This window comes from Neovison vison, chromosome 1 (assembly GCF_020171115.1).
Source record: "Neovison vison isolate M4711 chromosome 1, ASM_NN_V1, whole genome shotgun sequence".
NCBI lineage: Eukaryota > Metazoa > Chordata > Mammalia > Carnivora > Mustelidae > Neogale > Neogale vison.
The window spans coordinates 49,232,746-49,304,834 of NC_058091.1; the positions used below are offsets into that span (position 1 = coordinate 49,232,746).

The following is a 72,089-nucleotide window of genomic DNA, read 5'->3' on the forward strand; positions in this document are numbered from 1 at the left end:
GAGAGGATCAAATATCCAGTAGGGAGTGCAATGTTGCTACTGAGGATGGAAATCAAAAGGAGGAAAAAGGTCAGGAGGCCAGATTGAGTTTGATCAGGTATTTTGTGTAAAAGAATTAGAGGAAAGCTGATTTAATTATTATGGCTTTCTAATGTTTAATGTCATAAAATGTAGATCCCTCTTGCTATAAAAAATATATTGGCTCCTCTTTGCTCATTTAGCATGTAATCTCACAAATTTCAGTACTCAGGGTTTTTCAATTATAGTGGCAATCTCTATTTCGACCCCAATTTATTTGAGTGACTTTAGATCTATATGAATGTTTTTCTATTATTATTAAATATTGTGTTAATTTCTGACTATAATCAGAGAATGTAGTATGAACAACTTGCATTGGTATTTTTTGTAAAATTGTAATGTTTCAAAATGATGTATTTTCTCTACTGTATAAAATTGTGTATTTATTAACTATACTATTCAAAATTTACAGATCCTTATCACTTTCTACCTCCTAAGATCCTATTTAGTGTTTAGAGTTGTTGAATCCTGTTTTATCTCCTACTGGTGTTGCTACCTCTTCCTTTCTTTTTCCCATCTTCGTTTTTCTTTACGCATCCTATAATGTTTAAGCATTGTATTTATTTTAAGAATGTCTTAAAGACATGACATTTACTTAGATTTGGTATTCTGACCTAATCTGAAAGCCTTTCATTTATTTTTTATTTTTTTAAAGATTTTATGTATTTATTTGAGAGAGAGAGCAAGCAAGGAAGAGAGCATGAGCAGGGGGGTAAATTTAGGAGTATGTCAGGTGACACCGAAACAATATTGAATCATCTGATCCACATTCTATACCTCTCCATACTCAATCATTAAATGTTTTTAAGTTCAAGCACCAAACTTTTCTGATTTCAGATTGGTTTTTTTTGAAGACTGTTCACCTTAATTTCATAGATACAATTTTATTTCAAATTCATGTACTAAAATTGTCTCCCCCCCCCCAATAAATCTACCTAGGAGAAAGGCATTTCAGGACCTCTAGTTGGCTCAGTCAGTTAAGTGTCTGACTCTTGATTTCAGCTCAGATCATGATCTCAAGGTTGTGGGATCGAGCCCCATGACAGGTTCCACACTCAGCACGGAGTCTGCTTGTCCCTCTACCTCTGTTCCTCCCACTGCTCATGTTCTCTCTCTCAATCTCTCATAAATAAATAAACATATAAATAAATAAATAAATAAAATCCTTTAAAAAGGCATTTCAACTTTATTTAAAGGCATTCTCTTCTTTAATAAAGCTAGCAGTTTTTCTCTACCTTCTCATTCAGAAAAAAAGGCCCACTCCGATGGTTTTCTGCTGTTTGTAGCCACATGTTCTGGGAGAAGAAGTGGGGAGGCTCTTCCTTGGTGTTGGATTCTTGTTTGTTATGGTCATCTGCTCCAGAAGGAGGCCTAACACATCAAATTTTTGGTTTTCTCACTGCCTGCCCTTATACCCTTCAGCCTGAAACAAAAATATCTGTGATTGGAATAACATGGTATCCTGTGCCCGTCTTGCACTAATCCAGTGTGTGTGTGGGAGAGTGGGTGGAGGTAGAGACAAAACGAAGTTGATAGCGTTGACGGGGTTCAAGATGGGTGCTGGGTCCCTGGGAGTTCATTATACTTTTCTCTCTACTTTTGCATGTTCAAAATTTTCTGTACTCTAAAGTTTAAAAAGAATTATCCTGTGTTAGAAACAACAAAAAGAGTTAGGTGTCAGCTTTCCTCCTATTAGTGAGCTTGTTTTATGTTCATGTTTTAACCATGAAGAGGGAACTTCCTTCTGCATGGACTACATCACCACCTCCCAGACATCAGGATTTTGGATTTATTGTCCTAAGGCTCTTCCTAAAATGACTGAAAGTGAATTCTCATCTTGATTGACCTCCCAGAGCATTTGATATCAGTGACTACCCACTTTCTCTTTTCTTTCCTATTAAATTACAAAAACACTGATTTCTCCCATCAGTCTCTCTGATTCCCTCTGTTTTTGCTGGTTGTAGTTCCTGCCTTAGACTTTGGTCTCCTTCTTTTTCCTTACACACCTTTCATTGTTGGTCTTCCTAATTCTGTTGTTTCAACTGTCATTTTATTTATTCCCTTGCTATCTTGCCCTACTCTGGCCATCCGACATGGAATCTACTTGATTAGATTTGCAGAGTATTAAACTGTTCATTTGTTTTCAAAACATTTTAAAAGCTTCTACCATGTACCAGACACATGGTTGAACACAGAAGATAAAGAGCTGAGGAAGACATTATTTTTGAAGAAGATGTACTTCTCATAATAATAATTGCTAAATAATAATATTTAATATGCTAAAGATTCCCCAGTTTATTTCTTAAGCTCTGATCACTTTACTAAGACAAGATAGATGAAATCGCCAACTGGGTGGTTTGTTAGCTTCAAAACTAGCCCATCAAAAGAAGAATGTCACTCTGCCCCTCTGCAATTCTGACTCGTTTTTTCCCAACATTTCTCTTGATGACCTCAGCATGCCAGCACTGACTTATCTTCCTTCTTTTCTCCCCCTTCCCAGGGTTCATTCCTACTCATCTCCAACACTAACCCTAAGTTTTTGTTAATGACTAGTAAAAGTTAGGATGCACACTGTAACAATATTAACTTTTATTTGGTACCTTCCATTTCTCCCTTACATGAACTTTCATAATGATTCTACTATCTTTGGCTATCTGAGGAGGATGTGTTATCATTTCGTTTGATATGTGGAGACATCTAGTAACTTGCTCAAGATTACACTACAGGTAAGCGTCAAGGCCGGAAAAATAATTGGCCTGTTTCCCGAGTACATATCTTTTTCATTGCTTGATGATCGTGTGGTCAATTTGCTCCAGGTTCTTTTAGCCGCATTTCCCAAAGGATGTTTCTTGAGATGTTAATTGGTGCTATTAAAAAAAAAAAAAATTCTCGGGGCGCCTGGGTGGCTCAGTGGGTTAAGCCTCTGCCTTCGGCCCAGGTCATGATCTCAAGGTCCTGGGATTGAGCCCTGAGTTGGGCTCTCTGCGCAGCAGGAAGCCTGCTTCCCCATCTCTCTCTCTCTCTCTCTGCCTGCCCCTCTGCCTGCTTGTGATCCCTCTCTGTCAAGTAAATGAATAAAATCTTTAAAAAAGGGACGCCTGTGTGGCTCAGTGGGTTAAAGCCTCTGCTTTCAGCTCAGGTCATGATTCCAGGGTCCTGGGATCTAGTCCCGCATCGGGCTCTCTGCTTCGGTAGGGAGCCTGCTTCCTCCTCTCTCTCTCTGCCTGCATCTCTCCTACTTGTGATCTCTGTCTGTCAAATAAATAAATAAAATCTTAAAAAAAAAAAGATTAATTGCTTAATTAAAAAAAATCTTTAAAAAAATTTCTCTACAGATATGAATATGGCTTCTGAAGGTGATAGCAAGTTTAAATATTTTGTTGCTGCTAGAATGTGGATCGTGAATATGCTACTATGCACTGTGACTATGCAAGGCACAAAATATGTGATATTTCATTTTCCAAAGGTTTTTGGCTGGAGAACAATTGCTTCACACCTTCTCTCAGGACCTATTTTCTCCAGAATGAGTCTGAGGAAATGTCATGCTGGAGAGAGGGAGCTCTAGATGACAGCTCTAGTTCTTATTCTCTTAATTTCACTTGCCAGGAGAAATCTTCACTTGAGCATTCCCCTGGTTGACTCCTCAGCCACAGGCTGGTTATGGAATGAGTCACACATCACATTCAGCCTTTGCTGACATCTTTTCTTAAGCTTGCCCAGCTGATGGCTCAAGGAGACCCCCGCCTTCTGGCAGAAAACCAGCTGGGTTTGTGTACACATACCAGGGAAAATTATATTATTAAGTGATAAGAGCTTGCACTTTTTGAATATTTGCTCAATGTAAGGCACTGGTGCAAATACTTTTATAAGAACTGTCTCTTTGAATCCTCACACTCACCCTGGAGGACAAGGTAACAATGGGATCTCTGTTTTAGAAATGGGAATCTGAAGGCTCAGGGGTACCCTCCTGTCCTTGAACATGGCAGGTGGCTGTGACGAGCGTCCGTCTCATACTCAGGTCTGATACAATCCATGCTCTCAGCCCATACTCGTACATTCTGACTCATTACCAAAATATTCAAAGGTAGGTGAATCTGATTCAATGAACAGAAGAATCCAGCAGCAGAGACTAGTGTCTGGGTCCACTGGACGGTGTTTCTGGCTGATGCCCAGCTCCTCGCACAGAGTCTAGCATGTAGGAGAGGCTTAAAGACGCTTTGGTGAAGAGAGATTGAACTGATGGTAAAGAGCCTTTGAGGGAAGTCTAGAAACAATGGAGCAAACTTGAAGAAAAGCATCAATTAAAGAACACAGTCTCTTCACTGCAAGCATGGGAAGAAACATCCCATCAGTCCTTGGAATTTCCAGAATGATTTTGGGAGCTATTTGGTTTACCGAGCCATAATTTCCCTGTTGGCTTATGGAGTTAAAGAACCAGTCGCCTTGACAGGCTTGTCATCAGTCGCTCTCTGTTGTCGCGCTCTTAGTACACACGAGCGGCAGATGCATGAATCAGGCAAACTTACACAATCTCGAGTGTCCTGGAGGAGAAGTGCCTGTTAGTCATGTGTTAACTACTTGCCTGCCTGACCAGTAGATTTCATCTTAGGCATCTGAGCAGGTGACAAATCAGTAATAGAGACAGAGGTTTTATAAAGAGAAAAATAGAAATAATACATAGAAATCATTTTTAGGTAACTTATTCAATTATAAGAGAGACAAATTATTAACGTTATGATACCATCTTCAAAGGGAAGTGCGTAGGTGTAATTAGATGAGTTTCTTGCACCGAGATAAGATAATGGTAATGAAATGTATGGACTGTGGGTGATGACTAAAGAAGGAAATGGTAATTATCTAGGAGTATGAACAGTGCAAATAGCCATGGAGGGACAGAACTGAGGGGCCCAAGAATTAAGTTATCGGAAAAAGCCAAAAAGAGGGAATGAGGGAACATTTAGTTAAAAGACTTAAAACTATTCATTTTTGGTTTAATGGTAGGCTTAGCTGGGTGACTCTGCAATTCAACAAAGTGGGTTTCAAAAATTACTTCAAGTTGAGGTTTAAACAGCTTCCTCCTGTCCTTTCAAGGAAATTTGGACTTCTCGTAACTGATGATAGTCAAAGAGCGAGCTGCAGACACCATTCCCGGCCACGTGCCCATCAGCCTAAGTGTGCACTGTGATCCCGTCTGTCATGAGAACATTTTGGAATCTGATTCATTTTGACTGCTTGACTTTATTTTACCCGCACTCTTTACGAACAAGATTTGAGGAGGTGTGATACACACTTAGGTTAGTGAAACCAAGCAACTCTGCATCCTAGTCACAGCTCCTAGCGTCGTAAGCACTTTAAAAAGTACGTGTTCAAAGAATAGACAGAGGATCAAAACATCTAAAAGAAAGTCTGGCTAAAACAGTCATGAGTATATTTTCTTTCCCAAATTGTTCTTTTTGTGATTAGCTGCTCCTTGGAAGGTCTGCACGTTCTACCCCACGTAACTTTTTATAATCTAATATCAAGTGGAATTACTAAATTTAAGGAGCTTACATCTCTCCTGAGATGTTGTACGACAAATTGTCACGTGCCGGGGAAATGACATAGAAAACACTGTGAGAAACTTCCACCTAGCATAGCAGTCTTGCCCTCTAGAACTACACCAGGTCAATCATGATGTGCCTCAACTTCTCCTTTCCTAAAATAATTATATATATAAAAAAATTAAAATCTCCTAGAAAATTCTCTTAAGAACGTAGCCTCAGCGGTTGATTTACAGATTTAGAGGAGGAACGAACATTAGAACACATCAGATCCTCTGAGTTTCAAATCTACCATGCTGCCTATCAATGCAGATTCCTGGGCCCCTCTTTAGACCTACTAGATCAGAATACTCAGGAGGCCCAGCCTGCAAATTTAAAAACTAAGAATCATTTCCGAAACCACAGTACTGTCCTTTGTTATCTAAAGAATCTTAGGTCTAGAGGGATTAGCTGATGAGACCCAGGTGGCAGAGCAGAATTCCAGCAGAAGAATGACAGGGCCATTGTCTGCCTCCCACTCACAGCTCCACCCTCCCTTCACGGTTTCCCTCGCTGCTTGCTTTTTGACTTTCAGCGTACATTCACGTATACTCAAGTACCATTCTGGTAAGTTGCAGAGATCAGGCAGAAGTGGGTTTGTACCTTGGCACCCTCTACATGACCCTGGCTGAGTTACTTCCCTCCTTTAACCTGCCATTTCCACATCGGTAGAGGTGTGGACAGTAATGACAACCTCAATGTGTTCGTCTGTATTAAGGACTGAATGTTTGTGGCCCACCACCCCCAACCATATATTTAAATCCTAACCCCCACAGGATGGAATTTGACGATAGCGCCTTTGGGCAGTAGTTAGATTTATTTTAGGTTATGAGAACAGACATCCCCCATGATGGGACTGGTGTCCTTATAAAGGGATGAAGAGAATAGAGCTCTTTCTCTCTCCACGTGAGGGCATGAGAAGAAGGCAGCCATCTTCAAGTCAGAAAAAAACCGTGACCGAGAATCCAACCGCGCTGACACTCTCAGACTTCCAGTTTCTTTCATTGTGAGAAAAGAAGTCTCCTGTTTAAGCCACCAGTCTATGATGTTTTTGCTGCAGCAGCCTATGCTGACTACCATGCCATGAAGACCACATGAGGTAATAAGAGATAGTGCCTGCCACATATTAGATGCTCAGTAATTATTATGTTCTTCCTTATGAGTAATTTTTTAAAAGGGTGAGTACCAGATGTCTCAATTTCCTGTGCAAATACCTGCCACCCAGTCTGTGAGATGACAGATCAGGACTAAGATGGGGAGTAGGGCATGGAGGTCCAGTATATCTGTGAAACAAGGCTTCCAGAGACAATCTGGTTAAAAGATGCAACTTCTGGGAGAGTTGTCTTGAAAATGCAAAGCAAAATGATTGTTTTTGCTTAAGTTCTGTGTTCTTTGGGTGGCTTGAAGGAGACTGATGCAGACTAAAGGCTTCCCTTACCTAGGCTCCTAATCACTCATTAGTATGGCTACTGATGGCAGCGGGGCTCCTAACACCAAAGTTCTGTCACTAAGTTCTCTACCTGCCATGCCTTCATTCCTCTAATGCTGCTCCATGACAGGTAAACTTTGGTGTGGAGACAGTTGTGATACGGTTTCTTTCATTCATTCATTCATCCATTCAGCAAGGAAGCAACATGGAACATCTCTGTGAAGGAACTGTCCTTCCAGGAACTCAAAGTGCAATCTAGGAGTCCCCTCTGGATTCTAGAACCCATGCTCGGGCTCCATTCCGTGAGCCTAGACGTGACCCGTGTGTTTTACCTACACTTTAATTTGTGTCCTGTAAAGCCATCTCAGACTTATGGATCCCTCAGTGCTGGTCCCGACTCCAGCCGTCAGTCTACTAGGCTAAGAGTGGAAGGGCAATTCTAAGACCCAATTCCACAGTCGTTGTTGAGGATAAGCATCTCAGCCACGACCTTCTCTCCTCATGAAGTAATCATTACATGAGGATAAGAAGAGATTTCTTCTTTATTTTCAATTCAACCGCCTGGTGTATCTCAACATCACTTTGTTTAAACATATTTACTGGGTGCCAGGCACATACAGAAGAGAGCTGAATGTCTTGCTTATTAGCTCTGCCCAGACCTTGCTGTCTAAATGAATACGGACAGATCATCTGGGGTCAAGTGGGGAGAAGGGCTTAAATTTCTCTCCAGCATGGAATGACAACAGCTATCAGCCAGTCATTAGTGATGGAGTGCAACCCCGGCTTAGACATGAACCATTGGCTTAGGTTGTTAGAGATTTTTAACTGAAACAAAAATGCCATTTCTGTTAATGTGAACTTTCCTGTGCAAAGGCCTGGGGTGGGAGTGGGGAGTGGAATGAATCTAGGTTTAGCCGGCTTTGAACTACTCAGGGTCCTTCCCCAATGTTTCCAGAACACCCCTGAGGGTGTGAGGTCCCTGCCTCCTCTCCCAGGCCCAGTGTCCTCTCCAAGCGGCCTCCCACGCTCCTCGGCAGGTGTGATGTCGCTGGCGGCCGCTAGAGGGAGATGAGCGCCTGAGACAGCGGCGTCCGTGAGGCGGGCCTGTGGTGACCTGGGCCGCCTTCCCCATCTGGCTTAGTAGCTGCTCTGGGTGGATTTAGAACGTCCTGGAAAACAAAGCGTGAAAGCAGTGGAATCAAAGGAAATGCTGGACTCCAGTTAAATTGAATTTAAATTTCAGATAATCAACTAATATTAGATCTTAAATGATCTTAATCAAGATGTAACTGGGTGCCCTGTACTCTTCTTCCTAAATCTTGGCAGCTCTAATTAAAGAACAAAGGGAGGGGCACCTGGGTGGCTCAGTGGGTTGAGCCCCTGCCTTTGGCTCAGGTCATGGTCTCTGGGTCCTGGGATTGAGCCCCGCATGGGGGATGGGGGCTGTCTCTGCTCAGCGGGGAGCCTGCTTCCCCTCTGCCTACTTATGATCTCTGTCTGTCAGATAAAGTTAAAAAAAAAAAAAAGAACAAAGGGACTCTGGGTAGAAAACAAAGTCCTTCTAAGGGGTGGAGAAGAATTTTTCCTACCTGCCTGTTACTTGAATCTGGAACAAAATTTTGTATCCTTCAGACTGGAAAAGATTGGTCTTTTCACAGATAGTGAGGAGCAGTGATGTGGCCTGTGGCCTGTGGCCTTGGCTAGGAGAGGCCTGAGGAGCGGCCCTCTATTCCAAACACCTCCTAAATGTGCCACTGAAGTCCTTTCTACATTCAGGAATTTCTCTTAAAGAGGTATTTCTTTGAGGGAATGTCTTAGCTCAGGCTGAAATAACAAAATACCACAGAGTGGGGGGCTTAAACAGTAGTCACACACACACACTCATACTCACAGTTCAGGAGGCTGGAAGTCCAAGAGCAGGTTGGCAGAATGGTTGGGTTCTTGGACCTTCTCCCTGATTTGCAGAAGGCCACCTTCTCGCTGTGGCCTCACATGGCAGAGGGAACACACTCTGTTCTCTATATGTCCTTGTCAAGGAGCAAGTCACATAACTCGGGGTGTATTCTCGTGATCTCATCTAAACCTGATTAGCCTTCCAAAGGCCTCACCTCCAAATATCGTCATCACAGTGGGGTTGGGGCTTCATCGTACAGATTTTGAGAGGGCACAAATATTTGGTTCAGTGCAGACAAGAAGAACAGAATCTCTGTCAATGAAAACTTACTGAAAGACTGCTTGGCTACTTGTTGGAAATTAGTACCAGACCAGAAAAAGAAATGAAACCAAAGCTTGGGTTGAGAGGCAGTAGGCAAGGAAGGGACCAAGGCATCAAGACAAACAGGATCCCGGAAGAGGGGGATTGAGTTTCAGTTGCTATGTTTCTAGTTAACAATTTTGTTCAGGGCTGGAGCCCTTTTTAGAGGACGCATTAGAAGTCTGAAGAGTTGGCTCATATCCAATTAAAAAATGACTTCCTGGCACCTGGAACGTATGACCGTGATTGCTATTCATGGCAATAATAGTATTCTCGGACTGAATAAACTCAATCAATCGCAAGGAGCATTTTTATTTCTCCTGATAGTTGGAACAGAGTTCTAATGTCCTTCGTGTCCAATAAAGCTGAAGGTAATCACAAGGGGCTATGCTCACCATGAGGCCATACATTTCTCTAAGCTTTTTGTCTTGCTTGTTTCTCCCATTCAGAGTAGACAAAGATACAAGGAATACTGAGAAGGTTCTTAGAACAAATATCTTATAAGACTCACAAAAGGAAGCATTCTTCTTTTAGATCCGTTTTCTCCAAGGTCGATATCAAGCAGAGGGTTCCTAATGACTAGGAGAGGCTGCTTTTGTATCCGAGAGGACACTTAAATTACTGACCTTGAGGACACAACAGTCTCCTGCAGGCCTGGTTTAAAAAAAAATTTTTTTTTTAAAGCCGATGACATTAATATCAAATTAAAGCAGCAGGGGGCACAATTTCTTCACAATGTGTTAGGCTTTGTTTTTTTGATTAGAAAGAAAAACAGGGAAACTGTTTCCTTGGACCGTTTTGAATCAGTGTTACCCATTATATCTGATCATCCAAATATCGAAATGTCATTGCATATACTCGTTTCCCGCAGAAAAAGCCAACCCAACCCATCCAAAAGGGGTTGAGAAATGAACTGACAGTGCCCAGCTAATTGTAACATTTCTGCATTAGTAATTCTCTATTTTTAAAAAATAAACAATCATAAGGTAGGCGTGATCGGGACGTTAAATTCACTCACTATAGCTGAACCCGTTGCCTGTAGGTATTTAAAGTTTCTCCTAGAAACCCCCAGCCTGATGGTGACCCTTGTTTTCTCGGCAACTAGAAAACGAGTGGGAAGATTTCATCTACTGATTTCATCCAGAATTGCAGCAGTTACTTCCAGGGACTGTGTTTTGCAGATGTCTTGCACATCTTGAAACAGTTTGTACATTCCTAATACCTCAAAATCAGATCTGTGATGTTTCTGATTTGCCAGAAAGGAATACAATCAATGCACTTTTCTTGTAGTGTCCCCGTATGTGTGACATGGAATGATCTGGCAATGCCAGATCCTGTCCGCTCCTGCGTTCCTCCTGGCTCTGACTCGGTGTTATCTTGGACTTCTTGCTTTATTTCTCTTGGTATTCTTTTATTATCTTTGAAAAGAGAAGCAGATCATAGCTATCACATAGGAATACTGGAAACATTCTGGAAATCTTTTTGCTAAATAGATACCTAGAGTTCTTCCACGTTATTTTTATTAAATGCAGTATTAATAATAGCCAGAACTTACTCTGTTTTAGGCTCCATTCCTTTGCATTTATCAGCTCATCAAAATCTTCTTTGGAGAGGTTAAGAAACTTGCCCCAATTCACTGATGTAGTAAGAAGTGAGGCAGAGGTACAGAGACATATAATCTGGCTCTAAAAATTATGTGCAAGATGTGGAATTTTAAAAATTTCACTTAATTTTTGGAGTAGCTAATGATTTACAGATTTTAAAATGAGGAATGGAATGCAGTGAGAAGTTTTGCTTCCGCTCTCCCCACCCTGTTTTCCCATCTCTGCTCTCCCCTCGAAGTATAGATGCACTTTCAGTAACTTATGCAATTATAAACAAAAATAAACTGACTCTCCCCTTTATGACACCACAGGCTTTGTATTGTGTTCATTGTCCTGAGCTTTGCCTTTCTACTGAGCCATCTGTTCTGGCCACCTACCCCCAGCACAATGGAGAAGGTTGCCCTCCTCTGTGTAAGTTCATAACCTAGTCGGTAAGGCAGTGGTAAGTAAATAATTTGCACGTCAGAGGCACCTGGGTGGCTTAGTTAATTAAGCAACTGCCTTAGGCTTGGGTCATGATCCTGGAGTCCTGGGATCAAGTCCTGCACTGGGCTCCCTGGTCAGCTGGGGCCTTCTTCTCCCTCTGACCCTCTCCCCTCTTCGTGCTCTCTCTCTCCCAAATAAATAAATAAAATCTTTAAAAATATAATAACAATATAATAGTGATAATTCGTGTGTCAGTGTGAAGATACCAATTAGAGATGTGAGAAAGGACAATAAGATTACAGATGGCTTGACTAACTTTGGGGAATCTGTGAGAGATTTCATAAAGAAACTTCTTGTTCAGCAGGGGCTTGAGGGATCTGTAGGATATGTAGGAGTCTGACCAGTGAAAGAGAATGGATGGGTTTCATCCTCACAGCCTAGCTCCTGAGGGATTAGGTTCACTGTTAGCATTTGTAAAATTCTTTCCCCTCCAGACTAGATAGGTTGACATTTCCTGGTACCAGTTTGCCAAAATACAGATAATAATACCAACTATCTCTTACTTAATATTTATTTATTTATTAAAGATTTTATTTATTTATTTGACAGACAGAGATCACAAGTAGGCAGAGAGGCAGGCAGGGTGAGAGGAGAGAGGAGGAAGCAGGCTCCCCTCCGAGCAGAGAGTCCAATGTGGGGCTCGATCCCAGGACCCCGAAATCATGACCCGAGCCGAAGGCAGACGCTTAACCCACTGAGCCACCAGGCACCCCAACTATTTCTTACTTAAATAAGAGCAGATATAGTGCTCTTACTTGAAGGAAATTTATTACAGTTGATTTTCTGTAAGTTACGTTTATGATGGCTTCGATGTCCACCTAATGGCATTCTCTTCTAAGCATTTGATGTTAAGTCTGTTATTTCACCTCTAAGATAAAGAATAGAAAAGGAGTCCAGATGTTGGTGAATCTACAGTTCTTGATGGTGACAGTTCTACTAGTTTGTTTTTTTTTTTTAGGTTAGTCTTACAGTGTCTGCAGAACTGGAAATTATTTTCATAATGCCTTCGTCGTCTCTTCATTCATCAGCTCCAGTATGAGATACAATTGGTATGCAGGCAAGGAGAGAATGCAGTCGGCTACTGACTGGTCTTTGGTTGCTGGAAAGCCGGGGCTCGCTACCTTAGTTGAGTGGCAGACATGGTTGTTGTCCACCTAAGGTGTCCTCCCCTTGTGTCTCACCAGTGGAACTCCTGTCCGGTGCAGAGAGGCAGGGAAACAGCCCCAGGGTGACTGGGACTAGTCTGGTCTAGTCTAGACCAATCCGGCCAAGATTGAAAGAAAGTTCCTTTCTTTCAAAAACTGGATATTTGGCCTCCCTTAAGCTCAAAGTGCTATGACTCTCCTTTGAGAGTCAGTAGCGCACAGAGGGAAAGGGGGGTGGGTTTTCAGAAAGCTTTTCTTTCCTAAGAAAACTGGGCAGATAGTCGCTGCCTGCCTTCACTGCTTCATGCTGCCTGGAACGCAGATGTGACGCCGAGAACTGCAGCAGCCATCTTTCGACCAAGAAGATGGAAGAATTTTGGCACTGACATGTTGCTGACTTAACATGGGACTTCCCTATGTCCAGTGGAGGAAAATAAACATTCTTCTTTTCTTAAGCTCCTGTTGGTCAGGCTTTCCTTGAAACAGTCAGTCACTAAGGGGCGGCGTGGCTACCTAAAACACGGTTATGTTGCCTTGCCACACTTCTGTTGATTCAGTCAGTCAGGAGACTGTCAGCCCAAATCGATTAAGACCTCTTCTACACAGACAGCATGAACAAGAGCAGCCTGGTGCTGGCTCTCTGTACCCCCAGTCGCTCAGGACCACACCAGACCAAAATGGCCAGATGATGGGCAGCACAAGCAGTGGGACACTCCGTTGCCGAGAAGGCAGTTGTAGACTCCAGCCAAAGCAGTTTGAACACCTGCAACTCTTTTCAAAGGACAGGGACAGGTGGGAAGTCCTATCTCATACGAATCAGGGAAACAAGTGAGAAACTGCCTCGTGGCCACCTCCCACAACATAGGGCAATGGGTGGGAAATAGCTCTGTGACTGCTCCTTACCAAACTGTCCCTCCACCGAGCACCTGCAAGGATGACAGGGCGGTCACCAGGACAAGGCAGACTGCAGCTGGGCCTTGCCTCAGTAGCCCCAAAGTGGAGACCTGTAAGGGTGTCAGGAAGTCATACTGGAGCCGGTTTCCTACAAATTGCAGATAAAAGCCTTTCTAACTGAAAGAGTTCTCATTCCAGTGTGGTGTGGGGGAAAGGGCTTATGCTTGAAGGACACAGATTTTTTCAGAGGAATGATACATTCTGCTTATGGTTTTATCTTTAGCCAAAATAATTCCCAGTATCTCATAAGAGTGACTACAAGGACATTTCCCTATATGCAAAGGTAGTGCTGTCCTTCATCGTCAGGACTTTGCAAGGACGGGTTGTAAGGTTTTGTGTATGTGTGTGTGTGCGTGTGTGTATAAGCGTGCATAGAAGGCAAACTTAACAACACACCTCACAGACCCCTGACACACTGTATTAGCAGGCTTTCTGCAGCTGCCCTCTGGAAGTGATGTATATAATTACACATTTAAATTCATCCCCAACCACGCAAACTGGCTTGTCTCATTCTTATTTCTTAGCTATATAATGGAGATTTTGAAATGTGAAACTCCAACCTTAACAAGCCTTAAAAGAAAGATTTTTATAGATATTGCTTTTTCATGCCTGAAAGGAAAGCTCGAAAAACTGCAGAAGCAGAGCATGGGTAAGGCTGCATATTCCTTTGTCAGCCCAAAACCACGTCAGGTGGGAGATGCGGCTGCTACTTGTGGTTTGTGTATTCACGTCCTGTCTCCTTCATGTCCTGCCGAAGAATTTAGGACATCTGTGTATGACTCATCCTAGCTTTCTACAGGGACAAAAGGAGATGCGCAGATCAATTCTGGAATGGAATACATGATGTTTGAGCTGTAGAGACACAAGATCCCATCCTCAGCCCCCGTATTTTACTGGTGAAGGAAACTTACCAAAACAGCCTATCCCTAGTGGCTCAGGACAAAAGCTCACACGGAGTCCCTGGGCCCCCCCTTCCCGCTCAGGCCCCTTCTGTCCTGCTCTGCAAAGTGCCTCATGAGCATAGAGTAGAAATTCCATCTCGCATAACCCAGCTCGGCAACCAAGCCCTTTGTGGCTTTATAGCCCTTTTCTTCACTGTCCTCAAAAGGGGAACATATTCTTAAGGTCTGATTGGCAACCTTTTGAAGGTGATCCTGCTGAGGAAGTTATTCACTGGGAATTCTGGAATTTGTTGGGAAGACTTCACTAACTTTCTGAAGTTCCCAAAGAAGAGACCTACTGAAGAACTACAGGTTGGGGGAGGTGGGTAGCGTGAGAGCAGAGGCTAGAAGCAGGAGGATTCAGTGAAAACCCGCACATCCAGTGGGGAGGCCCCTCTTCAACCCTAGGCTGAACGTTTTTCTCCAGAACACGGGAAATCACTTACCCTCTCCTGCTAGGGAAGCAGAGGACTCCTCTCTGGAGAAATAGATGGGGCCAAAACAAATGCATAGACACCAATGTTTGAGAGTGACTTGACAAATTAGCCATCTCTGCGTATAAATGGCCACGAGGTTCACCAAGAAACAAGGATTTATGCTGCTCACAGCTCCCCTCAGCTATGGGGGCTTTTTTTTTTTTTTAATGCTTTCATTTTTTATTTGACAAGAGACACAGCAAGAGAGGGAACACAAGCAGGGGGAGTGGGAGAGGGAAAAGCAGGCTTCCTGCTGAGCGGGGAGCCCAATGTGGGGCTGGAGGCTGGATCTCAAGACCCAGGGATCATGACCTGAATCGAAGGCAGATGCTTAACGACTGAGCCACCCAGGCTTGCCCTCCCTGGAAAGCCCCCCCACCCCACCACATTTTTTTCTTTAATGGATCAGTTATTTAATTAAGTTCTTTGTAAGAAATTTAGAACACCAATTTGTGAGGACAAACTCCATTTGTGAAAGAAAACACAGAGTGGGGACGCCTGGGTGGTTCAGTTGGTTAAGCGGCTGCCTTCCGCTTAGGTCATGATCCCAGCGTCCTGGGATCGAGTCCCACATCGGGCTCCTTGCTCGGGCGGGGAGCCTGCTTCTCCCTCTGTCTCTGACTGCCTCTCCCTCTGTCTCTGCCTGCCATTCTGTCTGCCTGTGCTTGCTCTCTCTCCCTCTCTCTCTCTCTGACAAATAATTAAAATCTTTAAAAAAAAAAAAAAGAAAGAAAAGAAAACACAGAGTGGAGGTAGCCTTGAAGCTGAGGAACATCTTCGATTTTTGACAGAATCTGTGAGTCCACAGCTTTCTGATCAACCTTGTGCTGCTCTTTAATATCGTTTTTCTCTTTCTCGATATCAAAGATCTCACCCTCCTTGTGTCTGGACTTACGCAGCTTCTTCTTCCTGAAGTAACCATTAGTGAGATGTTTGGGGATTTTCATGCTGCTGGTAACAATTTTAGCAGAAGCGCAATGATGTATTTCTGGTGTGTTCTACACAGGGGAACTCCACTGGGGGCGAGAGGTCCAGTCACAAGAAGCAGTCTCTGCTTAGTTGCTGCAGGAAAACCACCTCTGTGGCACCCAGTGAGGATGATCAGAACAGTCCTAGGAGTGATGCTAGCTCACAGTTTTCTCACATGCTGACTGGAAGGGTTTTTTGCTGTGGCTCAACAGCGTTCAAGGCACATCTTCAGTAAGATAATACCTAGGCATTTCTCGAAGTTTAACCACACAGGTACCACCATTCCTGTCATCACTAACTGTCTCTAATCGTCATCATCACTTACCAATGAGTAAGAACAGCCAGGGATGGGTGATGTTGAGGGGGACCTGCTAACATGAAAAACAAAAAAAAGTAAAAACTGAAAGGAATTCAAAGGATTCAAAAACTGTACAGAGAAGAAAAAAAATATGCCTAAACATCTTATAATTGAATTCCTCAGGAAGAGATAAGAGAATACATTATGGCCATGAAACAAGAGCTTGGGTGACTCTTGTCAGATAAAATTCAGGAAAACTGAAATTGAAAAAGTCAATAAAATCGCTAAGGGATAAATTTAAGGGACGAGATCAGGAAGTGAAACAAAATAAAAACAAAGCAAAGTAAATCCCTAATGAGTTCTTTTTTTTTTTTTAAAGATTTTATCTATTCATTTGACAGAGAGAGAGAGAGAGAGAGATCACAAGAAGGCAGAGAGAGAGGCAGAGAGAGAGGAAGGGAAAAGGGAAGCAGGCTCCCTGCTCAGCAGAGAGCCCGATGCAGGGCTCGATCCCAGGACCCTGGGATCATGACCTGAGCCGAAGGCAGAGGCTTTAACCCACTGAGCCATCCAGGTGCCCCTCCCTAATGAGTTCTAATAGAAAAACAGAAAAGAAACTCTTAGAAATTGTAAGGTTAAACCAGGAGATAAATTTAAATAACAAGAACTTCTGAAAGAAAAAAGAGAAGATAGAAAGGAGGAAATACAGTGTAGGTGAGGCATGAAAAAAGTCCATGACCAAGACTTCACACAGACTATTTGAGCAACCAGTACAACCGATGGGCCTAGGCTCTGGCCAGGAGTCTCTTCTAAAATGCAGGCCCTATGTCTGGGTTGGACAGCATGTGAATGCTTTCCCAGGCTCCTCCGTCTTGGAGCTGGACCCTGCCTCTGTAGCTCAGTTGCTAAGGACCAACTTCAGTTCAGATGACTCGTCCTGCCCCTCCATTTTGCCAAAAGAGGACCTCCATCTGACCATGACTATTATCTCCGTTTGCAGATTGTTCTATGGCTATCTGTTCGCTGGCCTTGGACAAATCTGCCAGCTTGACTGGACTCCTTTCATTCCACAATTGAGAAAGTGGGCTGCCCCTTCCAAAGTATGTATGTTGGTTGAGTTGTTTCCTGGTCCTGCCTGCCTGAACCTACCTTACCCTGTTCCCTACTGGTCTTCATGCCTCCTGACTTAGCCTATAGTTCTTATTTAAACAACGTTTCATTACCTCATAGTTAAAATACATGCTGAGTAGTATTTCTGGACCATATATTTGGGCCAGGAGAAAACTATAGGCCTTATGCTATAAGATCTTAATGAACTAATGCCTGAATTAACAGTATGAGAATCCCAGAGAATTTGTTGGCGTAAAATAACTCTGTGAGTCTTGAATGAAACACGTAAGTCAGATCACCCGAATAAGGTCATTCAAAAAAGAAAGGAGTGAAATCACAGACAGAGACCCAGGAAAGGGCACAGAGAAAGCTCAGGGCACTACCCCATCAGCCAAACCTTTACTGAGAGCCTGCAGTGTGCAGGGTACCCTCCTTAACTCTGTGGACACAATAGACGGCTAAGCCAAGCCTCTCCTCATTGAGCTTATGTTTTAGTAAGGGGCATGATAAAAAAGCAAAACACATTTTACTTACCTGTTTTATTTCACAAACATGCAATGACTATGTGCCACATTCCATTCTGAGAACTTGAAATAGTAACTCAATCTTCCCAACATTCCTCTCAAGTCAGCGCTATTAACATTTCTCTTTTTCAGAAGAGGAAACAGAGGCAGAGAAATATTTGGGAACTGCCCAAGCCCCCCTAGCTGGCAAGTGGCAGATGTAGACTGTGCACTCAGGCTGCCGTCCATCAGCTGCCAGCCTGCCCCCCTCAGGGGCGCCTCACAGAGTGAAGGGCTGGACGTCAGGTCGGGGGAGGGGTACGCCATTTTAGAAAGGAAAGTCAGGGGAGCATCTTGGAGAAAATGCCATGCCCAGAGAGCTCTCTGTGCGCTTTGGAGCTCAAAGTTCTCTGTACAATAGCACAGGGGGAGGAGGGTTTTTTCCCTTTCCAGTCTCATGATTAATTTTAACAGAAATAAGGAGTTTCTAGCAAGTGATGTCAATCTTTTTAAACCACTGCAAGGCCACAGTTGCCCCGAGTGGTGTCGCCAGTCACCCTGCCAAGACCAGTTGCCATGGCTTCTTCGGAATTCTTATTTCCTCTCAAAATGATATATTAGATTTTGTAGACAACGTAATTCTCACCCATCTCAAATAGGCAACACACATCTCTGCTTCTTTTTAAGGTGTTAATGGCTTATCGCTGTGTGGTTATTTCTGTGCTCATATTTATGCTCCCTATTTTTTTTTTTTTTTGTAATTGTCTTTAAACATGGCATTTGTAGGACCCCAGGAAAAACAGACATAGTCTACCCGAATCGATCAAGTGAAGTTTCCAAGATTTCAATTTCCATTTCCTTTGGCTTCCACATTTCAACTTTCAGGCTTCTCTTGCTGCTTACCAGTATCTAAATTATATGTCTATCCCTCGGTAATAAAATTGCAGAACTAACATGCCCAGCCTCTCTTCAGTACTGCCATGCTTTCTACAATTGGGAGGATCTTCAAATGCACCGTAAGCGCAAGCATGGTGGGAGCCTTCCCCAGGAAGCGTGTGAACACAGCCCTGGGAGCTCGTGTCCCTGTGCAAACTTATCTCGTCACTGTTACGTGCCATACATTTTCATTAGGTGATCAACAGAAAGGGCATGATTGCTCAGGAGCTCAACCCTGATATTTAAATTTCTTGTTCTCGACCTTAACGAGGGCATATATCAGAGCTGTAGAGTGGGGTGACATTTACGACACCGCCGCTCCATTCTGTGATGAGACATAGATCATTCAGAGGTGAGGCTTTGGACTAGTAGCAATCCCAACGTGTGCTAAACAGCAATTGTCGTAATTACAAAACTCTCAATAAGAATAACAAACAATAATCTTGTTTTTCAAACTGCACCTCAATTAGCAGGAGCATTCCAGATTTGAAAGCGTGGGAGGAGTTTCTACTCTATGCCACTCCCTGAACACGGGAGTGCGAAGGAGGGGAAGAGCTTCTGGGCAGATGAAGACCTAGAGTAGAAAGTCAGGAGTTGGGAGGAGACATCTGGAAAAGATAAAAGCCACAGAACATAAGTATATGAATCAGGCTTCTCCTCAAAGCATTAAATAAGGTCTTGTTAAAAGATCTATCTGGGATCTTCGTTGTAAGTTTTAGTGGAAATTCAGAATCTCAAGAGGGATGTCTGTTTCATCATGTAACGATAAAGGTTACTCACAACTCTAAGAAAACTGATCTGTCCAGAGGAATTCTGTGGTGACTGAGTTCTCATACTGTTCCGTGCTAATTCTAGACAAATTAGATCTAGGCAAACTTCATCATATTTGAAAAAAATTCTTCAAATTTAGCAAATACATCAACTGGGGATCCATGAGACAAAAGCCATGGCCAATCTTTGAATTGCTAGACAGGACCCTGAACGAAACTGTTACAACCTGCCCCTGCCCCAGCCCCAGGACATGTAGAAATGAGGCTGGTGTCTGAGGCATGCATTCACCAGGCTGGTCTTCTACTCCATAAGGAGCCCAGACATGAACTGTAGTGACTTCTGGCTACGTCTGCTCTTTCCTACTCTGAATCACAGCTTCGTTTTCTCATTGACAGCCTTGTTTCTGCTTTTCACTTGGTGGGACAAATTTCAGAGCCTGGAGAAGGTCTTTTGCGTTGAGCCTGGTTATTAAAGAGGTGGTAGCTGCTTAACTTATGATAATGGGGGCTAAAGATGCTTTTGTCTGGTTTGGTGGAAACCTGGCTTGAGAAACTGGTCTCAGAACTAGCTGTTCAGGAGTCTGAGTCTTATGGAAAGCTGCGTCATCCTCTGTTACAGATTTTGGTGTCTTACCCTGGTAGGTAAAACCATCATGTCAGTTTTGAAGAAGTCCATTTCTTCTCCTTTGAATGGTTCCTGATCATATCTGTTGTAGGCAGCTGGGACGGGATATTGTGTATACAACATGGGATCCACAGGTGCTGTATTGGGGGCCACTCACAATCCAGGTGCATTCCAGTCTTCTCTGGCCTTCACAGACTGAAGAATTGCAAAAATACTCTTGTGAAATAGTTTACTGTACTTCCGATCCTCACCTCAACTCTGATGATGATATCTTGGGTCATAGTTATCTCAACATCTCCCCAAAGCCTCGCTTTCAGGGAAGTTATATCCTCTTCTAGATCAGGCTTGACTGCACATCTTTTCTTAGCCTTAAATTTGATTGCAGCAATTTTTCCCACTGCCTTGGCTTTAGACAAAGACTAATCTGTTCCATTTGTACAATCCCTCCCTTGGGTGGGCCCCTCCAAACCAGCAGCTGATCTATCTTTATCAAGGTCCACACAGTATTCATCTTCAATTCGTGGTTTCTTTGCTCCTAAAACTTCACCTCATTTTAACTTGAGCAGATCCCTGAAGACCAGTTTCTAGGGGCGCCCTTCTGTCTTACTTGCCAAAAGGTAATGTTCCAGGAGCCCTCAAGGACATCTTCTCAGTCAGGGCTTCCAATCATGGCCATGTTTTCAGAAGCTGCCTCAGGACATCAACAGTAGGATGAGAAAAGTATACATTATTAAATAAAAATATGATAGAATCCAATGTGAGGTGCTCTCTGGGTTGGTTTCCTTTCCTGTCTCCCCAACCTATGTAGCTGATCTTGACATTCCAGGATTACTATAGTGCCTGACAATCACTTTGTTTTACTTCACCACAATCTCCTTTTCCTGGGTGTTGTACTGTTGCCGAATGCTAGGGACACATGTCCCCCACCTCACCACCATCTCTGTTAGTGATAGAGGCAGTGGCCCCCAAGTCTCTGAGGCCTCATAAAGGTATATGAGATAATCTTAACCAGCCCTTTCCTGTTTTATGGTTTTGTTTTTTGCGTTTGTTTTTTTTGAAAGAAGCAGGGTCTAAAGGGCAAATTTACAATAAACACCCCCTTCAAGAGGGATTTTCTTATAATTTCATACTATGTCTAAAATTATTCTCTTAACTACCTGCCCACACCCACCTAAACCGGCTTTTCTCTCTTTATTTATTTATTTAAATTCAGTTAATTAACATATAATGTGTTATTGGTTTCAGAGGTAGAGGTCAGTGATTCATCAGTCTTATATAACACCCAGTGCTCATTACATCATGTGCCCTTCTTAGTGTCCATCACCCCATGACTCCATCACTCCACCTCACTCCCCTCCAGCAATCCTCAGTTTGTATCTTTTTTTTTTTTTAAACAAATTTTTTTTTATTACAGAGAGAGATTACAAGTAGGCAGAGAGGCAGGCAGAGAGAGAGAGGGGAGGAAGCAGGCTCCCTGCTGAGCAGAGAGCCTGATGCGGGACTCGATCCCCGGACCCCGAGATCATGACCTGAGCTGAAGGCAGCGGCTTAACCCACTGAGCCACCCAGGCGCCCCTCAGTTTGTATCTTATGCTTAAGAATCTCTTATGGTTTGTCTCCTTCTCTGATTTTGTCTTGTTTTGCTTTTTCCTCTTTCCCCCTATGACCCTCTGTTTTGCTTCCTAAATTCCACACACGAGTGAGATCATATAATTGTCTTTCTCTGATTGACTTATTTCACTTAGCATAACACCCTCTAGTTCCATCTATCTTTCTGATCAAAATAATCTTCATTTTTATAAAGGTTTGAGGCAAAAAAATGGGAGAACTAATTGTCAAAATTTCAAGAAAATTCTTACAGGCAACACCTCAGATGACTTCATTAGTTAGGTTGCATCTCCAGGCTACGGAAGAAAGGGATTGCAGAAGTGCAGAAAATACTTATTGCTTTGAAGACTGCTTTTTGGTCACCCTAATAGTATTATTTTAGCTCTTTGGTTTGTTTGTTTGTTTGTTTGTTTGTTTTTTTAAATACCTCTTTCAAGGGGTTATATGAACTTAGTAACCTCCCCTTTGCCAATGACCAGAGCAGGGTCTAACAGCCACATCACAGGTTATGGTGAAGCCAGAGCTTCATGCCTGCTGGGGGAACTTCTCTCATTGTGTGTTTCTGGAAGGAACTCGGAAAAATGCATTCTCCATCTTATATGACATTTGTGGAAAATTTTACTTAAGGTCTGACCATTGAAAAATTCATAGAAAAATTAAAGAAGACATTGATCTTGAAGCCTCCAGTTTCCAAGAGGGGAGGGGGGTAGGGCAGAGAACAAACAGTGATGTTCTAAATTAAAAGAGAAATGGGATGTTGTCGAGCTATGTTCAACTTGTCATTCTCAAAATTTGTCTCACATTTTTATTCTTTAACTTGAATTTATTCTGCTGAACATCTTCTTCAATAATATCTTCAAACATACTAGAAAAAGCAAGCAGTACAATTTAAAAAAAAATTTTTTTTTTTTAGTTCAGGCTACTCGTTCACTGAAACAGTCCAGAGATGATTGTATTCAGTTTTATTTTTAAAATCTCCATTTATCAAATACTAGCATGTGAAGAAAACAGATGGTTTGATCCAAGGCTTCTTTTTGTTGTATGCAGGCTAATGTTTTAAACATCATGCCAAAATTTGATTTGTAATTTTAAAATTGCTATTTTCCCAGGCTGAGCTTGGGGTATTCTCAAAATTCTCAGTCTCTCATGAAGGGAAGGCAAGATTTTTTGCATGTGGGCTAATTCAACAAAAGCAAGAATGTTTAAAAGAGGCATTTAAAAAAAGTCAAAATGAAAAGAATTTTATTGATTCCAATGTAGAAAAAAACCTCTATTTTTCGGGCATGCACTACTTATTGTATCCAATAGATGAATGTCAGTTTTCAAATTTTCACTTCTTTTTTAGTTATTAAAATATTGATACCTCAACATCTTTGAAAAGAAGCAAACTTAAATTCATCTTTCTAATCTTTTGTCTTTTATGGTTGGCTAGAATTTTAGAGTTTATAAAACTCTAAATAATACACACTAAATAATACACACTCTTTCATGTTATCTTTCAATTAACCTACAAAAAATTTATTTTTTCCATTTACAGATGAGAAAATTGAGGTTTAAAAAAACATCTTATTTAAGGTCAAAGAATATCAGCTATGGAGTCAGGGCTAAAATGAGATTTTTATACCCATTGTAATTCTTACGAATACCTATCCTATGTAAAGCACCATTCTGACACTGAAAATAATAAAAGAATAATAATTATCTCAAACAGTTATTGAGCCCTAGATACCAGGTACTCTACCAAATACCGACATGCATTGTTTCCTTTTCCTTTCATCTTTTCAACAAATCTATGAAATAGAAAATATTGAAGTTATTAAATATTAAATACTAAAGTTCCCTAGGCCAGCTGAGGTCTAGAGACTTACTTAAGGTCATACAGACAGAAATGGGGAATTGTCACTCCTTAATCATTTAACAAGCACATACCTCTTTCTGTCTAGGTCGCAGTTCCCTCCTCTGTGCTGGAGCTGCTCAGGGAGGCGGTCTCTGTAAGGCAGTCTCTGTAAGACGGAGCCACCTCTGGAAGCACTGGTGCCATGATAATGGCTGCTCGCTGTATTGTCTTTGTCTTTTTTGCATGACCCTCAAGTTGCCAAGATGCAAACCTAATTCAAAGAAGCTAAAGCAAAAAGGACGTCTGTTGACTCATCGAATCCAAGGGAGGCTGAACAACCAAACCATGCACCCATGAGAAGGGCCGGGAAGCTGCTGGTCGCAGGCACTGCTGGAACCAGAAGCTTCAGGGCTGATGGAACGCTTGCCGTCTCTTGCTCTGACTTCTTTGTGTATGTTGGCATCGTTCTTCGTCACTACCAATGGCTTTTTTTCCCTCCGAATAGTAGAAATCTCCATCACTGATAGCTCATGCAATTCATTTTCTGACTTTTACCAACAGAGAGTCTAACTTTCTTGGGTCTCGTTGGAACAAAATCCCCACAAGGGCTCTGACTAGCCTGGCTTATAGAAGAAGCCACCTCTGGACCAGTTCTGTCACACATGAACCTGCAAGAGTTGACATGTACACCTGTGCGGTTTGTGTGCTTGACAAAGGTGCCCAGCCACAGGGCATGTGGGGATTGAGATGAAGCCCAGACTCTGCTCACCAAGACATACAGCCTGCCATAGGCGTCTTCCTGGGGGAAGGAATGCCTTTTGCTTCTCTCAGACAGTGGGGCTTGCCACACTGGGCACTCATGGGGCTGAGCCCTTTTTAAAACAGGTATAATTGACATGAAACTTTATACTAGTTTCAGGGGTGAAATGTAATGATAGAATATTTGTATATATTGCAAAACGATTACCTCATAAGTCTAGTTAACATCTGTCATGATATATAGTCATGAAAATAATTTTTCACAGGAACTTCTAAGATCTACTGTCTTAACAACTTTTAAATACGCAATACAATAATACTAACCACAGTCATCATGCTGTTTGTAACATCTGCATGACTTATTTTTATAACTAAGAAATCTGTACCTTTGATTCCCTTCACCCATTTCACTCCCAGTCCCCTATTTCTGGCAACCACCAATCTGTCCTTTGTATCTATGAATGAACATCCCCAACCCCAATTTTCTTTTCACACAGAGATATTGATTAGGTTGTGGCTGTTCCATGTAAAATATGAGAGTTTCTGAGGAAATTGTAGACGGAAGAAGAAAAGGGGGGTGGGGTGATAGACATTGGGGAGGGTATGTGCTATGGTGAGTGCTGTGAAGTGTGTAAACCTGGCGATTCACAGACCTGTACCCCTGGGGATAAAAATATATTATATGTTTATAAAAAATAAAGATTAAAAAAAATAAATAAAAAAAAAGAAAAGAAAAGGGAAGTATCAATTTCAGAAAAAGAGGAGCTGCTCAACGGAACACTGAAAGGGAATTTAAGCTGCTTGCTGTACAAAAGGTTTCTTGCTTAGTAACAAACAGTGAGTGAATTCTCCTGAGAAAACTATTTCTACTTCATGTAAATTTTTAAAAAACAGTGTCACAATGAAGTCATGAAAAAAATGGCAAATAGGGGCTAAAATGTGCCCTTTCAAGATCTAATAGCACATGGGGGGGAGGGGCGGCTTGTGATCCCCCCCCCCCCGCCCCCGGCATTACACATCCTCTCTTCAAGGCGGCAGAAGCTCTCTCCCAGTGGATTCCAATTAAACAATTTCATGGTTTTTATGAGAAAAGACAGTCTGACATTTAATAGAGATGCTGATAGTCTGATAGTCTTCGCTAGCAAAGTGCTACTGAAAGCAGCTCTGGTTACATTTAAGTGATATTTTTAGCACTGGAGCAGCAAAAAATTTAAAACTTTAAAACCAAAACAATTCTCATGGGTCAGAGCAAGATTTTCGTTGGAAGACAGTCACACCACCTTTACCAAGTAGGCTCAAAGCCGAGGGCTGTGTGTAAGTGCTGAGACAGCATGTGTTTAAAAAGGGTGGCAAAAGGCTAGACCCAGGAGCTTGACCAGCCAGGCCCTGTTTCAGGGCAGGCCACACGCCTCAAGTCATGACACAAAGCCCCCCGGGTATTAATTGTGAGATAATCCATTCTCTACTGGCCGTCTTCTTCCCTGGGTCACATATGCGACGTCGAGTACAAGGTCTGCAAACATTATCAGGCCGAAGGCAGCCAGGGGAAAATCTGACATTTCAAGGGCTGCGATAACGAACTGTATCTTTTCATCTTGTGTGGCATTTCCCCCAGCTCGAGTGGTTTTTGAAATTTAGACTCTACCTGGGTGGCCGCCATTTGCTTTAGCTCCTTATTGTTCCTGGCTCTTTTCCCCTCCCGTCGAGCCTTCTTTAGTCGCCCACACTCTGATGTCTTTGATTTGCCCACATCCTCCTGCCCTGCCTTTCTGCTTCCTTTTTTCTTAGGGGTTTTCTTTGTTCGATTAACGAGTTAGGACTTCAAGAAATGAACAGCCATGGAGAATTGGAGAGGTAGAAAGTTGTAGCCAAGCCATTTAAGGGGTTGGCTACAACTGTCTCGATGCTCCTTCTCTCCTTCATTTCTTATTTCTCTATCGTCTTCTTACCATTCATGCATCATCTCCTCTCCACTTACTCTCTTGTCTCTTTCTTCATCTTCCCTGTGACCAATGCCTCCTCACACAATTTCTCTTGTCGGGAAAGATAACAGTGTATTCAGAACATTTAAAAATGTGATGATTGTTTGCTTGCTTAAAGCAACATACTCTTCAGAGAGGGACTCAAGGGATTTCTTGGGAAAGGTGTGGGGTGTGTAGGAACTGTCAAGCTCTACATCCATTCTCACACCACTGCCTTTCCCTGGAACTTGCGGAAAGTAACATCTATCACTTCCAGGTGGTAGCTTTAAGCACACTTGGCCAGACCCTCTTTCCCGCATCCATCATGACTGGCCACGTTTCTGAAGGTGGCTGCCCCCTCCACTGAGGTCCGGGAAGGAACATGGCTTTGAGCAGAGGATACATCTGACTTTCATTAGACACAGAGATAAACAAAGAATAAACCTTTCTTATTTTACGCCACTGAGATTCTTACTTGTTACTGCAGCATAATGTTGTTATAGCACAGGAGCTGATAACAAGGAAGACAGAATGACATGTTTCCTACTGAGTAACCCTTGTGGAAAATTTCCATTTGCACCATGAAATTGCAGCTTGCAACTCACTGAGATCGGGAAGGTAGGCCAGGGACAGAGGCTATTTTTAGTGCTTAGCACTTGAGTTTTGCTTGTGCCTCAGATAGGAAGGAAAAATATCAAATCAATTACTGTGCTGCTTGTGATATTTTCTTCCTACTCCCTACTCTCCAGCCCTCAGCTGGGCCAGGTGGTTCTTTACCTGTGACCTCGGGGGATAGGGGCACTGCTCTCTCCTTCACTGGTGTGATGGAAACAAGACGGAGCTGTCTCCAATTGCCCACAGCACAGCTGGAACCAACCTGTACCTCTAAGCAAGGCTTTATCGAGGATTTGGGGACAATGGAAGGGAGATGCAACCCTAAGAACAACTTACATTGCCGACCAAACGCAAGCCTCTTACAGGAGCTCTTGGCTCTCCCCGTCTCTCCAGATGTGATGGAAGCTTCTATGCCTGTTACATTCTCCAATCCTAACACCACTCCCAGCATCAGAAATGCTAGAGGACTCTCCCTGCCTTAGGCCAAAGGCCCCAATGGGAAGGAAAATTTTCTCTTTCCCAACTTGCTTACAAAATCCTTATTTCTTATCTCAGGCCTAATCATTCTAAGAGTATCTGCTCCTTTCAAGGAAACTGAATCCTCGCCTTCATGTATCATGATCTAACCCTATGGCACCACAAGACAATCACACAATTGTATTAGAAAGAATACAACAGGCTCTGCTATAGCAACAAACAACCTAAGACCTCAGAAAGTCACTTATAGTTCAGAAAAGTCTTTCACGTGGTCTGTTACTGGCATTCAGGACATCTTCTGATCATGTTTCTGTAGTGTTTAGTTTTCAGAATTAATTGAAATTTATTACTTTCAGACATTTCCTCTTACCTTGTCTGGCAAAATCCTACTACATTAAGTGTCAGTTTCTCTGTGAAGCCTTCCCTGGGTCTAAGCAAAGTGAATTCGTCCATTCTGAGTAATTCTGTGGCACTACCCTCCATACCTTTTCACAAAATCATTTACCTTATTATATTGTGATTTTCTATAAGATATCTTCCTGAGGACAGGAATTAAGTCTTTTTTCTGTCTAGCGCAGTACTTGGGATAAAGGAGCCTTGCAATAGAAATCACCTGCATGGATAGGTGACATTAATGATATCATTATTTCCCCTATTTATTCTTGGATTATGCATGTATGTTTCTGTCCTGTGGGGCTGTGGGATATAGTTATTTAATATACAGATATAAAAATGGTTATATACATATATATATACATATGGTTATAGATATAGTCTGTGTAGCATCACATCTAAAAGGATGTGTTCAGAATAGTCCCTATTGAACCTCTCAATATAGTTCATGGATTGATATATACAAAAGTTTGAAAATGACTTAGGTAGGCAACCACATCCTAAAAAGGAAGCTTGAAGTTCTTATTTGCCAAATAAGGCTTCCCATATCCTGTAGTAGTAACCCCATATTCACCCCTGAGCCACTCCTTTAGTATTTTAAATTAGAACTTTTTAAAACATTTTCTTTTTTTTTTTTCCCCTTAAAAGCACATGACACAGTCTTATATACATAGCCTGGTAGTTTGAGATATTTTTAGTATGAAATAAAGGAAATAGATGGATGATTTCTTTTCTTGACAAGGATTTTTAAGCTCACATGATAAATTAGCTTTTGCAACATATTTCTTCATCTGAGTTCTCCTTTTCTGGTTTCACCCCTTATTTTCTTGTGAGATGAGCATGTTAAACTTTGCTGAAAAAACAAGAAGACAGAGTAGCAGATTTTAACTGAGTTATTATAGAATTGCATTGCTACATTTCCCCCTCTTTTATTGGTAGTGGTATTTTGTCATTTGTCAGCCCGTGCAAATATCCTTTTTTTCCTCCCATAAGTCAAAAATGACTTCTTTTAGGGCATACAGGATAAGTTGTAATAACACATTTGGTAGCTCTAAGTAATTCTCTTCTATCAATGTACACAGTGAATGTTATTAATGGTAAAGTCTTTGCATGGGCCCTGAGAATAACCAATAACTCAACTTGTCAGCATTTTGATAACTACAGGCTTCAATTTAACATGAAGAAATATAGGATTCAGTTTAGCAGTTTCAAAAGCAATGAATACAGATGATGAAATCTCTTCTTTGAGGCAAAGAGACTGAAAATTATTATACATAGACACTTATTTCTAATAATGTCATTTCAATTTACTTCTCAGTTGCCTGATATTAGAAGTATTTGTCCAGGAATTGGATGAGAATTTAATCATTATTTCAGAGCTCCTGGCCCAGGGACCAACAGAAAAATCTTATCAGCAGCAGGGAGGCAATGCTTCTCATCCCTTTCCTACACTATTATCTCTTCTCTCTTTTCCCTTCCAAGTTTATTTCGAACTCTTCCAGAAATAGTCCTCCTTCAGATGGGAACTAACCACAATGGTAGGGTGGTTGTCACCTGATGTGGTTTTTTGTCTGGTCCCTTCACCCATCCTCACACCCTGGAAAATTCAGATCAGGCCTCCTTCTTCTAAAAATTCCCTCTGTCTTCTGAGACCCGGAAATCCCATTGCGATGCCATTGCTAGGTGCCACCAGCCCCTCCCAATTTTCCCCAGCTGAAGCTGCAGGCAGGCCTCTCCCAAAGTACCAGCCATGCTTCTCAGAGCCTTGGAAGAGTTAGGGGACAGCACACACTTTAAAGCTCTCTTCCTGGAAGATTCCCCAAGAGCCCACGTTGGCTAGCACCAAGTATTGCTTGGTTTATGGTGTTAGTCCCACACCTGCCTTACGAGTTTGCCCTTTTCCCTACTTCCATGCATCTTGTGTTTCCCTCCCTTACCAACCTCTATCGTAATCATCTGTATAGTCCTCAGGTGGCATCTTGTGGGAAGGTACCACATTGTCTACTTCATTGTATCCAGAAAGCCTGGTGTAGTGGTAGAAAGTGCTCAATAAATACCAACAAATGAATGGATGAATATTCAAATATCACAGATAGCAATATCATAAATGTTGGCTTGGGTACTTCTTTTCTACGTTTCTAGATTTCTGGCATCTATTTTCTAATGGGATTCTATTTTGCCTCTATTGTCAGCTCTGACATAAAAAGAGCAGGCCCACTCTTGGAGAAGGTATGTTACAGTGAGGCCAGGGACTGTCCTGGGAACTGGTCTTCGGTGTAGCAGAGTTTCAGGCCACCAGCTTCATGTCACTGAGGACAGCATCTGCAGCAGCTCATTCTAGAGTATTTCTATCATACAGCTACAATGTAACAAAATTACCACCAAGCACAGACAATAGTAAAATGTTGTGAAATAATTAAGAAGTGGAAGAGTTTGAGTGTTTATCATCTTAGTTTTTCATATAATTTATTTCATTTTAAGGTGAATAAAATTTTTAATAATTGCCCTATGTAACAGCTGGCTGGCAAAATTCCTGATAATGTAATAATTTTCTCTCATGAAAGTGGTTTCAGAAACCACTGGATAGGACTCTTCTCGACTGGCCTTCAAACCTTCACCCCAGACCTTCAGTACCAACCTTGAACCCACTCAGAATCACTCCACCTTCTCCCTTGCTAGCATTTTCAACCACAAATATCTGCTCTTTGATTGAAACAACCCGTTGCTTGGGTTAGTGGCAGAGAAGTACACAGATTTGTAAAAAAAAAAAGAACAGATAGACTGGAAAGAAGATTGGGACGTTCTTGAACTTTTCCAAACCTGGAACCTTTAATCAAGTATTAAGTTGTAGGTGAGTAACCCGCTTCAACCTACTATTTTTATATTTGGGCACCACAAGGAATTTCAGTGCCTCACCACCTCCCAAGTCCTGGTTGATTTCAATCACTCTATTTTCTGGAATGTAGATCGCCTTCTCGACCTTCTAGAATGTACAAATAAGCTTTAAAATCCCACTTCAAACTAGAATTGTGTCTTGACTTCTGGAGGAAATGAGGATTCCACCACCATTACTTACTCCTACTGCCCCACCGACCAAACCAAATTTGCTTTTTTAATTTTCTTAACCACAGCATCACCACCACCACCCCCGCCCCCGCCAACAGCCCTCTATGGGCCTTTGCTTTGTGAGTAACTCATGCCTATATTGAATATTTTCATTGCCCTTTTATATGTCTCCTTCAGCCTGATGTTCTTGATCATACCCATTTAATTTTCTTCACGTCTTCCTCCGGAAAAAATCATGAGCAGTTTTACAAATGTCTTTTCCTAGCTGCAGGGGATGGGGGTCTTCACGAGGAACTGATTGATAGGTGTAGAACCATACTCAGGGGCGACAATAATAATCAATCTTAGAGCGCAATTCCTCATTAAAGAGTAGTCATCATGATGATCCTAATGCTTTCGTGCTTCTGGCATGGTTCCCGTGTCCTAGCACATTATGCATGCCCCACGGCCTCTAAGGAGATTGTGCCAAGACACACTCAAAAAGCCAGTCGTATCTTTTTAAATGTATTTCCTAAGTTATGAATACATGATGCATAAACAAATTCTAGCTATTCTGTGCGTTATGAGTAATGAAACAATATTTCAGTTGCTTTATCCTTGAAAACAGTAACAACCATTAGGGTTTATTTCTAAATGTTTAATTCATCGCCACAATCATCATCATCTGGGCTACAGATGGCAGACCTACTTCCTAGAACTCTATTTCTAAGTGAATGGCATTTCCCTGAACAATTCTGTAGAGAGAACATACAGTATTTACATGCCTCTCAGTTCTTCTTTGCATTTTGCCCAAATTTACAAGCGTATTTGGGATGAGAATGATGTCACTGAAGAGTAAGTGTTTTCTCTCAAATGGTTAAGGGGAAAAACTAAACTAGACTAGAGGAAAAACCCTTTTAGAGAGATTCTTTTGGTTGGATTGCCTTTTTTTTTCTTTTAAATTTACATATAGCTTACTCAGTCTTTTTTGTAAGGGCACACTTATAATTTCCATTCTGATTTTCTTTGCTCATAAATACCTGACCAAACATAATTCACTTAATTAACAGCTCTCTAAATAGATTGAGTTTGCTGCCTTAGGGGATAGACACTGGAGGCCCAAAACTACTGAGTTGCCTGGCAAAACTCCAGAAGGTCCTGATCACAGGCTTGGATGGAAGAAACAGAACAGACTGAATCGCAAATGACAATAGCAGAGACCCAGACCTCTGGGCACAGGAGTGAGGGGATGGAGAGGAGGCGAGCCTACCCCATTTTCCTTGTCTAAAAGGCCAGTGGTAGGCACAATATTTATGAATTCCAGGGATACTGAGAGACATATCCACAGAGCTCAAAAATCAGAACAGGAAGATGTTCGTCAAGCCAGTTTACTGGAATTTCTGGAAATTACATTTCAGTCATTTGATATGACCCTTTGTTCGCTGGAAGTATGAAACATATGAATAAAAATTTAAAAGAGAAACAAAACAGACAAAATGAATTTGATGGAAACCAGCAAAATAATGTCTCCTGGGCTGACAGAAACTTATGTTGTCTACAGCCTGAGTACTGGAGCAACATTTCTGAGGTTGGGAGGTTTCCTGCTAACAATGTGGATTTGGGGACCGCAAGATACCTGGGGCAAAAGTGGTTGAATTAGCTGGCTTTGTGGTTTTAGAGAGCAGTTACGAAGTTCATACAGCTGAGGTTAAAGTGGGTCACGTGCATTGGGTGAAATGTTTGTGACTGTTAATTACAGATTTTGATCAGCACTTTAGGTCTCTGCATTTCTTTACTCCTAGGTTGATATAATGATACTTGACCAACAAAGAGTAACCAGAGGGAAAATTAATATATTTTTAAAGATAGATTACCCCACTTAAATTATTGCCTGTGGTAAACGGTTCAATGTTGCTGTGTGGTTATCTTTTCTCATTTCAGCCCCTGAAAGCATCCTATGGTAGAGCTCAGGCTCTGCCTCTAACTCAGAAAATATGACACACCTGACTTTATGTATTCAACCACCGATATTTCCTAAACACCTACTCTGGGATAAGCATAGTGCTAAGCAATGTGCTACCAGCTAAAGCGGCAAATTACAAAAACTTGGAATGGACATGGAAAAAGGAGTGTAGAAATACAAACTGTACTCTGAGATTTTGCAAAGAACCTCGTGCCATGGCTGAACAGTGCTGGCGTTTGAGCAGGGTGAGGGCCACAAATTCTTGTGCTTGGCCCCCAAGTTGCTCTTCTTTTGAAAAATAAACTCAGTATTTTTTTTAAAGATTTTATTTATTTATTTGACAGAGAGATCACAAGTAGGCAGAGAGGTAGGCAGAGAAAGGGGTGGGGGAGGAGGCTCCTGTTGAGCAGAAAGCCCCATGTGGGGCTCGATCCCAGGATCCTGAAATCATGACCCGAGCCAAAGGCAGAAGCTAGGCACCCCTAAACTCAGTATCTTGAATTAGGAGATTATACACACACACAATTCCTATTTCTGTTTCTCTCAAAAAATCAGAAAATCTGGACCGGTATATCTGTAGGGCCACAAGCTCTTGGATGTGGATAGTGATCCTCATAAGGCAACTGAGTCTTCCATTTCAATGGTCTTCCGGTGGCGAGGGAGTAAATAAATGCCTGTTGCTATTATACCCATGGCTTCTCCCATTTACCCTACCTGCCTGGCTGAAAAGAGACTTGGGTCTCTGTCTTAGAATTCTGCATGAAGGCTGTCTTAGATCCTCTAAGACATTAATACCTCACAGCATTGGTGAGAAGATCCAACAACCCCTGGAAAGTACCTGCTACATCAGAAAGGATGAATACCCAACTTTTATATCAATATGGATGGGACTGAAGGAGATTATGCTGAGTGAAATAAGTCAAGCAGAGAGAGTCAATTATCATATGGTTTCACTTACTTGTGGCGCGTAAGGAATAACACAGAGGAGATGGAGAGGAGAAGTGAGTTGGGGGAAATTGGAGGGGGAGAGAAACCATGAGAGATTGAGAACTCTGAGAAACAAAGTGAGGGTTTTGGAGGGAAGATGGGTGAGGGGGTAGGGTGAGTCTGGTGGTGGGTATTGTGGAGGGCACGTACTGCATGGAGCCACTGCGTGTGGTGCATAAACAATGAATCTTGGAACACTGAAAAAGTAAAATTAAATTAAATAAAAATAAGTGCTATACATGTGTGAGCTACTGTTTTATTATTAAATACATAAATATTATATAATTAACTGTTAATTAATGGATATAGAACTATTAAATTATATAAGAGTTAAAAACTATGAATTCTAAATGATTTTTCTTTGTTGAATATTATCATCAGCAATATGTCAAGAGTGACCAAGAAACTATAATTTACTGGGATGTATCTTGCTGGTGAGGAGCAGAGGCAGAGACACTAGAAAAGTAACAAAATGTCAGTCCCTCACTTTTGTAGGCCATTTCTAGGGCCTGAGAGAGACATCAGAAATGTGTCCACAAAGTCATATGTTTTTGTAAAATTAGCCAGAGTAAGATATTTTCATCAGCTAAGACAATTGTCCCTTTCCATTCCATTGTTTCCTTGTTAGACTTGCCTTAGGGTGTCAGGGTTTTAGAATGGCATAGGTTCTGAGAGACAAATAAAGGGAGTTAAGCTGAGGAAACATTTACTTTTGGGGCATATTTATATAACTCAACAGAACTTCGTATGGTTATTTATTGGTGGGTGTCCAGGTGGAGGAACGACTTCCAGGAATACCACTATTGTCCCCAGTGCTGACTCATCCAACTTGTAAGTGTCACAGATCTTACTACAATAGGAACATGCCCTGTCTACTCAGCCCTAGATATGAGGGCCACGCAGGACAAAGGAGGCCACACACATATGGACCTGAAGCTAGTCTGCTGAAATTTCTTCCAATGATCTGACATGCGATATTGTTAATGGAAGACTTGGTCTCCACAATATGTACCCAACATGGAAATTTTATTGGGGACAAACTAAATAATAATAAACTAAATAAATAAATAAATAAACTAAATAATGCAGGATATACAGAGTGAGTCTAGGCGAGACCAGCGGAAGAACCATGCCGTTAACCTACAAAGCTGTGAGAAAAAATAAATTTTTGTTGTTTTAAGGCACTACATTTTGAGGTGGTTTGTTACAGAACACCAGATAACTGATACACAGTAGTTCATTTTTTGCTGTTGTTGAGTCGAGTTTCATTGTATGGATATACCACAGTATAATTTAGACCATTAATTTTCTTAACTGTTTTTTTGTTTGGTTTGGCTTGGTTTCAACTATTATGGAAGAGTTACTGTGACAATTCTTGGACAGTTTTTTTTTTTTTATGAATACATTTTCATTTCCTTAAATACCTACGAGTTGAATTGCTAAATTATATGGTAACTATGTGTTTAAACTACCCCATTGTTTTCCAAAGAAATTTTATCTTTATATATTTCCAGCAGCAATGTAGAAGAGTTCAGTTTGTAACAAATGCTGTCCGTCTTCTTAATTTCAGTTTTTCCAGTTAGTGTAAACTGGTATCTCATTGTGGTTTTAATTTACATTTTCCTGATGGCTAACAATGTTTAACATCTTTTCACATGTGTATTGGCCACTTGTATAACTATAATCATGGATTTGTTTTGTGAAGTGTCTATTTCAGTTTTTGCAGTTTTTTAAAAAAGTTTTTTTTGTTATTGAGCTGTAGGAATTCTTCATATATTCTGGGTATGAATGTTTGGTAAAATATTTGTATTGCATTTTCTCCCAATGTATTGCATTTTCTCTGTGGTTTGCTTTTTAATCATCTTAATGATATCTTTTGATCACAGAAGCTTTGAATTTTGATGGAATTTTGATTATTATCTTTTTTGTCCTTCTATGAAATATTTGCCATCTCTAAGGTCACAAGGATTTTTTATGTTTTTTTTTTTTTTCCCTAGAAGTTTTAGAAGTTTACCCTTTGGGCATGTATATATTATTTATATCGGACAATATATACATGTATGGATGTATATACATACTATTATTCTGCTTCTCTGATGGAACCCTGACCGATACACAGCTCAAACATCAGGAAAGCTTACACAGAAATTTAGATCTCTAGCATAACATTTTCGTCTCTCAACTCCACTAAAAATCCCCAGTTTTTAGGTTACCTGGGTTATAGTGGTACACCTAAATGACACATATTTTACTTCCAAAGCCCAAAGAGACTCTCTAGACATTGTGTCACCTTTTTAGGAGGCCCAGATGCAGCAATTTTCCTTCACTTTGGAAAAGATATGTCAACATGTCCTAGACCAGTGGACCTCTAGAAACTTTAGAGGTGGCAGGTTCCTGTATTTTTCAGGATTTATTTTACACTCTTTGATATGGATGTGTATTAACAATTTTCCTAGGGTAGCTGTTACTTCCTGCTCAGCAACTGGTTGATGATACCAATGTAATGAAACCATGTGATAAGATCTGCTGTGAAGTGAGTGGGTTTCCTGAGCACCAAATAATGGCATTGCACCAGAGACCTGGCATGGGTCTGTGGTAGGACTTTGAAATTGTGCTGTTGGCCTTGCCATCCAAAAGCAAGGAGTCCCTGATGACATTTGCTAATAGTTACAGATTTTTTAAAAAAAATGCAATAACATGCTCAATCACTATACACCATGAGCCAGGGGATGTATTGATTTGACCAGTTACAAAACATACCTGGATTCCAGATGCAGTTGGAGTCATGACTGATTGTGGTAATGTGCTGTATGTAATTTCCTGAATTCCATCTACTTTCTGCAGAGGCAAAATGAATGAATTCAATGGGAATGTTGTGGAAATCACCATCCTTCAAGGGAATCTTTCAAGTGTTTGGTGAGGATACTCTCCACCTTTCCTCTTCCAGTAATGCAGCATGACTTTGAGTTTACCATTTTGGTAGTTAGATTGGTTCTAGTGGCTTCCTCTTCGTTAACTTTATACCTTAAAGAGCTAGAGAAAGAATAATAAACCAAGCCCAAAGTTGGCAGAAGGAAGAAATAACAAAGATTAGACCATAAATAAATAAAATTGAAAGTAGAGAATAATCAACAAAATGAAGTGTTGTGTTTTTTTGAAAAAATAAACAAAGTTGACAAACTCTAAACTGTACTAAGAAAAAGAGAAAAAAGAGTCAAATAAATAAAATGAGAAATGAAAGAAGAGACATTACAACTGATGATACAGAAATAAAAACTATCACAAAAGAGTACTGGGAACAATTACACCCCAACAAACTGTATAACAAAAAAGAAAGGAGTAAATTCCTGGAAACATACAGCTTATCCAAACTGAATCATGGAGAAATAGAAAGCCTACACAGACTCATACTAGTATGGAGATTGAGTAGATAATCAAGAAATCTTCTAGGAAAGTTTACGCCCAGATGGTTTCACTGGTAAATTTTACCAAATATGAAGAAGTATTTTTTTTTTAAGATTTATTTTTATTTATTTCAGAGAGAGAGAGCTGGGAGGAGGGGCAGAAGGAGAAGGGGGAGAGTCTCAAGCAGACTCTGCACTGAGGAGAGAGCCCACTCTGGGGCTCCACCCCATGACCTCAAGACCACCACCCTGAGACCATGACCCATACCGAAACCAAGAGTCAGATTCCCAACAGACTGTGCCACCCAGGTGCCCCAAATACTTAAATAAGTATTAACACTGCTCCTTCTCCAATTCTTCCAAAAAACCGAAGAAGAGGAAATACTAACACATTCATTTTACAAGGCCCAGTATTACCCTGATACCAAAGTTAGACAAAGACACCAAAAGAAAGGAAAGCTACAGGCCAATATCCTTGATGAATACAGATGTAAAAATCCTTAGCAAAACACTAGTAAATAATCTGCAGTTTATTTATCCAATCACCCACTGAAAAACACCTTAATTACTTCCAGGTTTTGGCAATTACGAATAAAAGTGGCTCTACACATCTGTGTGCAGGTTTTTGTGAGAATATGTTTCCAACTCATTTGTAAAAAATTACCAAACTGTCTTCCACAGTGGCTGTATCATTTTGCATTCCCACTACCAATGAATGAGTTCCTATTGTTTCACATCTTTGCCAATGTTTGGTGTTGTCAGTGCTTTGGATTTTGGCCATTCTGTTAGGTGTGTAGTGGTATCTTATTGTTGTTTAAATTTGCAAGTCCTTAATCACATATAATATTGAGTATCTTTTCATTGCTTATTTGTCATCTGTATATCTTCCTTGGTAATATCTAGCAGTTCTTTTGCCCATTTAAAAAATTGGGTTCTTTGTTTTCTTATTTAAGTTTTAAGAACTAATTTTATATTTTAGATAACAGTTCCTTATCAAATGTCTTTTGAAAATATCTTCTTCTAATCTGTAGCTTGTCTTCTCAGTCTTTTACAGAGTAGAAGTGTCTCTTATAGAGTAGAAGTTTGAAATTTTAGTGAAGTCCACCTTATCAATTGTGTCTTTCATGGTGTAACTGAAAAGTCATCACCAAATCCGAGGTCATCTAGATTTTCTTCTCTGTTACATTCTTTTGTGTTTTGCATTCAGGTCTATGACCTATTTTCAGTTAATTCTTGTGAAGGCTAGAAGTCTGTATCTAGATCCAAGTTTTCAGATGTGCATATCCAGTTGTTTCACCACCATTTGTCGTAAAGAGTATTTTTCTACATTGTATTGCCTTCGCTCCTTTGTCAAAGATAAGTTGACAATATTCATGTGGGTCTATTTCTGGGCCCTCTATTGTGTTTCATGATATATTTGTCTATGCTTTTGCTAATATCACATTTGATTATGGTAGCTTGTTAGTAAATTTTGGAATTGGTTGGTGTCAGTCTTTCAACTTTGTTCTTCTTCTACAATATTGTGTTGGCTATTCTGGGTCTTAGTTTCTCCATATAAACCTTAAAATGAGTTTGTCAATATCAACAAAATAATTTCCTGGGATTTCAGTTGCGATTGTATCAAATCTACAGATTAAATTGGGAAGAACTGACATCCTGACAAATTTGAATCTTCCTATCCATGAACATGCACTATCTTTCTATTTATACTTTCATTTCTTTCATCAGAGTTTTATAGTTTTCTTCATATAGATCATGTATATATTTTGTTAGATTTATAGTTATGTATTTCATTTTAGGGGTACTAATGTAAATGGTATATGTTTTTAATTTCAAATTCCATTTGCTCATCATTGGTGTATGTAGGAATGTGATTAACTTTCGTATATTGACTTTGTATCCTGCAAACTTGGAATAATCTTCCATTAGCTCTAGTCCTTTTGTTGATTCTTTTGGATTTTTTACAAAGACAATCTTTTTATTAAAAAGACAGTTTCATTTCCTTTTTCCAAACTGCCTTTTATGCTTTTCTTGTCTTCTTGCATTTTCAAGGACTTAATGGACTTAATGTCCATTTCAAGGACTTAATGTTGAAAAGGAGGGGTGAAAGGATACAAAAATATAGATTTGAAGGTATCCATGCACCCCAATGTTTATAGCAGCATTATCAACAATAGCTGAACATATGGAAAGAGCCCATGTGTGCATTGACTGATAAGATAGAGAAAGTGTGGTATATATACATGGAATAATACTCACCATCAAGAAAAATGAAGTCTTGTCACTGGCAACAACATGGGAGGAGCTAGTGTGTATAATGCTAAGCAAAATAAATCAGATATGATTTCACTCATATGTGGAATTCAGGAAACAAAATAATGAACATATGGTAAAGAAAAATAAAGGAGAGAGCGAGAGAGTGAAGCAAACCCAAAGAGACTTTTAACAATAGAGAACAAACCAAGGTTTGATGGAGGGAGGTGGGTGGAGGATGGGAGAAATAGGTGATCAGTATTAAGGAGGGTCCTGCTGTGATTAGCACTGGGTGCTATTTTTTTTCAATATTTTATTTATTTATTTGACAGACAGAGATCACAAGTAAGCAGAGAGAGTGGGAAGCAGGCTCCCTGCTGAGCAGAGATGCCGATGTGGGGCTTGATCCCAGAACCCTGAGATCATGACCTGAGCCAAAGGCAGAGGCTTAACCCACTGTGCCACCTAAGCGCCCCAGCACTGGGTGTTATATGCAAGCGATGAAGCAGTAAATTCTACTCCTGAAACCAATATTACACTGTATGTTAACTAGCTAGAATTTAAATAAACATTCGGAAAAAAGGAAAGGATTGGTGAGAGGGGACATCCTTGTCTTGTTCTCTTTTTTTTTGGTTTTTATTTAAATCCCAGTTAGTTTACATACAGTGTAATACTAGATTCAGGTGTACAATTTAGTGAGTCAACACTTCCAGACAACACCTGTTACACATCGCAGTAAATGCGTGCCTTAATCCCTACACCTATATATAACCCATCTCCTTACTCCCCTCTCTTCCAGTAACCATCGGTTTGTCTCTACAGTTAAGAGTTTGTTTCTTGGTTTGCTTCTCTTTCTTCTTCTCTTTGCATAGTTGTTTTGTTTTTTAAATTCCACATATGAATGAAATTATATGGTATTTGTCTTTCTCTGACTTATTTCACTTAGCATTTTACTCTCTAGTTCCATCCAAATCTTTGTCTGTTCTTGATCTTAGCAGGAAAGCTTCTCAATTCTTGCCATGAAGTATGTTAGCTGTAGGCTTTTTGTGGTTATTTTTCAAGTTGAGGAAGTTCCACTCTATTCCTAACTTACTGAGATGTAATCTTTTTTAATGTCTTAATTTCTTAACTCTAGTGACATGTTTTGGGTTTTACTTTATTTTTGATGTTTCATTTAAATTCAGGGATGGCAATCTATTACCCTCAATATCTATTCCAGATGAGAAAGCTGAAACTATATTAGGAAAACTGAAAGCCCTTAAACAGTTAAATTTCTTAGTAAAAGAAGAAGAATGAAAAACCTCTGTATAGTTTTATAAATAGTAGGCAGCATGAAGCGTAGGTCTTCCTCTGCCTTTTTTTTTTTTTTTAATAATTCCAGGTACTTCACAGTGATGTCTTTTTTTTTTTTCTTTTAAGATTTTATTTTTTCATTTGACAGATCACAAGCAGGCAGAGAGGCAGGCAGAGAAAGAGGGGAAGCAGGCTCCCCACCAAGCAAAGAGTCCAGTGCGGGGCTTGATCCCAGGACCCTGGGATCACGACCCAAGCTGAAGGCAGAGGCTTTAACCCACTGAGCCACCCAGGCACCCCTCCTGTGCTTTTTTTTTTTTTTTTTAAAGATTTTATTTATTTATTTGAAAGAATGAGAGCAAGAGCAAGAGCATGAGAGTGCGGAGGGTCAGAGAGAGAAGCAGACTCCCTGCCAAGCAGGGATCCTAATGCGAGTTTCCATCCCAGGGCTCCAGTATCAGGACCTGAGCCGAAGGCTGTTGCTTCACTGAGCCACCCATGCGCCCTAGGAGGAACAACTTTTAAAACATGAATATATGGTGTAAACTATAAAGGGCTTTACAAACATGAGACCATCATTATTTATGAATAGGATTTCAAAGAGTCTTTTTCACTTCAGCCGGAGTGAGATTTCCCAGGTGTCCTATGTTAGGCTCTTCTATTCTCAGGTGGGCTTCTCCTCCTCTTCATGTCTTCACACACTTACAAATGCAAACACTGGCTTTCTCTATAGTTTCTCTGAGTGTAGCTATCTTAATCTGTTCAGGCTATTATAACAAAATACCGTTGACTGGGATGCTTATAAACAACAAAAATTTATTTCTCAGAATTCTGGAGACTGGAAGTCCCAGATCAGGATGCCAGTGGGTTGAGTCGGAGACTTCGGGATGCAGATTTCTCCTTGTTTCCTCACATGGTAGAAGGACGTGAGCTAGCTCTCTGGAGCCCTTTATAACCTTTTATAAGGGCACCGATCCATTCCTGAGAGCAGAGCTCTCATGACCTAATCATTCAAGGGTCTCCCCTCCTAACACCATCACCTTAGGAGTTAGGATTTTTATGTATGAATTTGGGGGAGAGGGGACACGTTCAGACCAGAGCTGTGGCCTTTGTTATTCAAATAGATACTGATAGGCAATCAGGTGTTCCTAGTTCAAGAAACCGAGGGTTTTAAACAATACATGTTATATGTGTTTTAAATAGTGAACTTTGGCGAAACAAAGGAAAGAAATGACTACTCTTCTTTTTTCCCACCCCAACCACAAATCAATCCTCCCTCACTATGCGTGGAAACTTTTTTGTAGCATATTAAGCCTTGGGGTTTAGAATAATGGCTTAGTTTGATTAATGAATCGGATTAGTTGGAAAAAAAATCAAGGTTGAAGGCATTATTTATCACCAAATATATTTTGTTTTGTAAACGGAAATGCAAGTGAACTTCTTGTTCCGTGTATCTGGGGTGCTGTGAATCATTAATCACAGCTGTCTTCCCTACAGCTCTGGGTTCCCAGTAAGTGCTGGCATTCCAGGTCTGCATGGTCCAAAAGACCACCGCGCAGATAATAAGAACACCATTCTCAGCTCATGCTGATTAGAAAACCCAACATATTTTCATTTAGCTAGTCCCCTGGGAAAATTTTTTCCAATTGTTTAGTACAGTTTTCTTTATTGTTAGCCACTAGGCTGCCGTAGCTTAATGAAAAGCAGAAAAAGGAGTTAGAAGATAAGTAATTTTTTACCTAAGAAACAGCCTAGAAGCATTTGTGAATGGCAGCGAAGGTTTACAGCGAAGACCTGGAGGACTAGGGTTACTGCCTCCACAACTGCCCCTGTTTCCTTCTTGATTGTTTATTTCCCAGATGAAGGAATCAATACACTCAAATGGAATTCAAATGGAATAAATATCGCTGCCTGAGTCGCTCAATTTGGAGTAGGCTCCTGAGGATTTTGCGTTAAATGGTAGCCTTTGTCCTAGAAAAGAAAGTTAATCAAACTCTCCTGCGGCTTCCCAACAAAATGTCTTTTTTCTCCCAGAGGGTGTCTTACACAGAAGTAAAAATGGTTTGCCAGTTCCGAAGCTCCTGGCATTCAGCAAAACTCTGCAGTAACTTCACGTCTTAAAATAATTTCTTTCCCTGAGCCATCTTTTCAACCATTACTTCATTCCTTCTAAAGGAACCATGCCTTTCCCCCTTTTCAGTGTTTCTGGGACCTGCATGATCAATGACTCTTCTAATATAAAAAGGCATTGCTTATCACCTCAGCAGAGACTACATGTCATTGGGGTAGAGCTGGTGGTCTCCATCTGTTTTGCTGTGACGTTCAAGTGCCCAAAAGTTAATGAAGCAAGTGGCATCATAGTACTAGTATTTGAAATCTAAACAGATTTTCTTTAGGGTAACTCTAACAACTCATAATTAAATGTCAGTGATAAGGGAGAAACTGTACTCTAAGATGGCCGACCAAATCAAGGAAATTCCAATCACGTCTCAAAGCCCTTCCAGGTTCTTCTTTCCTTACCTCGTTTCCCACACGTGGGAGAAGTACTAACTATGTGGAAGTAGAAGGGTACAAATGACCTTCACTGCTTGTGCTAAGGGGTGGGGCTCAGACCCTTGGAGAAAGGTCTCCTCTGAGCCCCCCTGGTGTTACATGAACCTCTGATCCTTGAAAGTCTCCAAGTGCTGCTTGGTTCTTCTGTCAGGATCCAGTCCAGGTTCCGTAACATCAGGAACAAATAAAACACCACACAATTTAAAAGCAAAAAGAAAAGAAAAAAAAACTTCTGATGTCATCCTTTAACTTAGAAGAAACTTAGGTCCACGTGGTCATTTATATAAGCTTAGAAAAAGTTTTTCCAAGGGAATCTGAACATTTAGCACATGCAGTGCCTTATGGAGCAATTGTCTTCTGCCTAGCTGAAATTTTAAGTACTAGTACTCTTTGTTCTCCAGGGAAATCACTCCCCTTAGCTCCAGAATATTGGGCAGCCCGAGGCTGGATACAAAATCAGGACACAGGCTGATGTTTGTCACCCAACCGATTGATCCCACAGGGTCAGCACAGACACTTCCAACTGAGAGACTTATTTCTAGGACTTTACACTCGTGGAGAGAGCTCTAGAAGAGAATCGCCTTTTCCCAAAGAGCTAGAACTTGAATATGAGGGGAAAGAATTGATCCAGTTCAGTGATACCTGTTCTTTTACCCTTGATTCTGGATCTGAGAGAAAACCTGGGACTGTGGAAGACAGAGCCATGTCAGGGATAGGTCTCTGGTCACAGCCTGAAGCTGTGTGACAGTTTCTATATTCTCTGGCCTTAAGATCTCATTTCAGGTTGGGGCTGGGCACTGCCAAGTAGCAATTCAAAGTTTCACATTCTGTCTGTCCTCAAAGTCTGTGTGGGTAACCAGTCATCCTCTGTAACCCCACAGAGTACGAGAGGCTTGTTGAGTCAGAATTTTCTCCAGGATGTCCCTCAGGCTCAACCAGCCCTGAAGGGGTAAACAAGCACAACCCAAACAGACCATCTAAGAGGACAAAAATAGCACATATAGGAAAAAACAGTAGCAGAGAAATAGAAGTCAATGGCCAAGAATTGATGGGTTTACAACTGTTCAATGAGTTTTTACAAATGAAGAGCAAGAGGAAACTAGCCCATGCCTATTTTAAGCGTTTCAGAATGAACCCAGAGCATCTTGAAGTATATAGTTTCTAAATATCCATTAGAAATTCATGGATTTAATGATTAATATAAAAAAGAGCCCAATCTTCACAATGACTTCTTTGTAATGCTCTACGTAAGGCTTGACTCTGAGTTCCGAACAGATGCCAAAATATGCACCATTAAAAAGAACATTGTTCAGCCTATTTACATCAGTCAGACAACTGCTGAAGGCAGTTTGCTGCTGAGTTTGCTCTGGGGACTGAGATATTATGTAACTGGGTGCTTGTATCTGTCTTCCTGCCAGTGGGTCTAAGACCATTTTCTCTAAAGATACTTGTTTTTCATTCCTTTCAATTTATAACGTGATTTATGGTATATGCTAAGAAGGTTATCTACTTTGTAAGTTATTCCCAGCATTCCTCTGTCACTTGGAAACCTAACAGCCTCTTCCCTCTGCCTGCTAGAGGGAGGGTACCTACCCCAGGAAGACAGCCTCATTTGACATTCAGCATTGGAAAGATGTATTTTCTGCATGAAAATTGCATCACATTTCCAAACCCCAAAGAGCTTTTGTAATATCTGCACGGGCTTGTTCACGTTGCCGTTCATTATTGGAAGAGTGAAGACCTGACTAGAACTTGTTGCATTTCGCTCAGGTTTTGGAAAGTTTAAAGAAATGTTAATTATTTGAGATATAAATGATAAAAATGTAGCTTTTTAATATAAAAGCAAAAGTGAATAATTTTTAGGTTTGAACAATAAAAGCAGTGGTATAGAAATCACAAGTGATAATAGTTTTTATTATGTAAGGCAATATTCTTATTATAGAAAGCATAGGATATACAGAAGAGTACAGAGAAAAAAAGGCCTACCTTTAATATCATAGCTGAAGTTTACAACTTCAAATAGTGTAGTATTTTCTTCTCACTGTATTTGTAGCATTTATATAATTTTTAAAAACTTGTGATCATGCTATGTGTACAATTCTGAAGATTCATTGTAGATCAGTATCATCCCATGTTAAGTATTTTTCTAAAACACAACTATGAAGTTACTTAATAATTTACCATGTGTTTGGATCATTATTTAATAATCCCCCACTGATATTTCCAAAGGAGAAATAGAAAATATAAGCTTTTCTTTCTCCTGCTGAGAAAACTATTTCACATAATTGTGCGAGGTAAGAGTGAAGTAATTTCTTAATATCTGGGTTATGTTTGATTCTAATTCTTAATAACATGTAGTATCAAAATAACCATCTTTGTATCTGTGCAATTTTCTTGTTTGAGCATATTTCACTAAAATTTGTATCCTCTGCCAGGATTTACTCCATATGCTTTCATTAATATCAATTTTAGTCTAGAATTGGTGTTTAGTTTTTTTTCATCTCCCCATACACCCATCTATATTGGCTTATATATACACACACGTATATGCATATGTATGTGTATACGTATTTAGTGAGGGAGGAATGTGGGTGGGGGACTGGTTAAACAATGTTTTAAATGTTTGTTTTGCTTTTTTGTTCTTGTTTTGTTTTTTGCCTTTTTAAAAGGAAAGCCTCTGCCACTTAAAACTTACCAGGCACTTTTCTGTGCACATTAGATGGACATCTTGGTCACCTGGATGTAGGTGTCTTCCTTTAAGAAAGTCACTTCACTGGTGTTCCGTTGATAATGAAAATACCATTGATGTTCATGATTCATGATACTTAGGTCCAATAAAGTGACCTGAAACACTGCTTCTGAGGCTAATTCAGGGTTAGGTTCCCAAGAGCCTCTGGTCACAACATTCTTGTTAACTGATCGATACACAGCTTTCTTTTTATGTGTTTCTATTTAAAGACAACATATTTAATATATACTGTTGATACATTAACATTCAGCTCATGGCAGACAGCACTTTAATTGGTGCCTGAATGAAATTTGTCCAACACACATAGTTTCTCTGTAAGACACATCAGTCTTCTTGTGGTTAGGTACACTATAGAGAACTTGAGCAATATTCCTCGGGGGCCTTTAAACCACCAATAAAAAGGGAACTCACCAACACTAACAAAAATGCGGAAAATGTGGCAGTAACAGACCACACAAAGAATATTTGCTCACAGTAAAAGAGTGGAAACAAGAAGGCAGAGTTGACCTCAACAGAAAATGTGTGCATAGGGCAACTCAATTTTTTGTTTTGTTTTACTGCTGTATGCATGTCCACGAAGGATAATGAAATCCCTAGGAATGCTGGTTTTGGGGTTATAAGTAGATTTTATTGAGTACGCAATTCACAAATAGAAAATCTGTAAATATTGAGGATCGACTCTTCCAAGAAAGAAGGTTCCCTCTGACATAAGGAAAGGGTGCAGTAAAATCCTGTGTGGCTTCACCAAGTCTTCCCTTTATGAGACCCCTTTATGAGATGTAATCTGATGTCTGGTGAAGTTTTGCATTTTTGTAAATTTCTTTGATCCAAAGAAATTTCTGGGAGCAAAAGAGTGAAGTCCCATTCTTTCCATGTTGTGGTCCAACATTATTAAATTTTATCTTATTTATCTTATTTATCTTATTATTAATTTTTATCTTATCAGCCAATGGTGCTGACTGAGCTTATCTGCCAGGAAATTTGAGAGGCACTCTTGAAGGGGAGCTCACCATAGGGTCTTCTGAATGGGTGTGTGCTCAGTATAGAAATCCTTGTTTGGCATGGCAGAGGAGTCAGCTTGGAAGAGTAGCCGAACTGACATCTTCTGATCTAGGCACCCGGGTATTGGGGCAACTTTGGGAACAATAGCTGTGTGAATATGCACAGTCATGGGGCACCTGGGCGGTTCAGTCAGTTAAGCATCTGCTTTGGACACAGGTCATGATCTCTGGGTCCTGGGAGTGAGACCCACAGCCCTGCATTGTGGTCCCTGCTCAGCAGGGAGTCTGCTTTTCCCTCTCCTTTTGTCCCTCCCCCTGCTCATGCTCACTCTCTCTCAAATAACTAAAATCTTAAAAAATATATCTGTAACTGTGGCTCCCAAGATTACAGCATTGTCCCCCAGAGTAAAGCATTTAGGGAATGGGATTACTCACTCTAAATTACCTGTTAGAGTACTTTGGGGCTTTTATAAAGCAGCAGAATTCATTGAATTTTCCTAGTTTTCTTCTTGAATCACTGGCCAAGATTTCTTGCTTCTGCCCAAAGGAAATTTGAAGGACTCCTGATGCTTAATCCTGGGAATATCCATTGTAATTGCTTCAGTTTTTTTTTTTTTTTTTTTTTTTTTTAGGGTTTTATTTATGTGACGTGGAGAGAGATCACAAGTAGGCAGAGAGGGAGGCAGAAAAAAAGGGAGAAGCAGACTCCCTGCTGAGCAGAGAGCCTGATGCGGGGCTCAATCCCAGGACCTTGAGATCATGACCTGAGCTGAAGGCAGAGGCTTAACCCACTCAGCCACCCAATGCCCCAGATTTCTTTAGTCTTTTGGGGAATGTGGGAGTTTGCTTGTTTTGCAGAAATCCATTGCCTTTTCCAGGTTTTCTTTTTATCTTGCTCTTTCCCCTTCTGATCAAATTTTAATCGCTTGAGTGCTTAGAACATGGTCTTGGGTCCCTTCCTGGCACTCTTTCACTCCAGTGCTTTAGATCTTTGACTCTCAAAATTAGATCTCTAGGGCCGCCTCCTTTGAGCTTCTGACTCTATATAAAACTGCTTACTTTGCATCTCAGCTTAAATATCTAAGAGGCATTTTAAATCAGAACTACCCAAAACAAAAATTTATTTCTACATTCTCAAGCCACACTTGTTTCTCTTGTCTTTCCTATCTTAGTAAAAAACATCACCTCTCATCCAACTGCTCAAAACCAGAAAAAGTGGGAGTCATCTTTGTTTTCTTTACTTCCTCTCTCCTATGCAAACCAACAGCAAGTTCTGTCAGCCTCCAAAATATGCCCAGTGTGTCTATTTCTCTGTTATCTTAACGGCCAGTGTTCTACTATCTAAATCTTAGCCAGATGGTTGCTTACTGGGATGATCCCACTTGCCTCCCACGGACCCTCCTGTTACTCTCCCTTGTCTCCTCTCACCAAAAACACAAACACAATTTTCAAAAAATTGGATCGTATCAAACCTGTTTACAACCTTCTTTAAAAACATATATATATAGATAGATATATGTGTATATATCTATAGATATAGATATAGATCTTACCTGACAGACAAAAAACACAAGCAGGAGGAGGGGCAGAGGAAGAGGGAGAAGCAGGGAGCCTGATGCAGGGCTTGATCTCCAGGATCCTGACATCATGATCCCAGCTGAAGGCAGACGCTCAACTGAGCCACCTACCTACCCCTGTTTACAACCTTCTGATGGCTCAAATACAACACTCGAATATCCCTTTCTCAGTGAGGCATTTCCTCAGCCTGTTTTCTAATGATGTCTGACCCCATTGGCAGCCCTCTACTATACTACCACTTTTTTCTTTTCACAATACTCCATTCTACTGGTATTACTTTTTCTAGTCTCCTGTATATTTGTGCATTGTCTGTTCTCCACTACAACATAAAAGTAGGGTAGTTTGACTTTCTTCAGGGAAGATCACAATACCTTAACATCATGCTTGAAAGATTAGTTGGGTTTTCAAGAGACAATGGTTCAATGAGTGAAAGAAAATCAAGGAATCCCAGTACATAAAAAAAGAGCTCAGAGTAAAGTTGTTCTCCTTGAACAGCAGCGGAGGGTAGGAGTGGGTGGTGGTGATGATAGATTGATCCCTACCTGACCTTCTCTGCTAATTGTTCCTGAAACTCTTTGGAGAAGAGTGTGAAAACCAGGGAAGGTGTGGGGAGGGGAGGAGCCAGCAATCTGGAGATATCTTGGTCACCATTTTTATTTTATTCATTATTTTTATTAAAGATTTATTTATTTGGGAGAGTTGAGGGAGGGGCAAGCAGAGAGAGAGAGAGAATCTCAAGCAGACTCTCCACTGAGCCAGGAGCCTGACCTGGGCCTCCATCCCACAACCCTGAGATCATGACCTGAGCTGAAATCAAGAGTCTGACGCTTAACCAGCCGAGCCACCCAGATGCCCCTTGGTCTACAATTTTAAAAAGAGTTTTAAAACATCACTAAAATGACTCAGTAAAGAAAGTAGCACTTAGCTCCAGTGTTTATTCATAGCTTTGTATATTACTTGCAAAATGTTTTCCTCCCATTGATACAGGGGCCTCAAATAGCAAAAAGCAAAAAACCAAAACTTCGGGGCACCTGGGTGGTTCAGTGGGTTAAGCTGCTGCCTTTGGCTCAGGTCATGATCTCAGGGTCCTGGGATCGAGTCCCGCATCGGGTTCTCTGCTCAGCGGGGAGCCTGCTTCCTCCTCTCTCTCTCTGCCTGCCTCTCTGCCTACTTGTGATCTCTCTCTGTCAAATAAATAAATAAATAATCTTAAAAAAACAAAACAAAACACTTCCCTTTGCTGCAGCCAAAACATTTTCATCGGATATTCTGTGGTAAGCATTTGAACCTTGCCTAGAGCAGCCATCAGCCAGACCACCAACCCTCAAACTAATCAGCAAACAGCCTCCAAAAGTTGATAGTAACATTGGAAAAGCAAATTATAAAGATGGTTTTGCCTTTTGGGATCAAGTTATTTACTTTACCACTGAAATTGTAATGATTCACCTCCCAAGAAGTTCTTTGGTTTAGAAAATTGCATGTAGTACATTTCTTACCTGAACATTAATAAAGGGATTATATAATAAAGAGTGAGATATGTAATTTTAAGAGATGAGATGATAATAAAAGGAGTTAATTTCTCCTATCATCCAAGAATAAATTAACAACATTTAAAAACATTAAAAAAATTGATTTCTAGGAATGACCTTATTTTAAATAAATGAGTGATCTTCTCAAGGGACTCTGTGTTGTTTGACAAAAACCCTGACATTCCTTTAAACCATAATGACACAGGAATCTTGCACAGATGGTGAGGCTCCCTCACCAGCCCCAAAGCTCTATTCGGCTTCTGCTTTAATGAAAGAACTAATTACTTTAGATCGTAGACTTTCTTGCTGCTCTTGAGAAGCTGGTATTTAGGATGAAAAAGAAAAGATTTCCGAGGCATTTTGTACTTTAAAATTTATGTGAAAATTTCATCCAAAAATTAGGCTTCAGTATTTCCAAATTACGTTTTCATGGAAGTACTGTACCTGCGAGAACAGAATGATAAGTACTGGAAAACGGATCCATGCCTTACAAGCTTAGGGATAACACTAATAATTGATTTGTTGACAGTTGGAAGTAGGAAAAGAGAAGAAACTGAGGAAGAAGGAAAGGGACTTCTCAGCCCAGGATACCAAAACCCCCACCTCACGCTGACTTAATCCTTAGAGAGCCTGGAGTAGAGCTAGTTTCAAACACAGCTGGAACTGGGGGCACAAGGGGTCACTGGGTTCAGTTTCTCCTTATCTCTTAGGTTTACCTCAGCTCCACTTCGCAGAACACGGGCAGTTGCAGGTTTCACGCTGTTTTGTTTTGTTTTGTTTTGTTTTTTTCTCTTTTTATTATTTATTTGAGAGAGTGAATGAGAGAGAGTGCACCAGCTGGAAGGGGGCAGGGGGAGGGAAAAGCAGACTCTGCAGAGAGCAGGGAGCCAGAGGCCTCTCAGGACCCTGGGATCATGACTGGAGCCCAAGGCAGGTGCCTAACCTACCGAGCCACCCAGGCACCTGCACACTGTTCATACTACAAATCCGTGTGAATGGAAAACTGCAGGTGCCTCTCCCTTACCTGTTCCCGGAAAACGTACGTGGGTCTTATGGGGTTCTCCCTGAACCAATGCCATGAAACTACTGGGAGAAAGACTCTTGAACTTGGGTAAATTACTTCAACTGAGTCTCGTTTCTTCATGGATAAAAATGCCTAGTTCATAATATTACAACGATTAACTAAGATAACGTAAATAAAGCGCCTAACAGAGCAGTAGGTTCTCAATAAATTTTAAAGATGAATTAATTCTTATTTTGTTTCCTTCCCGGCTTTGGAATCTAAGCATAAGCAGCAATGACCATTATCACCACGAGGTGGCAGTCGTGTGCTGGAAGGTAATGGGCTGGCTTTTCCGTTAGTGGAAAATTAAGAATTGGCTGAAATGAGGATTGGCAGTTGGAGGAAAGCGTGCGTCCAATTCCTGCTGCACGGAAAGCGGGCTGTGTGACCTTGATCAAGGTCTGAATTGATCTCTGGCCTGGATTTCCTCAAGTAAAACTTAGAGACCAATTCTCCATTTGGCTTTTAATATCTTTTTGATTCTATAAAAAGTGAATCTTGTATTTGATAATAAAAGCCGTGACTGTAATCTCAGAAGCCAAAAAACAAAAAACAAACAAACAAACAAAAAACAAGAAAACCCTCAACAGTCCTGGTTGTTAATATAAGCTATTTTAAAATTTGACTGTATGAAGCATAATCCATTCATTTATTGCTAAATCGTTGCCACCCCGAGAGGCCTGAAAGAGTTCATGTAATTTTGTAAGGTGACTAATGGGCTCAGAGAGATGCTCTCGAGTTATACACAGCTCAGAAAATCGTCCTCTGAGGCATGAAATTCGGAAACCTCACTATTAAAAAAAAGTCTCACTGAGCAGGCTTCAAAAGTATTTTCAGTCATGTAATTATGTTTTAATGCTAGGATCTTAAAATGACTAGGACAAGAAGCAGTTCAGAAAATTTCAGGTCTGAAATATATTGGAATATCTGGGGCAGCAGGAGGATGAATCAGGAAATGGCGATTTAATTGGGCTTAAGAATGAATCATTTTTGCATGAATCCAACCTTATAACAAAGTTGAAATAAGATGATGCAATAAAAATTATCATTATCTGGCATAATATATTGGGGGAGGGTAGGGAATTCTTTACTACAAGGAAGTTAGATGCTGGTTCCACCTTGGTTAGCATAAAAATCCTTGCAAAAGGAGAGCCAATTGAAATTCTGAGGGTGTTCACACGTTTCTACATTCCATGGTGATGTGGAACAGCCTAGTCTGAACACTTGACCTTTATTTCTCAGCATGCTTCTTTTTTCAGGATAAAGCCTCCTGAATTTTTAAACCTGGAAGGTGGGGGTGAGGATTTGTTGGAGAGGTGAGGATGTGATGAGTTCTCAGCTTTCCTCTTCCTTTATAAATCCAGACTGTACTTTACACAGTGCCTTATAAAAGACGAGAGATAATTAGGGTATTTATTTTGCTATTTTATTGTTGTAGAAGCATGAGAAAGAATGAGAGCTCTTTTGTTTTTACCTCTCCTCTTTGCTCCCCCACCTAAAGAAGGTAGGCAGGACTTGAAGCCCTTTTGCTCTGGGTGATTGTTGGTGGGGGGGTCTAAGCAGACAGCCCACATTGCTTTAAGGCTTCACAGTACTTACAACACGGCCTGCTGGGCTCTGCCCCCACGGTTTCTAATGCAGCAAGTCTGGGGCAAGGTCCAGGGATTGGCATTTCAAAGCATAAGGGTACCTTCAGTTGTTACACTGCAGGCCAGGACCGCACATTACATTTGAGAACGACTGTGTTGAGGTAACTTTTCTTCCTGGCAGCCTGGAATGCTCCCTTCACTTTCAGAAGCCTGAGCTTATCGAGACAGTCATGCTGTGGAGTGTGTATTTGTGTGAGGAGGGATGAGCAAATGTGTCTGCTGAGAGAACATGGGAAGCCCTTGCAACTAAGGGAAGGGACATTTCCAATGCCCAGGGAACATCTGGAGGGCTCTAGGTCCTGTACTTCTTGACTTACCCGTGCCCCAGGGCAGGGCTGAGCTCAGGCGAGGATGGGGCTTGAGGGAAAGCTGCGTGGCCCAGAACCCACTCCTCAGATGGACCTTGGACAGTGACAATCCGAACCATGGGTGACACAGAGATACTCACTAATTTTCTGGCCCCAAATAAGCCTCCCAGATTTTTACGTAAATCCTGGGAGGAGAGAACACAGCTGAATTTCTTGCCAATTCGGTGGTGTAGGGGATGGCAGTCAGATAGAATCTGATTGGAGAAAACAGATATTTCTTGCCTCTGCAACTTCGAGAAAATGCCACATCCACGAAACGGACTTCTGGCTTGTGCAAAAAATAATCCACATGTATTAAGTATTTGAGGCTTCAAAGGAAGTTTGGTCCCGCTACAGCTCCTTTCACTTGGGAGGTGAGGGCGGGGCTTCGCCCAGCAGAGCACCTCTTGCCCAACACCTGGAGGCCGAAGTCAGGCAGGCTGTGAACAGAGGGTGACTTTGTCTCATTTTCTAGTGGACACACACCCTTCGTGTGTAATGGTACGCCCTGTGAGGCATTTTCCTGTTAACTTTCGTGTGGTTTCTAATTTCCACCATCATAACAAATATCTTGCATCTTTCTCCTGCATGTGTAGATATACTTTAAAATTAGATACTTAGAAATGGAATGGCTCATCTACCTGAAATTTTCACTGGACCCTTCTCGCAGAAATTCTGCCAATTAGAGATACAAGTAGTATTAGAAGCAACTTGTTTTATTTGTAAGAGGCAAAGACATCTTAGTGTTCGGGCCACCATGCCGGGGTGTAAATGAGCCCACACAGGTTGCTCACCTCTAACTTCTGGTGGAGAGATACTGTTCTGAGCAAATGGAAGAAAAATTAGAGGGAATAGGTCCTACAATAGGTGCATTTGGAGTGGGGATTGGGGTGGAGTGCCAAGTGGCTTCTGTTACATAAAGGCACTGATTTCCTGAGGGCTGAATGCAGGGGAAGAATGTTTGAAGATAGAAAATTGTCAAGGATTAGCTTGTATCTCAAAATTATAGCTCAGCCCAATCCCATTTCCCACTAAGAAAAAGGGAAAAACACCCACTTTCTCCTCCCTGCAACCCAAGGCTCAGGTGATGTGTGTTAAGCCTCATTCCAAGTTAAATAGACTTCACAGGGGATCACATGGAAATTTAAATATCATTGCAGCATTATTTCGATAGGAAATGGATTTCTCTTTTCCAAACGATTGACTTAAGTATATGCTTTTGGTGCCCGACCCCTTCTCAGGAGGATGCCAGCTGTGGTTTTAAAGCTCAAACTTGAAGGTCCCTGACTCTCTGACTTCAGTAAGCACAATTAAAATGGCTTAGCTGAGAGGAAACCACGATTTAAAATTTCTAAGATGCTTCAGCAGGTCTTTGCTGCAATTCTGGAGCTGGGGTGGTTTGTTGTCATTTTAAAAGCGAGGCTGTTAACAGTGTTACGCGCCCTGTCGTTTTCCCCCGGGCAGGTCTGGGGAAAACAGAGCCCCGCAATCTCGGACCACCCAGGGAGTCGTGTGGGAGGAGGTGGGGGAGCCAGTTGGGGCGGGGGGGTGGGTGGCTGGGTGGCTGGAACCGCCAGCTGCAGGAACTGGTATGTTCCTGACCTGGTTTTCGAGAATATTCAAGGACAAAGCAGGGACACACAGACTCGCTCCAGCCCAGCTAAATAAGACCATGTTCCTTTTATCATTTCATTTTAGCAGCATTTGTTTGAGCAGCAGGTGAAGCGCCTTTCAAAAGACTGTCATCTCCGAGGGAAGTCATCTGTTTTACATTAATTGTCCATTAGTCTCCAAGCCTCCATCCATTAAAATCCTCAGCCACTCATTATGTATATTGTGCCCGAGTCCTGCTGTCAGCTTTCAATGCAGAGCTGTTTTTCCACATCTGACTTAATTGCTCTAAGTGCCTGTTCCTTTGAGAGAGCGTTGAGGGTACCAATTAATGCTAACTTTCTTTCCTTGGTAGGTTGAACAGATAAGCCACGGCGGGGACAGTTCAGCTGCTATTTACTCTAATTTATTAGAGACATTTCTGCTTTACATTCACACAGTGGGGATTTTATATCTATACCGCTCTGTGTACCTGATGATTTCTAGATCTGTTTTCAGTGGACTTCGTTTTCTATAGTGAAGATGCTCCCTAAATTTCAGATCCATCCATGTTACTTAGTTGAGGGGCTTAAACTCCATTTTTTTCTGATTAATCTAAACATGTAATTTTTAAATGCATATGGCACTCTGGAGAACAGCTTGGATGAAACCGACGTTGTTGATGGAAAAATTAAGATTTCATCCTTTCAAATCGCAGCTCTAGGGGTGGCAGGACAATAATTTGATTACTGGACCTGCCTTATTATAACCAATTCACCTACCTTGATGAGCCCCATAGCTGCTGCTTTGAAAAAAACTCATTTAAATGGAGAGAGCGCAAAAATCATTAAGATAACCAATCTTAGAGTAGTTTTAGAAATTTTTGATAGGCTTGGAGGGAAATAAAAGTGTGTGGAACAGAGAAAGAGATTAACAGATTATCTTCAACCCTGTAGAGAAATGCCAGGAAAACATCCTATTTATTCTTTTGTTTTGTTGTACTCTTAAGTTTTGGTTTGTTCTTTTACAGAATTGTACTATAGTCTCCACTTATTACTGCATTTTATACATTTTGTTGATATTAAAAATAGCCAAGCAATTAATGTAAATTCCTTTCAAGACATCATGGTAATGTGCCTCTGAATTCAAATTCCAAATAATGACTATTGTAATTAATGGAATTCAGGCTTAAAAATCTTTGCCAGGTTTTATCTTTTCACTGAGTTTATTAATAAATGGCTGTGTTAAAATTTGGTAAGTACTTGTATATTGGTTTTGCTTGATTACATTTAAGCCATACCAGAAAAAGTGGACAAGGAGAAGAATACAATACATCTAGACTGACTTAAATTACAGGATATAATGAAAATGAGACAGAATTTTGTGTTTTCTATTTCCTGAACACTGTTGGGAAAATATCCACTTTGCCATCAGCAAATTATTTAGAACAAAAATGAGCAACCACTGTGGAAAACATTAGAAGTCAGTAAAGTCTGCTGCTGAAGCTCTCTGCCTCCTTTTGGAGGGGTCCCCTATACTCTCTTCTCCCTCCTTCCCCATCTGGGGCCAGGCCTGCCTCACATCTCAGAGGGCCCTAGTGAGTAACTAGATAACTAGACAGGTAACTAGTAACTAGACAGCTACCAAAATTTAGGATTTTGACCCTTTCAGGGGGTTCTATCTTTATTTGCATCACCCTTTTCAGTCAAGATTTTTTTTTTCTTTAAGATTTTATTTATTTATTTGACAAACAGAGATCACAAGTAGGCAGAAAGGCAGGCAGAGAGGCAGGCAGAGAGAGGAGGAAGCAGGCTCCCTGCAGAGCAGAGAGCCTGATGTGGGGCAGGATCCCAGGACCCTGGGGTCATAACCTGAGCTGAAGGCAGAGGTTTTAACCTACACCCAGGCGCCCCTCAGTCAAGACTTTTGAGCAGACAGCGTACAGAGTGTGGGGAGCCTCCAGCAGTTACATCTTCACAAAGGGTGGTCTCCCTTTCTTGATGGAGTAGCTCCCTTTAATTCTACAGGTTTTGTTTCTGTATCATGGCCTTAAAGGTGGCCTCATCCATCTGTCTTTTTTATCCCCAGGCCCAGGCTAGTCTATTTCTAGAAAATTCCTTCAATAGTTCATCCCAGCTGTAGGCTATTCCTTTAAAAATCCTGTTAGCTTTTCTCTCAACAGTTTTCAGGAAGAGTTTTGGAAACTACCAAAATACAGTCTAAAAAAATTTGAAGATGCGTATTAGGGGTTAAAAAACCCATGTACATCCCTTCACCCTTCAGGGTAATGGTTCTTGATTCTAGTTTGCTTTCCTAGAGTGGTTTGTATTAGCCAATGATGATTAGACTAGAGTAGCAGAACTGTAGGATGCTGGTGCAGTTTTGATTCTGAGTCATCGTCTTTTACATCATCTTTGCTACTATTCTCATTCACCCAGGGAAGTGAGTTTGAATTTTTATCCCAGTGTTTTGCTTCAGAGTCTGTTCACATATGTGGGATCTTGCCGGAAAAGGTACTCTCTCCAAGGTCTCTGCTCAGCGGTTCTGTCATGCCCTGAACTAACTCCCAGGTATCTGTTTTAAGACACTTTTAATTATGGTTGAATCCGTTCCCACCCGTGGCAGACACACCATAGGGTAACCGCCCCTGAGTCATGCCCTTAACTCCCTCCCCTCGAGTGTAGGCGGAACCTGTGATCTGCTTCTACCCAATAGAATGCGGCTAAAGTAGGAGATATCACTCCTGTGATCATTTTATGTGGCAAAGGTGAAGGGATTTTACAGATATAATTAAGGTTGTTAATCAATTGATTTTATATTTTATCTGTTTTTGTGTTTATTTTTTATTTTCATTCCAGTGGAGTTAACAGCAGTTTTATCAGTTGACTATAAAGTTAAACAAAAGGAAATTTATCCTGGGTGGGCCTGGCCTAAGTAAGTGAGCCCTTTAAAGGAGTCTCTGGGCCCTCCCTCAAGTTAAAGACTTGAAGTAGCATCTCACCATTGCTTACTTTCAGGAGGCAAGCTGCCACGAATTCTACTGTCACAAGGAAATGATTCTTCCAACAGCCTGAGGAAGCTTAGAAGCACGTCCTTTCCTAAATGAGCCGCCAGATAAGAATACAGCCCAGCTAACACTGATTTTAGCCTTGTGTGGTCCTGAGCAGGAAACCTAGTTAGGTCATGCCCAGATTCCTGACTCATAGAAGGTATGAGATAATAAGTGGGTGTTGTTTTAGGCTCCTAAGAATGAGGTAATTTGTTATGCAGTAGCAGAAAACTAATACACCACCCTTGTAATAAAAATATTTTGTTGTTTTTATTACCTAGTATCCCTCCTATCACTATTTAAATAGATACACCTTTGTACATGGGCTACATGCAAAATCTTCTTGTACTTTGTTGCTGGAAAATGTACCTGAGTCATACCCCAGGCTCTAGAGGTGACTTCTATGTAAGCTTTATTTCCTACAGGCTTTGCCACCAGAGAACCTGAGAGCAGATTTAGTGGTTAAAGTGAGGATATCAAGGACCTGTGCACATCTGGTCCCTTCACTACCTCCACACTGGCAGTTCTGACATTTCATTCTCAACCTCTTTCATCCAAAATTACTGAAGACCTCAAAGAGATTTTTTTTTTTTTTTACATGGGTCATATTTATCATCTACTGGGATTGAAATTAAAATGGAGTGAGTTTAAAACATGAGACTCCACAAGAACACATTCCATTAGCTATCAGAACAATGACATCAGCACTGGTCAGGAAGCCTCTAGGAAACCTCACTATTCACTTGTGAGAAAATGAAAGTAAAAAGGTAATTAACATCAGAGGATTATTATAACTGGGCCTTGTGGAACTAAGAGGGCCCAGGCCACAGTTTGGGAACCACTGCTTTCCATTTTCAGTTTTGTCTTTGTTTGGTATTACATGCATTGAGTTTTTCCCACTTCTATTGAGATATAATTGACCCATCATCTTGTATTAAATTGTATTAAGTAAACTCAGATAAGTTTACAAAACCTGAGGTAAACATTTTAAAAAATGAAGAAGACAAAAAACCCAGCTGTGTGATTGTGCTGCTTATTCCTCACTTGCCACACGGATATACCATTGGCTCTCCTCTGCTCGGTTCTGTGCCTGAAGCCTGACTTCTATAGGAGGCATCAAGGCTCCTCGCCCTCTGGCTTCCAGCTGGGGTTGGCCAAAGGGAGGACAGGATGAAATCGAAGTTGATCCTCCTCATTCCTGCCATGTGGCAGTTTTGACAGGCAGCCCCTCTGCTGTGGATCCAGCTCTTACCTGGACCCCGATAACCACATTCCTCACTCCTTCCCTTCCCCTTCAGGGATGGGGTGGCAATGGCTTCTTGCTGCTCTTAGTTCCTGGGTGTTGCACCACACCTGCTGGCTTCCTTAATTCCACCCACATTCAATTTATTACTTTATATTTTTTATTTTGACCTCTTAATGATTTGGTTTCCTGAGGGATCTGGCTGACAGGGTGACTTTAGACAAGTGCTCTCAGCTAGCAGGTCCTCGGTTGATTTATCTGTAAAATAAAGGGCCTGGGAAGCATTTTCCAAAGTGATTTCCACACATCAGTCTCACTATATTCCTGTTTGTATTCTGTGATTGAATATATGTTTGGGAAACACTGAATATATTGTCCCCTTTAAGAGAACCCCAACTTATGACACCATATCAAAAGCTCTGAGAGACTGTGACATAAAAAACTTGTTTAACCTTGCTTAACCCAGCATTTCCCTAGCACAGTTAATTATGAGACCTCTGTTTTTGCAGAACACCTAATACCATCTAGTGAACACTGGACCAGGTCATCTCAGGTCTGTCAGGACTGGCATTACCTCCTTATATGGAAAGGTCTCTCTATGCATAGTCTTAATGGTAGGAATATTTTCTGGTTGTCCCTCTGTCTTGAAACTTAAAACACTCCTACTCAAGGGCTCAGCTTGCTCCAACCATAGCGATGGTGAAAACCTAGCTCCAGCCTTCTCACAAATGTTCAAGAAAAAGGCTCCAGTGATAGACTGAATCAGCCCCAGCAGGTCCACCTAGAGACTCCCACTTCCATTTGTCCCCGTCCTGCCAGCTGCTACCTGGATTAGGAGATACGAGTGGAAAATAGACCCAACCAACTTGTGGAGGTTATTGAAGATGGACTCCTATTTCTGTGACCTCAGTACCATGTTGAGTTGCTCTTCTGACAGTGACTTTGTCATGGTAAAGAAGTATTCCTTTCATTAACATCAGAATTGAAAGTGGAATTCCAGAAATAGTTGAACGCAATGTATATGACGTCCAATATAATCAAAGGATACTTGAATGTGGTGGTGCAAAACAAATTGTATGTCCTACAGAAAGGTCTGTAGATGTCATGAACAGCAGACTCCTGGCAAGTCTTAGGGTTCCTCCCGGCTTCTTTTTACATTAAGTAGATATCCTTGACCCATTTCTAGAAAAGCCAATGTATGTTGTCTCATTTCTTACTTTCCAAATCTCCAGCATCAGGCTAGCTCACTCCAGCATGACACAAAGGTGGAGACCAATTCCCAGGTCCAGAGTTCAATCCTGACTGAACTAAGCTAGTTTGTCTGATACTGTTCTCTCTCCAGTGACAGATTTTGGAGTGGGCTTGTGACCCGCTTCTGGCCAGTGGGACATGTAAGAGGGTTGGTGTGTTGAGGGGACTTTGGGGAAAGTTGTCCTTGTTTCTAAGAAAACAAACACCAGAAGCCATGCTCGCATTTGCCACCCAATGGTGTTTTGTTTCTGGATGTCTCACTTGGGAAGGTGGCAGCCATCTTGTTTCCATCAGGAAGAGATCCTGAAAATAGAATGGGTGCTAAGGACAGCAGAGCAGGTGGGAGGAATTTGGGCAGGTGCATCACCACCTCTGTGCATACATTCCATTCCTTGTAGTTTTAGCCAGTTTGGGCCAGCGTCTCTGTCTCCTGAAGGTCAAATCTTTCTGACAGATGCCCCTTTTATGAAACTATTCATGGTCATTATTGTCACCCTCCAATTCTTCCCAGGAGTCCCCCGTGAATGTGCAGGAAGTCGTAGAACATTAAACACTGCATTTCTGTGTTCACACGTCTCCCTCCCCCTGTGCCCCAGGCACATGGTGACAGTGTCAGCACTGCCCCTGGCAGGACAGTCTGTCAGAGCTGCTCAGGAATGCAGTCAGGGAGGATAGCACTTGACTGGGAAGGACAGCCGCTGAGGATTTCTGGCAGAAGATTTTGGGAAGAAGGACAAACTCACATAATTTCCAGGCTTCCAACAGAGTCCCTGATCTAAGTCTTCCCCAGGCACACACTTTAGGTTACTGTGCTGACACACACACTTTCATGTATTCATGGCCATCATTGTATCTCTATTTTATCTGGAACTACTCGAAGGTGAGGATTTTATCTTTGACATGTGTCCCCAGTATTTAAGACATGGAAATTTAAGTTATGTGCATTCAAGAAATACTAGAATTCCTCCCTGTTTGCATTATAAGAAAAGAGCTGCATGACCAAGTGAACCCCTTAACCCTGTATCAGTCCGGGTTCAATCTGGAAAACGGAAGCTGTGGTAGGTTTTCCACCAAGACATGGGCGGGAAAGTAAGGCTTGCACACCGTTAGAGGGGCTGGGTAGGTAAGGGGCAGACGCGGGCTCTGGGAACGTCTGGAAGTGTGGGAATCTCAAGGGAAATCTGGGCTGGGCTGCCGAAGTGATTAAGCTGTTTCTCAGGACAGCACCCCCCTGCCACGCACCCCAGCTGCCAAAGACCCCAGTGACTGCCTGTCTGCCTGTAGCTGGCGCCAAGGAAAACTGGCTTCTCCATCCTTACTGCCTTGGTCATCTCATGGCGGTGGGGGGGTGGGTAGGTGGGGGGGTGCCTTCACTGGCCAGATCTAAACCCGAGGAACATAGGGAAAGAACTCCTGAGGAATGAGGTTCCCGGTTTTCCTCTGAGACATGGAGGTGAATTGTGGGTGAGGGCATAGATATTACAACAAAGCCAAGTTGTCAAGAGACCACCCAGGGGCACCTGGGTTGTTGAGTGGGTTAAGTCTCTGCCTTGGACTCAGGTCATGATCTCAGGGTCCTGGGATTGAGCCCCACATTGGTCTCTCTGCTCAGTGGGGAGCCTGCTTCCCCCTTCGCTCTTCCTGCCTCTCTGCCTACTTATGATCTCTCTCTGTGTGTCAAATAAATAAATCTTTAAAAAGAAAGAATCTATTTCTTAAAAAAAAAAAAAAGACCAACCAGCCACCCCCACCCCTATATAAATAGGAAGTAAAATCAAAACAAAAGTGAAGAGCAATTGATAAATGACTCTTTAAATTATACCAACGACAAGAGAATTCTGGCAAAAGCATTTGATATTCAGGGAATTGGGTAAGAACGAAGACTTTTTTTTTCCTATTAAATAATTTCTTGCTCAAAACTCACTCAGGCACCTGGGATCTGACGCTGCAGCCAGATATAGCAGCATCGATCAAACTGGCACTTTGTTTAGAAGCTTGAGATCTGGAGCAGCTTTCTGAAATCTGCAGCTCTAAAAGCTGATACAACTCACTAAAAAGCTACACATTTGCTAAGTGTACACAGTAAAATGACAGAAAAGGTTTCAACCAAGAAATTAACAAACTTTCTCCTCTTGATTTCAGTAGGAAGAAAGAGCTTTGGAGGAAAGTGGCAATGCTGCTAAATTTACACACGCATTCGCACCTACGCGCTTTTCGCCTCATGATCATCGCAGTTAGAGCTAACCTGCTTTTCTAAGATGAGCCTGGGATGAGGGAGAAAGAACAGCTAATTGACCAGAAACAAAATGTGTTATGCACCAAAGACTGGTGTTTCTAGAGGAAGCCTGATGCTTTGCTTAAGAGGAGAGGCCCAGTTATGGATCCAGCCTCCGGAAGCCACCAGAGAGAAATCTGCAATCCCTTTGGTGCAGGGGTTTCCAAAACTTTCTAGGTTCCTGCATCGCCTGCCAACACAGAAAAAAGCCCTGAGAAGTTAGAGGTCCAGAGAAACCAGTTTGGGTATCTCTGCAAGGTGATGACTTGCTGGAAGCTCTGGTGAAATAGTGTGGAGCTGACAGGGAGAGCATGAAAGAAAATGAAGTATGGGGGCAAGCACTTGTTTTCCTTATCCCTCTCACACATTAGCACAGGTGATTGAGAAAGTACCACCCGTGTGTGTGTGTGTGTGTGTGTATGTGGTGGTAGGCTAGGCTAAAATATTGTTAATGACCTTCTATGTAGTGAGACCAGAAACGTGGTCCTACAGGCAACAGCTTTGCCCACCAGCCAGTTCTCAGACTGGAGCCTTGGTTCCCAGGGCCTGGCATTGGTGGCACGTCTCTCATTCCACTTTTGAGAAAGAACTTCTACTCACCTCAGTACCTTCTACCCTAGTCTGGAGAGCCACAGCCAGGACTGGGGCCAGCTGCCTCCTCCTTTACTCCCATTGTCCCTGAGGGGCGCCATCTTCTGTCATCTTCCTAATGTCACTTACACAGCGACTCCACTGTCCCTTACCCTGGCGTCCATGCGCCTGGCCGGGTGAGCTGGGCACAGTCTGCCCGGCCGACCGTCCCCATCGGCAGCACCGCCTACTTGCTGGCATTGGCATGTGGGTGCTCCCAGGGACAGCAAAGGGATGCGGATTGAAATGTTTCTCTGGGGTTTTCAGTGTAGTGCTCTCTGCCTGTGAGATTATTTTCTCTTTTAAATAGTAGAAAACAGGAGTACATGGAAGAATATCCTTCAGGGATTAAGAGGGGGAAAAGTCTGATTTAGGTATGAGGAAAAATTAGTATATTGACAAGCTTGACCACATAGTATATTCAGAAATTTGATATGTAATGAATCTTGTGTGTCATTCTCTGAACTACAAATGTTAGGGCTTCTTACACTAAAAGAGGAACCTTATCCACATACTCAAGCCTCGCAGTGCACTGATAAACATGTTCCTTTGAGGGGAATTAAGAGATCTGCCAAAAGAAAATAAAAGATCTGCTTTGGACCAAAAGAATAGCAAGACAATAACTGCCATACTGTACAGTTTTCAAAGCAAATTATTTTCATAGGAATTATTTATACTTTGTATTAACATTATTGGTTTAATTTTTTTAAAGGTAGTATTATGAAAATGGTCATAAATATGTTATCTTGGTGCAATATTTCATCTTCATCTTCTTCATCAGATCTTTCACATCTGGCCATTGGTATATACTGCATGACCTGCTGTGCAAAGTCCCAGGGGTAGGAAGAGGCCAAATGAGCGGTGAATCTTACAGCATAGAGATTGTTTAGTGAGCATGGGACGCCCTCATAAGTCTGTCCCACCCATTGAAATATGGGCCACCATCCAAGAAAAGGATGCTAGATGGTGAATAATACGGTGCAAAGAAAATCGACTCTGGAAAGCCACTCTGCATGCCCAGTCTGTGACCCTCACCTGTGTGTGCTCAGGACAAGGCAAAAGGCATTGGCTGAGGTAAAATGATCACAAAAGAAGTCAGGTTGTGTGTCTGCTCAGCTTCCTCAGTGACACCTGGGAGTCAGCTCTTCCCCCATACCCCACTCCCTCACCCTCGGCTGCACTTACAGAAAGCTCATGTTGCTGGGAGGCCTGGTGCTCTGCTGAGTGATTTTCAGGAGATGCCAAAGGCCCCTCAGAACAAACTGGGTCTTGAGACGGCCAGGGCTTTCATCCTGGCCCCAGGAAGTACTACCTGTGGGGGTTACTTTAGATGAGTTGTTCACTCTCTCTATTCTTCAGTTTTCCTCACTTGCGAAAGGGGTACCTAGTGGGTGGGTTAATATGAGGAAACTGCTTGGTGCAATGCCTCCCACGTGGTAAACACTCGATACGGTGAATACCACTGTGACTTACAAGCCCTGTCTGCCCGCAGCTTACAATCTAGCTGAAGAGTGAAAAACCCACGAATCCGTCTGAAAACAAGTGAGACTTGCAGGGCGCAAGCCCCAGAAGAACTAAAGAAAAGGAGAGAAAAATGAGGGTATGAGCTGGTCTGGTAGTCTTTGTGGAGAGTGGGCTATGGTAGGAGCTTCAGAGAATGGGAGGAAGGTGATGAGACGGAAAAGAGAAGGAGAGGGATTCAGCAGGGGCTGGGGGAACCCAAACCTGGGACAATGGCTGCTGAGGACTGCAGATGGTGAGAAACCAGCCGGCGCAGAATAAGAATCAGAAAAAATGGTACCCAAGGTGGTAGAGAAGCAGAGGCCAAGGTCCTATTCCCAGCTAGCCACCAGCCTCCTCCTGAGGAGTTCTGAAAGGACGCTTTAGGGGTGTGAGTCTCCAAGTGTTGTCCCAGACCAGCAGCTTCAGCATCTCCTGGAAATCTGTTAGACATGCAAATTCTCACCTCTCCCCACACCCCCAATCCTGCCGTTGGTCTCTGAGACCCACTGAATCAGAACTCTGGAGGTGGGGCCTCCCAGTGATTCTGATATACAATAAAATCCGAGGACCACTAGTGGAATAGATGGCAAGAAGACCCATGTTCCCACCCCATCGTTTCCACTCAAGCAGGTGCCCCTCCTGTGGGCAGCCCCAACACAGACTGGTTGGGGGCCATGCCTCAAACACATTTTCTTCAGCCTGAAAGAAAAATTCCAAAGGATGAGCCATGAAAGTGAAGAACACATCCCTTACATCTCAGGTGACTTTCAGACATCTCCTCCCAGAACCTGCCACTGACATCTGGGAGAGATGAGACTCTCCAGCATCCTATGAAGTGCATCTTGGGCCATGAATGGCTTCGGGAGGATTTTGACTGATGGCTGGTACATTGTGGTTAGTAAGTGCTTTATTTCCTTTCAAGGATCTATATAGAAAACTTTATCATGGAAGGTATTGTAATGATTTAGATCTCTTCAGAATAAAAAGAGCCTGCAATACAGCCTTCGATCCAGTCTGATCCACTTAAGAAACTGACACTCTGGTGATGGTTTTTTGAGACAATCCAATTGCATCAGCCTCATGAAGTCTTTTGTATTATCACTGGCTACTAAAGCTTTTTAGTCCTTATTAAACGCTAGTCTTGAGCAGGTGGCCATTTGGAGGATGGAGTGTGCTATTTGCTGTTAAGAGCAAACAAATGGCTCTTGGTTATAAAAAGGAGCATTTGTGGGAGGTAGAGGTGATCACATGACTTCCTCAGGAAGGAGTTCTAACATCTACTGTAAGCACTTTTGCACATTTACTTTCAAAATGCAGGTGATAAAAGAGATAACATACATTTATTGGATTCCTTCATTTACCTTAATGAATAATTTGGCGATAAAAACACAGAGACAAGCCTAGATTCATTCAAGGGTCTCCTGCTTCTGAAAGAAGTCCAGAGAATTTTAAATTGCATTTTTTTTTGTCTGATGCATAAAATACTTTTCACCTTAGACATTGTTGCCTTTCAGAGGAGTATCCTGAATAGACAGGAGTATGGTGGGGGAGCCAGAGGACAGAGAAGAGGGCAACAGTACTTAGAACCTCAAATTCCCACTTCCTCTATTGTGTAGGAAAAGGAAAGCAGTTTATTACATGTCGCTGCAAAACCTTCATCGAAAGGCCTAGAGGGAATTACAGGCATCCCTGTGTTCCTTGTCCAATTGCCCTCCCTTTTTGCAGCATTGGAAATCTATACAATTTGACAAACAAGACATTAAAGCAGTGATGTAAAACTGGCCTCTGAAGCTCCTTCGATTTAAAAATTCATTGCCTAATGGCTCGGATAGACCGGGAAGTTGTTTGTTGGTTAGTAAAAATTCCAAACAAAGTTATGTAAACTGGAGCCCGTGAACCAGGACATGCTCTTCAGAGCTGAGACATTGGGAAAGAGGAGGACAACGCTTTCTGAAGGGTCCTTCGCTTCCACTCATCACATCCAACCAATCGCCTGAGCCCATCACGTCTCCCTTGACACTGATGTTCTTAGAAGTTGCAGGTGTGACAAAACAAGTTTCTGCTTGAAAGTCGCCTCCTCTGAGAGATGTCTTAAGTGCTAGTCCCTCCCTGTTTCTCAAGCCCCCTACCTTGCTTTGTCTTAATCATCATCACAAGCTTCTAGTTTATTATACTCCCTTCTATCTAGTCTCTGGTCCTACGTTAATGTAAGATCCACAAGGGTGAGAACATTGTTGAATTCACAGATCCTCTAACAGCACAAAGCGCATGGTAGACCCTCAATAAAAATATGATAAAAATAAACAAATAACGGAATCGTTCATCCCCCTACCCTTACCCCCAGGGAATCAATGAATCCTGTTGCTGTTTTTCCAAGCATTATGTTTAGTGATTTAATGTTTTCCAAGCATTATGTTTAGTGATTTAATAACTTTCTGGAAGTTTGAGCTGAGAGTGAGAGATGAGACCAAATCAGAAGTAATTGGAAAGGCTCAGGAAAGTTGGGTCCCAATGGGAAGAGACCAGCCCCAAGGCCTGTCCATCCTTAGCCAATCCCCCCTGTCTGCAAAATGGCCCTAATTATGACAGTTTGTGTTTGCTTTTCATTTATCATTCACTCAAGTACTTATTGAACTACTCCACTAACCTATCTTTTGAGCCTACCATATGTCAGACAATGCTGGATGCGCTGAGCACACAAATATTTGTTTCACCATTGCTTCCTCTTTTGGACCACGCATTTGATTTCACACACAGGTGGCATTTGAACAGAGACCTAAAGGATAAGTAGAAGTTCTCCAATAAATGCTACCGTTTTCCAACTCTCTCTCTCCCTTACTCCCTTGAGTCTTGATCATGCCACCTAGGGACCCCTCCCATAATTAATCTCAGTGACCCCTGCAACCCTACTTCTTGCATCATGGTGAATGAAGCTATAGCCTGCTTGATGATAGCTGGTCATGACCTTCCGACCCCAGTTTGCTCCCAACAGGACACTGCGGGACCTTGGACATATTTCTTAACCCCGCGACACCTTAGTATCCGCATCTAAAAAAAAAGAACTTTAAACAGGATCCTCTTTATGCTACTTTCTACTTCTAGAATCCCTCGAATGATGACACTTAGAAAAAAACATTAACAAAATATTTAAATTTAAATCCCCTCAATTATCTGGAAAGTTCTGCTATCCTGAAAATGTATCCATAGGGAAAACCTTGTTCTATCTGATAATGCTGCATACATGAGGTGCTGATGTCCTCAGTCTCCTCAAAGCAGCTGCCGAATTAATTTAACCTTGTGAATGTCCTCTTCTTAAGGAGTGGGCCAAGTGAACTTTTATAAAATCCCAGAATATCTTCTGACAAACCCTGAGTCTGAGTTGCAGAGGTGTGACTAAAGAATGTCCTCTTGCTTCCCCAAATGGAAAGCCTTGGACAATTTGTCATTACCTGGTGAAATCTAGGAAATTATACAAAACTGAAGCTATCATGAAGGGGGATTTTTTCCCCTTAAGATTCTGCTAACTGTGAATATAAGTGACATCATTCCTTGGTATATATTACATTTCATTTCTAGAGCTTGTTAAAATTTACATCTCTACCTCCACCATGCCCTAAAAGAGGAAAACAGTGGCCTGGCAAAGGCATGAGGCTCTGATCTGACCCGTGACAATGGACAGGGAAATCTGGCAGATCTCTCAGTGCTGCTAACTGGGTAAACAGAATACAGCTTGCATTAGCTGCCTTGTGTACCAAGGGCTTCGCTGTGAATGATGCTGTTTCTAATGAACTGTTGATGCTCCCTAAAGACCACAACTGGTTAGTATGAGATGTGCGCTGGCAGCTGCTTTGAGATCAAGGTCATGCTGTAGCACTCTGACTTTCTCCAAAACTTTGACATGAAATCAAATGACCTAGGCCTTCCATTATTATCATGTGATAAGGCCTTTTGCCTTTCTAAATCCAATTTTTTCCCCCAGATAAAGTGACATAAGTACAATTAGTTATTGATTTGACAACTCTTTCAGTCAAAACAGACTGTTGATGTGTTATTTTTCTTGTCCCGTTAGACATTAAAATTCACTATTCCTTTCAATTAAATCTGGGACTAACATGTTTCTGGCACTCAATTTAGTTATTAAACAGAGGAAAATATGCTATTATATAACTGAAGGGATTTCAGTCTTTTACTGAGTTTGATGTTTACTATCAAAGACTAAGAATGCTAATGGAATCATAAATTTGAGTTTTAATGAGAATGAGTTTTAATTGTTTTTGTAAAAGTACCTTCTTTTGAAATACAGTTCAATTTACAGTAAGATATTTAACTTTTCACTTTTCAAAATAGCAAAGGTCTGCAAGTGGACTAACACGTTCCATTGTGGAAGATGTCGGGGAGATGGGTGCTCTCACATTGGTGGTAAGAGCCTTTCTGAATGGCATTTGGGGATAAACTTCAAAATTAAAAATTTATGTAGCATTAGGTGTGGCTGAGTGAAGCAGGTCTTGGTGCATGAGGGTGGGGAGAGGGAGTTGGGGCAGCCTGAGCAAGCCATCCACTTCAGGGCAAGTAGGACGAGGAAGACATGTGCATGGTGTGGGGCAGCTTGGCACAGGGCTCCAGAGCCCAAGTAGGATAAGGGGGCAGAAAGCAGGGGAGAGGTGGCCCAGAATAAGCCACTAAAATCCAGAAGTTCAGTACAGAGGGTCATCATCCTAATTGAGTGAGGAGGGTGTCCCCACATCAAATGAGTCAATATACGAAGGGTAACAGGAGACAGGATTCTCAGTCTTGGAGAATGGAAGGGAGTCTTGGAGAATGGGAAGGAAGGCTGGAATGAACCCTGTGGTGTTGGATTGGAGTTGAGGATATTGGTGTGAACTCACGGTATTTAGTATATAGACGTAGTTATAGAAAAAAAGTGTGACGTTACCATATATGTGTGTGTGCACGTGAGTATGTGTATGTGTGTACACAGAGATTCCCTCATTGTGTCTGCTGAGAGCGCCTGGGAGCTGAAACCCCTCTGTAGCGAGGAATGTATCTGGTACCTGGATTTTTGTTTGTAAATACCTTTCTGTATGAAAGAAATCCAAAAGTCCTTGGATAAAGAAATGATACCAGGGTTGGGTGCAGAGAAATCAAAAGCTGAGCCTGAACATCTCGTGATGCGAGAAAACAAGGACGTGATCGAAGGATGATCTATGAAATACCACGCCAGCTTGAGTGGGTTCCCACGGATGAAGGCTGGAACAACTTCCACATGGCAATAAGTAATGACACAGATGGAGGATAACCTAGTGAATGAACTAGAAATCCGTGAGGGCAGGGTGATACAGATGGGTGAATGAATGAATTGAACGTTTGAAGAGGAATGGGCTAAACACATGGTTTCCAAATTCCTTCCCACAAAATGCTTATTAATTACAAGGGGAGAGAGTTGCTTTAGAAACCCAGTGGACAGCTCCCCAATCAAGCAAAATTCACAACATCAGGCATAGGACAAACTGAAATCATGCCCTGCCTGGTAACACGCAAAGAGAAGACTGCAGCAAAACTTCGGGGAGTCCATAAAGGTGCACACCTGAATCTAATCATGAGGGAACAGCAGACAAGCCTCAACTACAGACATTCTGCGAATAACTGACTTGGAATCTTCAAAAGCACCAAGGGCAGGAGCAGCAAGGAAAGTCCGGGGAGCTCTTCCAGAGTGGAGAAAAGTAAAGAGAAAACTAAGTGCAACCTGTGGTTCTGGACTGAACCCTTTTGCTATAAAGGCCTTGGGGATAATTGGCAAAAGCTGAGTGAAGGCTAGGATGGGTAATGTTTCAGTGCTACCTTCCTGGTTTGGGTGGCTGTGTTGCAGTTATATAAGAGAAGGTCCTTGTTTGGGGCGCCTGGGTGGCTCAGTGGGTTAATCCTCTGCCTTTAGCTCGGGTCATGATCTCAGGGTCCTGGGATCGAGCCCCGCATCGGGCTCTCTGCTCAGCAGGGAGCCTGCTTCCCCCCTCTCTCTGCCTGCTTCTCTGTCTACTTGTGATCCTCTCTCTGTGTCAAATAAATAAATAAAATATTTAAAAAAAAAAAAGAGAGAGAAGGTCCTTGTTTGCAGAAAATACATGAAGTATTGGGGAGCTGGGCCATCATGTTCCGCAGTTCACTTTCTTACTGTTCAGGAAGAAAAATTCTTTGGCCCGTTCTTGCAACTTTTCTGAATTTGAAATCATTTCCAAATAAAAAGCTGAAGAGTGTATATACAAATTCCACTTTTACAAAGAAGGCACTCATGTAGGTTTTTGTCTTACATACACTTTCACATGTGCAAAATGCTGTGTGTATGATAATGTTCATTGAAGTATTGTAGCAAAAGATAGTAGACAGAACTGGACAAGTGGAAGTGTGTTTTGATTATTGCTACCTTTCTGTTCTTCCTTATGCAGCCTGTAGCGAGGTTATAGAGCCCAGGGGGCCGAGGAGGGCATCCTCATGAGGTGGGAACAGCTTGGCCTGAAGAGGCTGTCACTGTGGAGGATTGGGGTATTCTAGAACAAGATGGCAAAACTGAGTGTAGTTCTTAAAGTCAAAGGTATAAAAACTGAATTTACTTTTCCTCTTGGTTATTAGCTAAGCTGTATACTTCCAAAAGTTCATCTTGGAAATCATCATGAAGACAAGGGAGGAGGCTTGTACAACTGGCTCTCAATTCCAGCTGCATATTACAAAGGGACCTTTAAACAATGCCCATTCCTGGGCCCCGCACCTAGAGATGCTAATTTAATTGGTTTGAAGTTGGGTCTGAGCATCACCATGTTTCTTTCTCTTTAAGATTTTATTTATTTGAGAGAGAGAGAGAATGGTGGGAGTAGAGGTGGAGTGGAGCAGAAAGGGAGGGAGAGGAAAGAGAAAGAATCTTAACCAGACTGCACTGAGCTTGGAGCCCAAGGCAGGGGTCCATCTCATGACCCTGAAATCGTGACCCTGAGATCATAACCTGAGCTGAAACAGGGTCTGATGCTTAACTGGCTGAGCCATCCAGGTGCCCCTGGGCATCACCATTTTTTAGAAGTTCCCTGGGTAGTTCTAATGTGCACCCAGGATGGAGAACCACCTTCTGTCCCCTTGACAGTGAAAGGTATACATCCAGTTTCCAGGCCCCTGAAAATGGACTCTTGGGCATGGCTAAATCACTTCTCCTCTGACATCTTTCATTCTAACTACAACCATGCAAGTTGTTATGACCTCTCTTCTCCACCTACACTATTATTAAATATTTTACTGCCAATTGACCCTGTTTTACTTAATTTTCTTGTAAGAACTTTTTTTTAAA

At 41.6% G+C, this 72,089-nt stretch overlaps 2 pseudogenes; both read right to left on the minus strand.

Moving 5' to 3' along the window:
- Positions 1-14,476: 14,476 nt before the first annotated feature.
- LOC122892679 lies at positions 14,477-16,181 on the minus strand (annotated as a pseudogene).
- A 3,307-nt stretch (positions 16,182-19,488) lies between these two features.
- LOC122893497 lies at positions 19,489-21,095 on the minus strand (annotated as a pseudogene).
- Positions 21,096-72,089: the final 50,994 nt, after the last annotated feature.